A 72,089-nucleotide genomic window follows, 5' to 3' on the forward strand; every position below is an offset into this window, starting at 1 on the left:
ACGATTAACACTAAAACCATCAAATTACATCAAATCCAAGCCTAAGTTCCTCAAATTCTTCCGAAACTCGCATTCGATCAAAAACCCAACCAAACCACCTCCGAATCACCTGAGATTTTGCGCACACATCCCAAATCACCTAATGAAGCTACTGCAACTCTCAGAATTCTATTCCGACCCTAGGATAAAAATCTCACCTATCAACCGGAATTCGCCGAAATACTAACTTCGCTAATTCAAGCCTAATTCTACACCGTACCTCCAAAATCAATTCCGATCACACATCTAAGTCACAAATCATCCCCCGAAGCTAACTGAATCACCAGAAATCGCATCCGAGCCCTATAACTCATAAGTCAACCTCCGGTTGACTTTTCCAAACCAAGCCTTCCTTAAAGAGACTAAGTGTCTCATTTCCTACCAAAACCAATCCAAATCAACTCTAACACACCAATTACTGATAATGAAACATGAAGACGCATAAAACAGGGGAAACGGGGCGGTAACTCCTGAGACGACGGGTCGGGTCATCACAGATTCCGAGCTATATAGATGTTATGGAATGAATTTAAGTGATTTGAAGCTTTGAAGTTTGAGTAAAAGCTCAAGGAATTAAGCCGGTATCGTGTTCGGGGGTTAAATTTGATAGTTGAGAACAAACGAAGACTCGATGAGGCATATTGCGCACTGTCTAGTAAAATAGACATAACCTTTTGCTCAAAACTCCATTTGGGCTTCACAATATATGTTTGGAAAGATAACTCAAAGGGCTACAACTTTCATGTTTTATGTTTTTCTAAATTCTGAACAGGACAGGGTGAAAAACGCGATCCAAACCGCGACCGCGGAACTGACCGTGGCAGAAAATCAGAGAGCTTGTCTGGCCGCGGTCCTACCGCGTTTTGGCCGTGGCCGCACCGCTCCAGGCGTAAAAAAGAAGTCCTATTTCGTCCAAGACAAGGTTATTTCGCCCCTACACTAATCCAACTTGTATAAAAGGGGTCCTAAACCTATTTTGAAGGGAGGAGGACATACTTTTGACATAATTTAGACCTAAGGAGGCTAAGGAGACCGGAGATTCGACCTAAGGAGTCAAGAACACAATAGAAGCAAGACGCGGAATTCTTCAACGAGTTTTTCCTTCTTCTTCCTATTTTTTTCATTGTTGGTTATGATTTTTAGTATTGTAGTTTTACATACTATTATGAATAGCTAATTCGTTTTCTAGGGTTTTGATGGAACCTTTTGGGGATGAATTGGTTGTTATATTAATATAGTTTTGAGTTAGTTGTTAATCTCTATTTGTTCAACTACGTTTTAATTTTGGTTAATTGAAAGGATCCTCAATTAGTTGTTCCTATTTATTATGTATTTGCTTGAGAGAGAGTGCATATTTAGGTAGTTGTTTGAACAACATCACTCCCGGAGTATAGGCGAGAGTCATAGCCGAGGGTTTAGAGGTTGGATTAGAGATAACGATACCTCGGGTGCGATCTAAGTGAATTGTAATGTGAATCTAGCTAGCGTAGCTTGAGAGAGTGCGTCTAGTAAATTATCATAATTGCTTGAGAGAGATTTATGATAGCTGGAGAGTTCATGATTGATAGAGGCAACTAAGTCAAAGCTATAAGAAACATACAACTAATGAAATCAACAATTGGGGAAATCATAACTCTAGACCTCCTTAATTTAGTCTCCAACCCTTTGTCTCGTTAGTTGATAATTTTACCGTTTTATAGTATTTGTTGGTTAATTAGTTAGATATAAAAATTTTAATATTATAATTTAGAAATTGTTCAAACTTGTCTTCTTTAGTGATATTAAACAGATATAGCTAAGCCTTAGTTCTCTGTGGGATTCGACTCCGGACTTTTAGACCGGATTATATTTGCAGCGACCGCTTATCCTTTTTAGGACTAGAGTTGGGCGTGATCAAATTTTGGCACCGTTGCCGGAGAACTAACGGTGTAGTTGTAGCTGTATATATTGCTAGGGTTCAAGTTTGAACTTTTATTTTGTTTTGTTTTTTTCTTGATATTTTTTTTAATAACTGTTGATTTGAGAAACATGACATCTTGGAATTATGGGAATTTAAGTGTAGATAATTCTACTATTGATCTCCATACATATTGTAAAGGAAGCCACCCGTGGCAAAATTTTCAAAACGTTCCTAAGAGCGAGTTATGTGCACCAACTCAATCTTATTTGTGGAATGTGTGTGATGTGTGTGGTGGTAAAAATGGTCACCTTCATGGTTGTGCTTATATTTCTTATTTTCCCCCAACCCCTTACTATGATGGTTCTACCTTTTCTTGTGAAGTTAATAGGAACAAAGAACCTGGGAATGCGGACCTGAAGGAGATCAAGGATATGCTAAAGTGCCTTCTAGAACAAAACAATGAGAAACAATTGTACATAGAAAGGCAAGAGGCAACTATTCGCAAGTTGGAGGCTCAATTGAGTCAAGTGGTTGGAGCTTTTAATGCTCAACAAGCCAATATTGAGGATAGTAGCCAAGAAGAGCATGAATTTGAGGTGTTAATTAGGGAGGTCAGAGTAGAACATCAACAACCTAGCCAACTAGAATTTGAGGATGTCAATGTTGAAGAAGTAATACTCGAGTCAACCAAGGACGTTGAAGATACAAATTTAGTTGACTCTAGTGTGATTGGTGTTGAGGAGGTTAAAAATCTTGAAGTTCATGTATTTGAGCGCGTTGGGCCTCATTCCAAACACTTCTCTACATTATGTTCAGACGGTGAAATGGAAATTCGGACTTATGAGCATAAAAAGGAGTCCAAGGAAGAGGTAGATGAGCCTTATATTTTGGATTTCTCAAGGCCGTCTAGGCAAGGGGACACTCCCCGGTCGAGAGCCAACAAGTGCATAAGATTTTATCTAATTTTTGGCTCGCAAGAATTTGTACCGCCCCAAGAGCATAATCATAAGCTTGAATCAAAACTTGGGGTTCAATTCATAAGCTCGAGGTGGAGGCAAAAAGTGATTCGCGTCGTGCCGCGACGTTAAATCAAGCGCTTGTTGGGAGGCAACCCAGCTTTATTGCTTTCTTTTATTTATTTTTTATTTTTTTTAATTGTATTATTTTTGTAGTGTCAATTTTTTATTTTTTTAGGATAATAGAAAGCAAAGGTATTGGAAGGATGCAACAACAAACCAAATGGCTGGAACTAAGTGTGAGGTACCCGCACGAAGGACCAAGCCTGGGAGAAGACTGAGTACCCCGTGAGTTGTTAGTGCTTCGGCCTTCGGCCTACCAGGGAGTCTCTTTTACCCTTTTTATTAGTTATGGTGTGCATTGGGGACAATGCACAATGTTAAGTGTGGGGTGAAGAGATTGTCTGGGTGACTTTCTATGCTATTTTAGTTGCGTTAGTTTAATTAAATAATATTTTTTTTTTAAAAAAAGATTGGACTTTTCCCGACGATGGGTCTATTAGACAATTTTCTTGAGGGATTTAAGTCTAAAAAAAAGATTTTCTTTGTAGATAGTGTAATAATTCCCCCTTGGTTTTTCTTTGTGCCGCGGTTCTTTTTCAAGGCTTTTATTTGAACCGGGTGTAGTTAGTTTTTTTTAGGAATATGAGCCATTGTGTTGTGTTTTGAATTGAAGCAATATCTCTTGACTTTGTTATGCCTTGAGAATAGTGAGTACTTTGGTTGTGACGCTTAGGCTCAATTTTTGACTCTTGTATAAGTACCTTAAATTGTATGGTTTTAAATTTGCTTAACTGCTTTGACTAGAGTGTCTTGATGAATCCAATCCTGAGTGAGTTATGTGCCATGTGTGTGTGAGGTTTGGTGTTATTCTGTGCATTGCATTTGATGCCTAGAACTTGCCCCGTGTGTTTGCAAAGCGAAATAGTAGTTTTATTCAGTCTAGGAAGTGATATAGGCATTTCTTTGTTGAGCCAGATATGTATATTTTACCCGCCTAATTGTTATGTATCGTAGTTAACCCCTTTGAGCCTGTAATCATGTTTCTTTGGCAACCACATTACAAGACTTACCCATTTGTTTGAATTAACCATCTATTTGAACCTTTTCACCTCTCATGAGCACTTGAATTGTTATGAACTTTGTAAAAGTTAAAGTGTGGGGTGGTTGGTTTGGCTTTTGAGTGGAACTAATTGAATAAGGAGAAAGGTGCACTGTTTTGAAAAAGGAAGAGCCACTTGAATTGAAAAAAAATATAGTTGGATTGTTGTGGAAAAAAAAATTCCTTGACAAGTGGTGGTTCTTGACGTAAGTGTGCTTAAAGAAGAATGGGGTAATTTACATTGATGTGAAGGTGGAATTTTGGTTTGACATAAGTATGGGGTTTGAATGTTAAAGTATATGTATTAAAGTGCTTAGGGAGGTGTAGTCACTCTTATATCCAAATATATCCTACCCGTCCCGTAGCCTACATTACAACCAAATAAAGTCCTAATTGATCCTAGATTGAATGAGCTCGATTAGTGGAGTAGTACACTATGGGCAAGCTTATGGTGCATCTTTTGTGGCATATGAATGTTATTTCTGAGAGTGAGTGAATTCTTTCTATCTTGAGTTCCTAAGTGTTCTTAAATTTTATTGTGTGAAACTACTCTCTTGTGTTGTGGGGGCACTTGATTCATAAAGTAAAGGTAATGTCAGTGACCTTTATGTTAGAGTAAGTAGGTGAGTTATGAATAATGCGTGGCACTTGTGAGTCAAATCTTGAGGTGAAGATGTTACGCTTTTGTGCTTAGTCTATTTTAAATACTCTTGGTGTGCTGCGTTAGGAGAATTATTTAAAAAGGTCGTGTCTATAAAAAAAAGGGTAGTTTGATTGCTCGAGGAAGAGCAATGGTCTAAGTGTGGGGTGTTGATGATAGGCTATAATTACGTATTTTAGTCGCTTATTACACTCGAGTTTACTGCACTTTAATTGAGTTTGAGCTTTAATCGCTAGTGTTTTGCACTAATTGTGTGTTTTATGCCTTGTAGGTGTGATTCCGAGCTATATAGATGTTATGGAATGAACTTAAGTGATTTTAAGTTTGAGTAAAAGCTCAAGGAATTAAGCCGGGATCGTGTTCGGGGGTCAAATTTGATAGTTGAGAACAAACGAAGACTCGATGAGGTATATTGCGCACTGTCTAGTAAAATAGACATAACTTTTAGCTCAGAACTCCATTTGGGCTCCACAATATATGGTTGGAAAGGTAACTCAAAGTACTACAACTTTCATGTTTTACGTTTTTCCAGATTCTGAACAGAACAGGGTAAAAAACGCGGTCGACACTGCAGCCGCTCCAGGCGTCAAAAAGAAGTCCTATTTCGTCCGGGACAAGGTTATTTCGGCCCTACACTATTCCAACTTGTATAAAAGGGGTCCTAAACCTTTTTTGAAGGGAGGAGGACATACTTTTGACATAATTTAGACCTAAGGAGGCTAAGGAGACCGGAGATTCGACCTAAGGAGTCAAGAACACAATAGGAGCAAGACGCGGAATTATTCAACGAGTTTTTCCTTCTTCTTCCTATTTTTTTCATTGTTGGTTATGATTTTTAGTATTTTAGTTTTACATACTATTATGAATAGCTAATTCGTTTTCTAGGGTTTTGATGGAACCTTTTGGGGATGAATTGATTGTTATATTAATATAGTTTTGAGTTAGTTGTTAATCTCTATTTGTTCAACTACGTTTTAATTTTGGTTAATTGAAAGAATCCTCAATTAGCCGTTCCTATTATTATGTATCTGCTTGAGAGAGAGTGCATATTTTGGTAGTTGTTTGAACAACATCATTCCCGGAGTATAGGCGAGAGTCATAACCGAGGGTTTAGAGGTTGGATTAGAGATAACGATACCTCGGGTGCAATCTAAGTGAACTGTAATGTGAATCTAGCTAGCGTAGCTTGAGAGAGTGCGTCTAGTAAATTATCGTAATTGCTTGAGAGAGATTTATGATAGCTAGAGAGTTCATGATTAATAGAGGCAACTAAGTCAAAGCTATAAGAAACATACAACTAATGAAATCAACAATTGGGAAAATCATAACTCTAGACCTCCTTAATTTAGTCTCCAACCCTTTGTCTCCTTAGTTGATAATTTTACCGCTTTGTAGTATTTGCTAGTTAATTAGTTAGAAATATAAATCTCAATCTTTATAATTTAGGAAATTGTTCAAACTTGTCTTCTTAGTGATATTAAACAGATATAGCTAAGCCTTAGTTTTCTGTGGGATTCGACTCCGGACTTTTAGACCGGATTATATTTGCAGTGATCGCTTATCCTTTTTAGGACTAGAGTTGGGCGTGATCAACAGGCAGTCCTTAACTTATAGTTACAAGTTCAAAAGTTAAGGACATGCAGTCCTTAACTTACAGTTACAAGTTCAAAAGTTAAGGACAATAGGTCCTTAACTCTGACTTCCAAGTTCAAAAGTTAAGGACAGACAGTCCTTAAATTACAGTTACACGTGCAAAAGTTAAGGACAATAGGTCCTTAACTTTGACTTACAAGTTCAAAGTTAAGGACGCTTGGTCCTGAAGTTTGAGTTCCAAGTTCAAAAGTTATGGACATGTAGTTCTGAAGTCCTGAAGTCCTGAAGTTAAGTTCAAAAGTTAAGGACATGTAGTCCTGAAGTTAAGTTCAAAAGTTAAGGACATGTAGTTTTGAAGTCCTAAACTTAGAGTTCCAAGTTCAAAAGTTAAGGACATGTAGTCCTGAAGTCCTGAAGTTAATAACAAAAGTTAAGGACATGAGCAGAAGGGTATTTTCATCCGGGCAGTTAAAGTTTAATAAAGCAGTGACTAAAGACTAAAGATATTTTAAACAGTGACTTAAAAGTAAATACATGTGTTATTAGTGGTTAACCGTGCACTTCCCATGTTAATTGACAGGATATGATGGAATGAGAAGATGGAGAGGTGATAGAAAGAAAGTTTTTTTCTTTCTATATTGACATTTATTTATTCTTTGGGACCCATAACAATAGCATCCCACGCTCTCTAAAGAGGTGGGAAACACACACTATGCCACATCACCGAATTGTGTTTAAATGACAAATTCGAAGTTTGATTGGAGTGTTCAAATGGAACGGACTTAAGATGGAGTGTCAAAGTGAAAAGTGAGGAAAACTTTAAGGGGATGTCGATGTATTCTGCCTTATTAATTTTACTAGTTTGACCCACAATCTCTTAATTAATTACTCTCTCCGGTCCATAATAGGTGATCATTTTACCTGTGGCACGCCCATTAAGGAAATACAAACTCTTAGCAAAAAAAGATTTATTCACTAAATTAACCTTAATTAATTATTACCTTGACGCATTGGAATATGTAAAAAGGGAAAATTTTGAAAAAATAAAATTAATTTCTTCTTAATTATGTAAATAGACACTTATTTTGGACAAAAATAAAAAGGTAAAATAGTCACTTATTGTGGACCGGAGGGAGTATTATTTTTCAAATAGTATATGTATTTTTCCGCATATAATAATATGTGATCTGTCGCATAATTTAATTTGAATATCACTTTATAACTTCAACAAGATGTTGCATTAGCGATAAAAAAAGAATATTTTTTCATATACAATCAACTAAATACTGCATTAATTATATTGTTATGAATCAACTTCACCCCAATATTGGCCGAGAAGAAGCCAAAGGTTCAAAAGGCCTTCACAAGGTTAATTTGGTATAAATGACATTAAGTAGCTACTCTAAAGAGTTGCAATTTAGGAATTAGTCAATGTGTCCTGAATTTGAGTTTTTCAATTTAATTTTTCGAGACAAAAATATTCTGAATTGTCCTGAATTTAAGATTTTTAGTTCAAATTCTCAGGACAAATTAAGTACTGGCTAATCCCTAAGTAGTTGTTCTAAGAATAATTGTTTGTGTACTTTCCACGTTAATTTTGGATCTAGGCCCATGAGATTAGGATTAGGAATGGTTAAAAGGGACTATCAGTTAGCAGGAAGGGGTGATGCGAATTGTTGTTGGAATCTCCTCTCTTTGGTTTCTCTCCTCATCTTTTTTTTGGTCAACAAAAGTAGCTTATATTATAAACTTAAGTAAAAATACAGGAGCATTGTGCCCGGTCGGCAGCGTGGTACACAAAGATTATTCCGGAATATTACAAATATTGGCCAACGCATTTAATAAAAAGAGGAAGGATTATGTTGAACTGGTCGTGCTCCGCAAGTATAGAGCCCCATGCTGGTCTTCTAGCATATCTTGTAACACAAAAGGTAGCGTTTGCCATATGATAGTAGTAGTAGCTCCAAGTTGCAAAATTGCTCCGTGGTTTGCCAGATCATCTACTATACGATTTTGCTCCTTGTATGTGTGGGCGAATTTAGACCTACGCAATTGATGTAACAGATACTTGTATTCATGGAGTAACGATGAGTAATGGAAGCTATAAGAGTGTAGTAGGAATATTACCTCGGTCGAGTCCACGTTGCTTTCCAGTGGTATTAGTTGATGATGTAGCGATTTGTAACCCTTCAAGTAGTGCACATAGTTCCATATATGTATCGTTGTCTGATTTTCTGCAGCCCTTAAACCTTAGTATCCATTGGCCTCTTGAGTCTAGGGAAACTCCTCCAAGGCCATTTTTTTGTTTGCATGCACCAATTGTATTTAGCTTAAAGAACTCCGTGTTTGGTGGGTGTCATTTTACATAATTTGGAGATGGTTGCGGGGTGTACTCTTACAGCTTGTTTGGATGGTTGTTCCCCGTTGTATCGTATTGTATTGTTATCCCAAAATAATATTTATTTTGATTGTTTCATTAAAATTGATTGTATTGTATTGTTAAACCCATTGTTCCGGAACAATGAAAAGTCCCTTTTTTTGTAACAAGCGATTTGGTGTGGTAAGATTGTTTCCTATTTTTCTTTCCAATTATGCCCTAACTTATTACTCCACAATTCTATTTTAATTACCCCTTTTTTTTTTCTATTTTAACTCCAAATGTCCAACCTATAACCTACTTTGTTTTTTTTCCAGAACTTTTTCTCCTAGTTTGCTTTTAACTCAATTCTAACTAGATGTGCTCCTTTGTTTTGCCTTCTTCTGTATCGCTCCTTTGTTATGCTATCTTAAGGTGTTTTGCCTTCTTGTGTTATAAATTATTTTAATAAATAATTTTTGATAAATTTAATATTTAAATAATTGAGGGTATTTAGTAAACTTATCAATTACAGTACAATACGATACAGTCAAACTGAACAGCAAAATATTATTTAACAATAACAAACAATACAATCTATCCAAATATTGTATTTATTAAACGATACAATACAATACATTATAAAATGATGTGGAACAATAATCTAAACAGAGTGTTAGTGTGAGCAATGATATAGTGGTACTCAGTGGCTTGAGCTATAATAATTTGCGAGTTGGGATAGTTGTGTTTTGCTTCACAGATGTTGTGATTTTTGCATTTCCATATATGCCAGAGAGCACAAGGGATTAGTATATATGGAGGAACATGTCCATCAATTGGAGGTTGTGTGAGAATGAATTTTGAGAGTTTCTGAGGTGTTTGTTCATGGAAATGGTAAAGCCCGCTCCCATAAGTATTATTCCCAATTGGTGTCATACCATCTGTGCAGGTGAACATTGGGAGAACATGTGATGTATATTTTCTTCAGCTATATGGCAGATGGAATAAGTGGAATTGGGAGTTATGTGTATTTTATATAGGTAGTTGGTCGTTAGTAGTCGATGGTGCCCAATGTGCCGTAGGAAGTATTTAACTTTTGGTAGTAGTGTAAGGTTCCATAACCATTTGAAGGAAGAATTTCGATGTAGGTCGTGCAATTTGTGATAGAGGGACTTAACAGTGAGATTGCCATTTGGCTTGAGCCCCAGTATAGTTGATCGTAGGAAATACTATTTGTTAGTGTGGGAATATGGATGTCATTTAGTAGTTTGTGGACATTACTAGGCATGTCAAAGGGAAATTGAGTAAGATTAATACTAGTATTCGAGATGTAAAAGGCTATTGTGGAGGTTAGCTCATTTTGTGGTAGATGACCTTCAATAAGATCCCTTAAAATTATATTAGGTCCTACCAAGGGTCCGTCCAGAATTTGACGTGATTTCCATTGGCAATTTTCCAAGTTATGCCCTTTTGGCAGTGGTCCATCCTTGTTAGATGGCTTTCCAGGTTGTAGACATGCTAGTAGGGCTACGTTGGCCTGAGTATTTTGAGATAAGGATTGAAGTCTAGTGGGAGGAGGGTGAATGAAACAATCTCTAGGCTAGTGATCCAAGTAGAGCATTGTTTTTATAAGTTAAGTTTCGGATGCCCAGTCCACCACTAGCTTTTGTAGTTTGAATGGTCTCCCATTTGATTAAATGTAAAATGTGCTTTTGCTTGGTTGTACCCCATAGAAAATTTCTTTGGTAATGTTCTAATTGATGATTTATATTGTGCGTTAGTCTGATAAGTTGCATAACATGATTGGGTAAGAAGCTGAGTGTGGCCTTTATTAGAGTAGTTCTACCGGCCATGGTTACCATATTAGTTTTCCACCCCCCTAGGTGATTTTTAAAGATATCAAGTAAGAATTAGAAGTTTGAATTACCGGGTCGTGTGTTGAAGATAGAAAAACCGAGATATTTTCCAAAGTTTGCACCCTCCTTCGTATGAAAAGAATTTAGCACAGTTGTTTTATCCTCTGTGGAGGCATTCTTAGAGAAGAGTTTTTTTAATTTTTTGTAGTTAATGATTTGGCCTGAAGCGTTTGTAAATAGGTTTAGGGTATCAATAATTGAATTTATGCTTTTCTTCTTTAATTTAGTGGTTACAGTTATGTCGTCTGCAAATTAGTAGATGGGAAGTGGCGGGACCATGTCTTGATAGTTTTATTAGATTCTAATTTTTGTAATCCACTTCTGCATGTATTTTGCGGGATAGCATCTCAAGGCATAGAATGAATATATAGGGTGAAAGTGGGTCTCCTTATGGACTGAAAAAGGTTGTAGGTGCACTATTAAAGAGGATAGAGATGGAAGAGGTGGTGATGCATCACATAATTAGCTTTATCAAGCATTCTTGGAATTTAAAGTAATGGAGGGTGTCATTAATAAAACCTCATCCCTTTTTATCAAAAGTCTTTTCAAGGACTAGTTTAAAGAAAAATATGCCTGAGTACCCTTTTTTCTTCTTAAACTGGTGCATGATTTCTTGAACGATGATGGCGTTATCAAAGGCTCAACGTTTTTTTTAAAAAGCAGATTGATCCGAGCTTATGAGCCTTGATAGAAAAGGTTTAGTACGATTGACGATTATTTTTGTGACTATTTTGTATAGCGTGTTACAAAGGCTTACTGGACGACATTGAGTAATGGAAGTTGGATATTGTACCTTAGGAATAAGACATAGATAAGTTTTATTTACCTCGTGTGGGATTTGTTTTGTACGAAATACCTCCATAGAGAGAGAATTTACGGAGGAGCCAACTTATGCCCAGTAATTTTAGTAGAAAAATATGTTGGGCACATGCCCATGTTGTCCAGCCAAAGGCCCAATGGCCTAATCCTATTCTCTTTTGGTTTCCATTTCTATTCGGAATTGGATTCGATTTTTGTTCCTGTTTAGAATTGGTCTTGGCTTTAAGGGAAAGCACCACTCATGATCTATAAATAGGACAACCTTCGAGAATTATTCTATGCTCATTGATACAAGTCTTTGAAAGACTTAAGCACATAAGAGTGGTTTTTGAGAAAGCTTTCATCAAGAGAGAAGAGAGAAGAAAAGTATTTGTTTTGCTGCAGATTTTTATTCCGACCAGCCAACTTCAAATCACGTTTTCCGTTTTGTTAACCGTTGGATCGGGCTGAAATTTTGACTGAGTGTTTGTAACTTCTTGATCTTGGGCTTGAACAGCGGAGATCGGATTTGGAGGCTCGTAGCATATGATTTCGAGCCTCAAACAGCAGCTTCATTTTTATGGATTATACTATTTTTTCAATTGATTAGTTGTTGCACTTGTTACTATTGTTGCTCCGTGTTTGGCACTTGTTGTGTATCCAATTTGGAGAACTTTCGTAACCCTCTTATTGTTATAGTGGAGCTTTTTTTGGATATTTGTGATCCCGTAGTTTTTACCTTCGATTTGAAGGGTTTTCCACGTTAAAATTTGGTGTTCTTTATCTTCTTTATTTTCGGGTTTGCCTCTTCCTCGACATAACAGTGGTATCAGAGCCTTGGTTATTTATCCGGGTTGTTATGGAATGGAGGCGAATATGAGCAAGATGGTATGTTTAAATGGGAGAAGTTATAATGTTTGGAGAAGCAAGATGAAAGATTTGTTGTTCGTAAAGAAGATGCATCTACCCGTTTTTTCATCTCATAAACCCGAGAGTGTATCTGATGAAGATAGAGATTTCGAGCACCAACAAATATGTGGATATATACGACAATGGGTTGAAGATAATGTTCACAACCATATTTTGAACGAACACATGCGAGATCATTGTGGGAAAAGCTAGAGACTCTTTATGCTTCAAAAACTGGGAACAACAAGTTGTTCCTACTAAAACAATTGATGACCTATAAATACAAGGAAGGCAGCCCTATCCTCGATCACATAAATGATTTTTAGGGCGTCTTTGATCAGCTGTCTAGAATGAGAGTTAATTTTGATGATGAGATACAAGGACTTTGGCTTCTTAGTACTCTGCTAGACTCTTGGGAAACTCTTCGTGTTCCTTTGACAAATTCAGCTCCTAGAGGTAAGGTGACCATGGAATATGCCAAGAGTGGTGTGTTGAACGAGGAAGTAAGGGGAAAATCTCAGGGTTCGTCCTCACAAGCAGATATCTTGGTTACAGAAGACCGAGGGAGAGATAGAACAAGAGGCTCGTGGAATAGTGGTAAAAGTAGAAGTAAGTCAAGGTCCAAATACCATAATATTACATGCAACCACTGTGGCAAGAAATGACATATCAAAAGGTTTTGCCGCAAGTTATTGCAAGACATTAGAGAAGGAAAGAAAGTTGAAAATAATGAGAACAATGTTGCCGCTATTGTTCAAGATGACCTTCTTTCTGCTTATGATAAAAACGTCATCAATTTGGTATCCCATGAGACGAACTGGATAGTAGATTCTGGAGCTACCTCACATGTCACACCAAGAAAAGACTTTTTCTCATCTTATACTCCTGTTGATTCTGGAGTGTTAAAGATGCGCGATGCCAGTGAAGTTAAGGTGTTTGGTGTTGGCACAGTTTGTTTGAAAACAAATAATGGTTCAACGTTAGTTCTTCAAGATGTCAAGCATGCTCCAGACTTTCCTTTCAATTTGATCTCCATAGGAAGATTTGACGATGAAGGTTACCATAATGCCCTCTTTAATGGCCAATGGAACCTCACTAAGGGCTCGTTAGTAGTGGCACGAGGAGTCAAGTCTGGTAATTTATATGTGACACAGGGCTCTATTCTTAATGACTCAATTAATTTGGTGGAAAGTGATACTTTATCAGAATTGTGGCACATAAGATTGAGTCATATGAGCGAGAGGGGGATTACGTGTTTGGCTAAGAAAAGTTTGCTTTCTGGAGTGAAACAAGCAAAGCTGAAAAGGTGTATCCATTGTTTAGCTGGCAAACAGAAAAGGGTTTCCTTTCATAGCTATCCTCCCTCAAGAAAGCCCGATTTATTGGAGCTAGTACACTCTGATTTGTGTGGTCCTTTTAAAGTAAAGTCAAAAGGTGGTGCACTTTACTTTGTGACCTTCATTTATGATCATTCTCGTAAGCTCTAGGTGTATCCTTTGAAATCTAAAGATCAAGCACTTAGCGTGTTTAAGGAATTCAGGCCTTAGCTGAGAGACATACGGGGAAGAAATCAAAATGTATTCGCATTGACAATAGTGGTGAATATTGTGGTCCCTTTGATATCTATTGCAAGGAAAAAGGAATTCGTTATCAGAAAACTCCGCCCAAGACGCCTCAATTGAATGGTTTGGCAGAGAGGATGAATAGAACTCTAGTTGAAAGAGTTAGATGCCTGCTTTCAGAGGCTAAACTTCCAAATACATTTTGGGCGGAAGCACTTAACACTGTTGCCTATGTTATCAATTTGTCTCCTACTGTTGCTTTAGATGGTGAGTCCCAGACAGAGTTTGGTTTGCCAAAGATGTTTCTTATGATCACCTAAGAGTTTTGGAGTGTAAAGCTTGTGTGCATGTTCCTAAAGATGAGAGATCGAAACTGGATGTCAAAACTAAGCAGTGCATCTTTATCGGTTATGGTCAAGATAAGTATGGGTATCGTTTTTATGATCCAGTTGACAATAAACTTATTAGAAGTCGTGATGGAATATTCTTTGAAGATCAAACTATTGAAGATATTGACAAAGTTGAGAAGATAGATTCTCAGAGTAATGAGAGCTTAGTTGATATTGATCCAGTTTCAATTGCTAAGGCACCTATTGTACATGAAGGAACCCAAGACAATGATGGAGATAGTGATCAAGATCAAAATGATCATCGTGGTGTAGATGTTATGGATGCTCCAGTTGATGAAGTTGTGGTTGATCAACAACCAATTCGTGCACAGGTAACTACTTCGAATGCTCCTGAAACCTCTCTTAGAAGATCTACAAGGGAGAAGCAAAAATCCGTGCATTATCCTCCTGATGAGTATGTACTTTTGACTGACATGGGAGAACCTGAGAGCTATGATGAATCCATGCAAGATACTTACAAATATCAGTAGATTGAAGCCATGGAAGATGAGATGAAGTTACTCTATGAGAATGGCACATATGAGTTAGTGAAATTGTCGAAAGGTAAGAGAGCTTTATCTAACAATTGGATATTCAGAATAAAGCAAGATAACCATACCTCTGCCCCTAGATACAAGGAGAGATTAGTTGTTAAAGGTTTTGGCCAGAAGAAGGGAGTTGACTTTGATGAAATTTTCTCCCATGTTGTGAAGATGTCTTCTATTCGTGTGGTTCTAGGCTTAGCTGCAAGTCTAGATTTAGAGCTTGAGCAGATGGATGTCAAGACTGCTTTCTTCATGGTGATTTAAATGAGGAGATTTATATGGAGCAGCCTAAGGACTTCGTAGTTAAGCTTGCAGATAAGCATGCGTTTTGCAGAAAATTGACAGGCATGAAGCCTATCAATAGTTCCTCTACTTGAAGACACATTTGGCTCCTTGGCTGGAGGGGGAGTTTGTTGGGCACATGCCCATGTTGTCCAGCCAAAGGCCCAATGGCCTAAATCCTATTATCTTTTGGTTTCTGATCCTATTCGGAATTGAATTCGATTTTTGTTCCTATTTAGAGTTGGTTTTGGCTTTAAGGGAAAGCACCACTCATGATCTATAAATAGGACAACCTTGGAGAATTATTCTATGCTCATTGATACAAGTCTTTGAAAGACTTAAGCACATAAGAGTGGTTTTTGAGAGAGCTTTCGTCAAGAGAGAAGAGAGAAGAAAAGTATTTATTTTGCTGCAAATTTTTATTCCGACCAGCCAGCTTCAAATCACGTTTTCCGATTCTTTAACCGTTGGATCGGGCTAAAATTTTGATTGAGGTTCGTAACTTCTTGGTCTTGGATTTGAATGGTGGAGACCGTATTTGGAGGCTCGTAGCATCTGATTTCGAGCCTCGAACAACAACTTCTTTTTTGTGGATTATACTCTTTCTTCAATTGATTAGTTGTTGCTCTTGTTACTATTGTTGCTCCGTGTTTGGCACTTGTTGTGTAAACAATTTGGAGAACTTTTGTAATCCTCTTTTTGTTATAATGGATCTTTTTGGATCTTTGTGATCCCGTGATTTTTACCTTTGATTTGAAAGGTTTTCCACGTTAAAATTTGGTGTTATTTATCTTCTTTATTTTCGGGTTTGCCTGTTCCTCGACATAACAAAATAGGTGTAGCCCATCTAGACCAGGAGCTTTTAGGGATTGAAAAGACTTCAGGGCATTGATGATCTCCATGGTAGTGAGGGTGAATGATAGATTTGAGTGTTCCCTAGTATTAGTGGAGTTAAAAGTAGCGGTGTAGGTTTGGCGTGTGTGTTAAATGTGTGGACAATGCTGAAGAGATTTTGGTAATAGGATTCAACGATTTTGTTGATCTCATATTGATCCAAGATCCAATTACCCACTGAGTCTTTTAAAGCACTAATACGGTTACGTCTAAGCCGTTGTAATGTAGTAAGGGGAACAAAATTGCATTTGCTTCTCCATCTTGTAGCCAATTAATTCTAGATTTTAGCTTCCAGAAATCTTCCTCCAGTTTTAGTACATCACCGTATTGGTCAATTAGCTCACTCTCAAGATTCCGTAGAATTGGCTCATAGTATCGTTTGGAGAATTTTGGATGCCTCTTAATCGTGCTAGTAAGATTTTTTTTGTTTTTAAATATGTTCCCAAATGAAGATCTATTTCTCTCATGAACTTCCTTAGAAAAATCACTAATAGCAGTTCTGATATGTTTATTAGGCGTGCAATTATTTGTAATAAGAGATTTGAATTGTGGGTGAGTTGTCCATATAGTTTCAAAGCGGAAAACCTTTTCTTGAGGAGGTTTATATTTATGTAGGTGTAATAATAGAGGGCAATGGTCCGAGTATGTTCTTGGTAGGTGTTATACAGATGCTTCCAGAAACATGTTTAACCAATCATAATTAGCTATAAATCTATCAAGTCTTTCTAATATTTGATTCTTAAAATGTCTATTGTTCGTCCACGTAAAACGACTACCCGTATATCCTAGATCAACTAGGTTGCAATAATTAACGCATCGTATAAATGTCACACCATCGATTATTGATATCTAAACCCCCATATTTCTCTGAAGCTTTAGTGATTTCGTTAAAATTCCCACCAACTACCCAAGGCCTTTTTAAGTGATCATGCAATGCCTTAAGGTTATCCCATAGAATTGACCGAGCAAAGGAATCATTTTTTGCGTATATAATAGATAATAGCCAAGTATTAGGGTTCGGAAGTACTCGGACAATGGAGTGTATCTCTTGGCCCGTAACTGGTACTTGATCCAATTTAAGTACATCGTCTTTTCAAAGCAAAGCAGTCCCCCCCCCCCCATATAGGCCTTCAATCGGTGATTGTGCTAAATTTGTAGAACCTAACTCGTCTCTCGGACCATCATGATCTTGAAGATGCGTTTCTAGCAGTGCTACCAAAGCTGGCTTGTGGTAGTTGAGCATAGAGCTAAAATTTCTCCTAAATTCCGGTGATTAAGCTCCCCGGCAGTTCCATAATATAAACTGCATGGATGGATTATTGGAAGATTATGGTGGAGGGGACTGGTCCCCCCTCTCCATTGGTTCCGTCAGTTGAATCATCGATGGAATCATCACTATAGCATACTTCCCTACCTCCGGATTGTGGGTTGGTCTGATGTTTAGGGAACAACTTCGTAACTCCTGTGGGCAAGCGAAGATCACTTTTCTTTCGTACTGTTATTTGAGGATGTAAGTTTTTCTTCCATTTAGGTAACACAGTATTAGCCTTTTTTCGCGTATCTCAGCCATTGTTGCTGCTACTTCTGACTGCACCATTTCGTCTAGTTCGTATGGAGGTGGATTGTGCTGATGGAGTGGACTGGTTGGAGGAGTTAGTGGATGGTAGGCTGAGGCTTGTGCATGCAATGGCGTTGGTGGTGCTATCATTGCTCTGTGTTTAATCCAAGGGACAAAGGTTTGGGGTGGTTGTTGCTCTATTTATCTATGTGGTTGTCTCTCCCCCTATCTTTCTTTTTGTTCCTATCTTATGTTAATGTCTCTCTTTTTATTCTCTAATTCCATGAACTAAATTTCCATTAATCAAAGATCAATTTTCAGTTCTTAATTGCAATTGTGTTGTTTGGGACGTTCAATTTACTTTTTATAATTTGTCCAATCAAATATTATTTTATTTATTATAAAGTTTTATCTTGAGTTTTTTTTCCTAATCTCTTTCACCAAAATACTCCTAAAAGATAACTCAATTACTCGTCACACTTCAAAAAGATGGGTGCAAAACTCAAAATATGGCAAATCCATTCATCAAACATATTTCACGTTAAGCACTAAATGTACTTTTTTTTTTCAAACAATGGTATATTAGTCAATTTATATGAGTCTCAACATTTTATTTGTAATATTTTTACCCGCACAAATGATGTATAAAGAAGAAAATTATATTATTTTAATTCTTTGTTGGACCTAGAAATCGAACTTTGATCGTCAATAATTTTTATTGCAAGTGGTTGACAAATAAACTACACCCTTGGATGCACACAAACTGTGATTTTACAAAAAATCTTTTCCTTAGTCACCATTTTGTTCAAACATAGAGGAAACATAACAGGGAAAAGGTTCGAATTACTTTCCTCTAACTTCACATCATCCATTTTTTACTCTTACGTCAAATTTACGTTTTACCTTGGTCATTTCCAAATAAAGTTGCCAAGGGACCGGTCTCTTGCAGAAATGCAAGGTAAGACTGCATATAATAGATTTGACATAGTTTGGCCCTTCGCTGAACCCCAAACATAACGACAACTTAGTGCACCGGGCGGTCGTATTGTAGATGAAGTCACCCTCTTCTCATTCCAGCAATGAAGAAGCCACTTTAGCACTCCCCATTTAGTGTCAAAAAACTTGTTGTGATATACATTTGATGCCAAAAAGTCCTAAACCTATGCCTTTTAATCTTGTTGTAACACCAACAGATGTGACAAAATTAATGGTTTATTTCTTTTTAACAATCACTAAACAAAGGTAAGCTATTAAACGACTAAGTACACCAGTGAGCAGCAGTAACTCTAGAGAATGACCCCATTGATGTACATCAAATCCTAGCTCCAATAGCTTGGCACAACGAGTTATCAACCATACTCCTGAATATCTGAAGAGAAACAAAAAATAAAGTTGAACCAATTTAGCAAAACATATGAGAAAATGCTAATAAACATGATCAGCAAGAAGTAAAAGTTGGTCATTTAAGTAGACTCAAGATTATTAATCTCGCTTTTCTTAAGTGTCTCGAAAGGGAGCTTTGGTGACAGTCAAGTTGTCTCTATGTGACCTATAGTTCACGAGTTCGAACCGTGGAATGAGCCATTGATGCTTGCATCGGGGTAGGCTACCTACATTATATCCCCTTGGGGTGAGGCTCTTCCCCGGAACCTGAGTGAACGCGAGATGCTTTGTGCCCCGGGTTGCCCTTTTTCTTAAGTGTCTCGATCATCGATAGGACTGTCAACTATGCAGTATTCCTAGTTTCCAAGATGGCATTTGCAATTTCACCAGTTACCTTGTTTTACAACTATCTTTTTTTTTTCGAATTGTTTCCTTCGTTTGTTTCAAAGATGTGAGCGTCAACTAATTAAACAAGGTTCAATTTGGAAGGTATCCTAAAAACAAGCAAATACAACAACAACAACAACAAATTCAGTGTAATCTCACAAGTGGGGTCTAGGGAGGGTAGTGTGTACGCATACCTTACCCTTACATGGAAGGTAGAGAGGCTGTTTCCAGTGAAAACAAGCAAATGAAACCAGAAATACTTAAGATGCAAAATTGTTTTCTGTATACTAATTGGTTTCATATGCATGGTGCGGAACAAATGTAAAGCCAAAACATGGCTTCCTAAATGAAACTAAAAGGCTAACTTCGATTCAATCTCCTGCACATGTTGAATGATTTCAGATGCCCGTTCTATCAATCCGTTCACGTCTTTATTGCTCATTTGTCCTCTCATTCCACATTGCGACATAATTTAGAACATTGTGAAAGGTGAAAAATCATGTTAATGTTTCCGAGACTTGGTGCTAGCGACGAATCAATCTAATATTTTTCTAAATGATAATGAAACAACACAAACTACTGAGTATACAAGGCAATTTGTAAGGATGGGAATATGAAGTACCAACCTTTCAGCACTTGCAACGACAAAAGCTTCCATAGCCCACCTTGGGTAACAAAACTTTGCTACGTATTTTCCAACAGTACCGTCTGGTTCCTGGTTTGCAATGAGAGTCAAAACAACAGGAACGAGAACACACCACTGTTTGAATGGCCAACAAGAATCATGTCAGTATAAAGAATCAGAAGAAAGGTAATATATAAAAGGGCAGTGCTGTGTACTAAATTCCCGCTATGCGTCAGGTCTAGGGAAGGGCCGGACCACAAGGGTCTATTATAAATAGCCTTACCCTGCATTTCTGCAAGAGGTTGTTTCCACGGCTCGAACCCGTGACCTCCTGGTCATGGCAGCAACTTTTACCAGTTACGCCAAGGCTCCCCTCAAAAAAAGGTAATATATGACAATGAAAAGAAATCAGGAGAAAGAAGTACATGTCAATGATCGTATTACATACCAATTGCGCCTGTCCGGGTGCAAAGCAGATGGCAAATATATAAGCTATGCCGGTCACACAATATACAAGGCAGAGGAAGACAAGGTAGTTGTTGCCGAAGGATGATCTTGGACTATTTAAGAAAAAGAACATTGATAGGAAAACCAAAGGCTTTATAAGAGTATTGAAATGGTCTATTGTATCCTTGGCCATAAAATAAGCTAAACTGCTCATGCCGCTTTCTCTCTCCCTCCAGTATTCTAACTTGTCCAGTGAAAAGGATCTCAATGCTGCAATCTTACAGAGGAGTGCTGCAATTCATCAACAAAGATCAGAAAATGAGAAATGACAAAAAGTAGGTAACATGGCCTAGTATTTGGAACAGAAAAACATCCCACGTTTATATATAATAACAACAACAACAATAGACCCAGTGTCATCCCACAAGTGGGACGCACGTTTATATATGTGGTGGCTATACGAGTATGCTCTGAATGAGGCAATGAGTCAACTTTCAATCATATTTCCATAGAAAGTAAAGCCAGTTAAATCCACCACATATAAGGAAAATATATATAGCAAGTATTCTACTTACACACAGCAATCACACTATACATGTAGCCGTAGTATCCAAAGGTGTCACCCTTCTGGTTGGATAGGATTCCTAAGCATCCTCCAGCAACCAAAAGAATTAAATAATCTGCTGCTTGTATTTGAGCTTCTCGCAATCGCTGTTTGCCTACCCTGAAGATGGTAATCGCATTAAATATTATTATATAATGACTTGTGCAAGAAAAATAACAGATCTCATCCAGATAACTTTAGATGCAAATATTTCCATGTCATAAACTCTTAAAGTCACTGACACCATATTAGAAAATCAAGATATGCAATACCTTCCAAGATAATATCTGTACTGCCGGTTTACGCCTGGAGTGATTCTATTAGACATGTCATGGGATTTCAACAAGCCTTGAGACAGAGAATCTCGCTTCTCATGCCATGCATCGACGGAAAAAGATTGGTCGGGAGCTGCTGCAACACCTTTGGAGGACATTGCAATCTGATCACATAATTCCATCATATCGGGGGGTACCTTGTAACCGTTATGAAGCATCCATCGGACAGGAAGTTGTTCCACGGTCACACCTCCACCTGGTTTGACCATACCCTCAAGAATGTCAATGAAATGGTCAGGAGGATTTACACGATCGGGTACCGTGATTCCAAGGTTCGCAAAGTATTCTTCTACTTTCTTCACTGGGCCGTGATATGCAACGAGACCACCTTTGGCTAGAAGTACCAAGTCATCGAACATCTTATATAAGGTATAGCTGAAGAAAACAAGGATACATCATCCTATCACACATATATCAGAATATACTTAAATTGTGTGCACACATGGAAAATCACAGTCCTTTCAACACTATCCATTTCTTTTCTGTGGAGCGCAAAAATAAATCACGAGATAAATGCATCTTAAACTTTCTAAACTGCATATCTAGTTTCTGTGCAAAATAATAGAAGTTGATTGGAGATGAAAAGCTCTACATACCTTGGCTGGTGAACAACCATGCAAATATTTACACCTTCAAGAGCTTCACGTCGAAGGGCTTTAAGAAGTAGGTTAGAAGATGAGCTGTCTAAACCGGATGTAGGTTCATCCAAGATTAGCAGTGAAGGTTCCATGACCATTTCCATCCCCACATTTACTCTTTTCCTCTGGCCGCCAGAAATCCCACGCTTCTCAACCGTTCCAACCAGCGAATCTCTAACTGCCTGAAGACCCAATGATTCAATAACTCTCTCAACCACAAGAACCTTATCAGCCTTTGGCAAGTCTGCTGCTAGTCTTTATGATGTTGAAGGTTCAACCGAAGACATAAAATGGCCATAAAAAAATGAGAATGAGCTTTTAAAATGTCAAGTTAATCAAACTTGATCTGAATGTAAACTTGGAATAACATCTTATTGCATAAGCAAAGTCTAATAAAATATATGGAGAACAAATAGAAAGTAAATAAAAATATAAAGAAAGACAAAAGGCAATAGAACAATTTAAACAAAAATCATTTCAACAAAACTCAAAAAAAGAAAGACTGGATCTCGTTTATTTGAGTGCCAGTTTCTGTAAGGTAATATGAAAAACTATGCAGAGTCTATTAGTGTAACTTATACCTGCATCTCGCATTAAACCGAAGGTTCTCTTCGACAGTGAGGTTTCCATGGACTATATCATCTTGGGCAACAAAACCTATAATTTTCTTGTACAAGTGAATAGAATCAGCTCTTCCATTTATGAGAACCATCCCGGATAACGTGCATTGCGTTAGCTTCCCAGCCACCGCAGAAAGAAATGTAGTTTTCCCCGCCCCGGACGGACCCATGACAGCAGAAATCCGCCCGGGCATCAGTTTTCCAGTAACAGACCTCATCAAATGTTTGTGCTTCTTTTTAAGGGTAATTGTCAGGTCTTTGAAAACAATCTCAATTGGAGGCCTAGTCTTGATCTCCGTATTATCATCTGTCGCCATTGAAATAACTCCTGAGAATGTCATATTCTTAGTTTTTTGCTCCATAGCTTTCTCTTTCTCAAGTTGACCGTATGCATATTTAAAAATTTGACTCCTAGTATGCAGTTGTTTAGCATTTAGTGCTTGCTTCTTAATGTTCTTATCTCCAATCTGCATATGGAACCCCTCGATATTGTCTGTTTCATTTTCAATTGAATGCATCATTTTTGTGAGATCACTAGGTCCCTTTTTCTTTGCTTCTGAAGCCGCACTTGAGCTGCTTGGACCTTTAGGCGGTATGGATGCTTCATCGTTTGTTTTAGGTAGGTTGAAACCTCCTCTTGGTCCTTGCTTCACGCTCGTTTTCTTTGAGAAAGTGCGAGATAACTGCTGTTGCAATCCGAAAGCACGTTTCTTAGCAACATCTTTTACTAATCCCCACCTTTCTCTTGCTTGTGCAGTTTCTCGTGCATGTCTTGCTGCAGCTTCTCTTGACTTGGCGATTCTTGCGTACTTAGTATTTATGACTTGATCAGAGCAATTATAAAAGATGATCAGTATAAAACTCAAACCACCCTACATTTAAAGGTGAATAGAGGTCAGATACTATCCAACAACTTCATTTATAAAAAACATAAAAATAAAAAAAATTAAAACAGATCTGGGAACAGAAGCACCAAGTTCCCGAGATAAATTGAAGCTGAGGACAGGGAAATCTAGTGTGTTTTCATGAAAAAGAAAATGCAATTGACTGAACTAAATAAGAGTAAACTTACAATAAGGATAAAACCATATACATGCAGGTTTTGTTTCTCTGAATGCGCGCGGCAAGTACTCAATTTGATGCATGCTGCAATGATCAAAATGCCAAATAATGAACATCTTTGTTTGCTGTCATGTAAACGTAAATTGAAGCAAAAAAAATACATGAACGGATTCCCCAGTAAGAAAATGTAACTAGTGTGCTTTGAACATTAGCCTAAGGTGGCTCCGCCACTGGCTGTAACTTCCACCTTCCCTCTAACGAGCTAAGCTTTCAAAGCGTCTTAAGAGGATTTACCTTTCTGCGCCGTAGACCCCTTCCTGCAGTAATTTCTGGAATTGCACAAGTAGAAACATAGTGAATCAAGGTTGTAATAGAATTTTTAAAAAGTGACGATAATTAATGCATTGGAAATTTTAGTTCAAGTTAAAAGAGCCAGATTATGAAAAATTTGCAAGTACTTGGTTACTGCTTCAGAAGACAAACATGAAATGCTGTGAGTTGTGGGATCGAAATTCAATACCCTTCCGAACAGGTAACCTTTTTGGTTGTAGTCGGACAGTAAGATCCCGGTGAACAGAATAACTCCCCACCGCTTGTTTCACTACCCCACGTATCAGCTGCTCCACACGAGTGATTTACCTTGCCCGGAGGTTGTTGGTATGCATATCTGGAAATTTTCTTTACCAAACATGTATTAACTGATCATATGACTATAGAAAGGCATGCTGCAATAGAAATAAAGCAAAAGCGGAGCTAGAAACTTACGGATCACATACACCATTTGTTTTGTTGAGTGTAGCACGAGGGCAGTAAGCACCTAATGGGCAAGCTACATATGACATAATATGGAAAGCAAGTTACTCACAAAGTTTTTTTGAAAGAGAGCTAATTAAAACTGTATTTGGCAAGACATACATTCAATTTTGTTAGCATTCAAATTATTCACATCATCGTTAATGCAGAGGATGCAGTGTAATAACTAAGCAAAATAGTGACTTCTATCACAGATGACACCTTCATTGAGGACAAGACTAGACTCAGTGGCGGAGCCAATGTACATGTTACAGGTTCGGCTGAACCTAGTAACTTTAGAAATCAATTGAATATGTACAAATTCATAATTTAGAACCCAGTAACTTATTAGATATAGAATCCGAACCCAATAAATTCAAATCCTAGCTTCGCCTCTGGCTAGACTCATTACAACAAACTCTAAACACACCTTCAATTCTCGTACAAGAAGTAACATATATGCATAATAACTAAGCAATTCACATAAATCGTTGAGGAAATAACATATCAGATAATAAGGGAAGTAGTTAGATATACTCACGTATCATGCAAGTCAAGCCTCGGGGGCAGAAAAAACCCTCACAACAAGGTTGACTGTCACGAGTCCGATCAGGCATATCTTTTGCATTCTTAAGGTCAACTTTATTTGCAGGAACACTGCAAGCCCAACCCGGTTCACATCCAGGAACCCAAGATGTCAAGTTACAATTCTTATTGGGTTTTAAGACTTGAGTTTTTGTGGTTGATTTTGTAACCAGAAAACTGGAGAAGTAAAACTTCATCTCCGCAGCATTACATAGTCTCTGCGTCACGTCTGTTAAGATGATCAGCATACTGTCAGAATTCACCGTGTTTCGAACTATATCAGAATCTAAATAACCAAAATTTTGATGCACAAGTATGAAACAAAATGACAAAAACTTCCACTAAATGTTTGTGGCTCGTTTCTTTAAAAGTTTAAGTTATATACACTGGCAATATAAAGCATGCCAAGCTTAACATGCATATTATTTGTCAATGAACAAAACATAAACCCTTTCTTTAACATGCCCTATGAATTCATAAAAACAGCAATTTCTAGTTTAAACGAACGATTACACTAGATTCCCCATATTCTACAACGCATTTTATCAGCAGACAACGTGGCGACCAAAATTTTGCCAGCAAGTTCTTTAGGATCAAAACATCTTGTATTAAAAACATAAACAAATTAAGTATGATACTACAAAAGAAATTGAAATTAGCTACGAAACTTCGCCGCTAATCTGTCGCTAAATTGCTCGTAGCTAACAAAATTTCTTGATAATCTGTCGTTAATCCATTGCTAGCTACAGAATTTGTCTGTCGCTAACTCATGTTTTATTAGTTTATCGATAAACAAACTAATTGGTGAAACTCTGCCAATAGAAATAATAGCAAATCCCCAAATTCATTTCCAATTTAGCATGAATTAAGGTTTTTTGATGATGAAAACTAATACTCTATAAGCCCTCTACACATTAACATGTATGCAAATACATTATTAGAACAGAAAAAAGAAAATCAATACCGTTGGTCTCTTTAAAGCAATTGTTTAAGAAGTCCAAATTTTTGGCAAAATTAAATGCCTCTTTCAACTCAGCATCCCTAAAACAAAAACAGTAAGTAATAATTAGCAAATAAAAGTATACACACATATATTATAACTAAGAGATGATTAAATTATAAGCAATTAATTTAACACTTACACATCCTTAATGCAAAATCCCAAAGCAGTGGTAATATCATCATGGTATACTTTGGTTAGATTTGCAAGTTGGTTATAAATGAAAGATGCAAGAATAGGAACACCAGTGGCAATAGGATTAGAAGGAGGAGATTTATTACTATTTGCACAAAAAAAACATGGAAAGAAACTCAAACCAAGAATCATAAACAAATAATAACATGGCAACCATATCCTAATTTTTCCCATTTCATCTAATATTCCAAGAAAATGTTACCACTAATGATACATAATTAAATTGAAAAAACTCAAGAACAAAAATGGAGAATTTTGTAAAGGGAAATGGAGAGGAGAAGAAGGTAGCTCCAGAACCAAAAGGAGTTACAGGAGCCAAAAAAAACAAGAAAAAAGTTTTTTTTGGTCAAAAGATTTGAGAGAGGAATTGTGAGGGAGGTGTAGGAGTTCCTTTGTTTTTGGGAAGAGAAAAGGTATGGAGAGATTAATGGCTGAATTGGAGGATAGGAATTTATGTCTTGTGTTATAATGTGTTTTTTTGTTGTGCATGCAAATGTTTTTTTTTGATTGTTTTGTCCAACGTTGTTTTCTTGTTCCCAACACGTAGGCTTCCATGTCAACACACAAGTCAAAACTTGCGGTTATTTGAGGTTTTTTTTTTCTTTCTTTTTTCAACTTTGGGGAATGACAATTGATAATCCAATAAATATAGGATAGTTCCATATATTTTCTTTAGATTTGGTTTTTTAACACTTGGAAAGTACATCTCTCTTCATCCAATTTGATGTGATGGTACTTAATAGGGAGAAGTGCACAAATATGATTTTAAGACTGTCACGACCCAAAACTCAACTTGTCGTGATGGCGCCTATCATGATACTAGGCAAGCCGACTACTCATACATACCAACACTTTTGAATTCAAAATATACCAAAACAGGTTTAAATAAGTAAAAAATCTCATAAAACTGGATAAAAACGTCACAACTCAATACAGAATTTCTCAAAACCAGGGTGTCACTGAGTACATGAGCATCTATATAATAACACGGTCTGATACATTATCTAAGAAAGGAGAACTGAATACATAAAACTGAAAGATAGGGGAAGGAGAGTGAAGGTCTGTGGACGCCAAAGCAGCTACCTCGAGGAACTCCGAATTGAATGATGGCTCCAAAGTCAGCAACCACCGTACCTAGAAGCACCTGGATCTGCACACAAAGTGCAGGGTGTAGCGTGAGTACAGCTAACTGAATAAGTAACAAGTCTAGCCTTTGGGTTGAAAGCAGTGGCGAGCCTCACAGGTACAGTTCAATTACAGAAATACAGTACAAAAATGTAGACATGCTTTCAAGTTTAACAGTTAAAGCTCAAACAGGTAAGATATGTCAAGTACAACTGAAATGAGAAATGATACATCTTGATATCTACATGTCAGACGTGTATGGCAACTGAAAAACAAAAACAGTGATGAAATCATATGCATACTCTCGGAGTATCAATCACTCAGTCCTCCCATTCACTCCATCCTCACAATCACTCATTCCTCACAGTCACTCCATCCTCATAGTCACTCAATCCTCCCAATCGCTCGGCACTCGCGCTCGCACTCAGTATGTACCTGCGCTCACTGTGGGTGTGCAGACTCCAGAAGGGAAGATGCAGCCCAAGCACTATATAAGCCAATCATGGCATAAATCAATAAAGCCTGTTGCGGCGTGCAGCCCGATCCCATAAATATCCTCACAATCAGGCCCTTGGCCTCACTCAGCCACCAATCTCTCCAGTCTCTGGGGCTCACAATGTCATGAAAATCAGGTCAAACAATGATGATATAAAGTATCAATAAATGGCAATAGAAATTGGGATATGATATGCGAATGATAGAACTGACTGAGTACATAATTTCAAATTAAGCAAGTAATTTAACCGCAATACGGCCTCTGTGGGTCCAAACAGTACTAGCATATATCCTAAGCATGATTTCTAGCATGAATCGTAGCTCAATTTCTCGAACATATGGAGAATAAACAGATAACAACAAGGTTAATCAACTTTTTAGTTCCACGAAATCGCTCGAGTCACAATTCCTACGGTGCACGCCCACACGCCTGTCACCTAGCATGTGCATCACCTCAACATCGACCACATCACACATAATTAAGGGATTCATACACCCAGAACTAAGCTTAGAAGTGTTACTTACATCAAACCATGCAAATCTCTACTCCAACAAACCCTTGTCTCGTGAATCGGCCTCTGAATATCTCGAATCTAGACACAAACAATTCGATACAATCAACTCAAGCTATAGTAATCAATTCCATATGAAAATACTAAGTTTTATATCAAAAGTCAAAAAAATCAACTCAAAAGTCAACACCCCCCTGCTCATGTCTCGAAACCCGATAAAAGTTACAAAATCCAAACATACATTCAACCCCGAGTCCAACCGTACCAAAATTACTCAAATGTGATACCAAAATCTCGCTCAAATCCCCAAAATTTGGCCTAAGAAGTTTTCTCCATTTTTTCCAATTTTTTCTACCCAAATCATTAATTAAATGATGAAATCAAGGATATATTCATGTAATTTAATCAAAAACCAAGTAAGAATCATTTACCTGCACTCCCTTGAAAATCTCTCCAAGATTCGCCTCAATCCGAGCTCCCAAAATCAAAATGCGAAATAAACTCAAATCCTCATTTTTAGACTTTAAATTCTGCCTAGATGTCCCTTCTTCACGATCGCGGGAAAAAACTTCGCGATCGCGAAGCACAAACTCAACTGCCCCAGAACTTACCCTGCGCGATCGCATAAAAACCCATACAAACGCGATGCATAGGCTTCCCATGCCTACGCGATCGCGGACAGACCCACACGTTCGCATTGAACAATGCCCGTGGCCAGCTCCTGCCTCGTTTCCTCCTGCGAACGTAGCCTAGCCCACGCGTTTGTGATGCACTGCTTCCTCCAGCTTATGCTATCGCAGCCCAAAACTTACGATCACATATAATTAAACCTCAGCTGCCCAAAATTAGGCTACGCGATCGCGGACCCATCCACGCGATCGCATAGAAGGAAACTAGACCTGTAACCTCAGCTATCTTCTAAGTCCAAATTCCAATCCGTTAGCCATCCGAAATCCACCCAAGGCCCCCGGGACCTCAACCAAACATACCAACAAGTCCTAAAACATTATATGAACTTAGTTGAGGCCTCAAATCACATCAAACAACATCAAAAACACGAATGCGCATCGATTCAAGCCTAATGAACTTATGCATTTCTAACTTCTACATCAAGTCCAATTGATCTCAAATTTTGCACGCAAGTCATAAATGATACAACGGACCTATTCCAACTTCCGAAACCAAAATACGAGCCCGGTAACCACAAAGTCAACTCTCGGTCAAACTTCTCAATTTCCAAACTTCTAATTTTCCAACTTTCGCCATTTCAAGCTAAAATCAACTACGGACCTCAAAATCACTATCTGGACACACTCCTAAGTCCAAAATCACCCAATGGAGCTATCAAAACCATCAAAACTCCATTCCGGAGTCGTTTACACATAAGTCAACATCCAGTCAACCTTTTCAACTTAAGCTTCCAACCTTGAGACTAAGTGTCTCAACTCATTCCGAAACTATCCCCAGACCCAAACCAACTACCCCGACAAGTCACATAACAACAATTGAGCATAGAATGAGCATCAAATGGGGGAACAGAGCTACAACACTCAAAACGATCGGCCAGATCGTTACATCCTCCCCCTCTTAAATGTTCGTCCTCGAATGGATCTAGAAACATACCTGGAGTCTCAAATAGGAGTGGATATCTGCTCCGCATCTCCTGCTCGGTCTCCCAAGTAGCCTCATCAACTGGCTGACTCTATGTTCTTTGACCTCAACTTTCTAACCTGCTGATCCAAAATGGCCATCGGCTCCCCATCATAAGTCAAATCACCATCCAATTGAACCATGCTGAAGTCCAAAACATGAGACGGATCGCCGACATACTTCCGATGCATCGAAACATGAGACATCGGATGAACACTCGACAGACTAGGCGACAATGCAAGTTTGTAAGCTACCTTTCCAATCCTCTAAAGCACCTCAAAAGGCCCAATATACCGAGGTCTCAACTTGCCCTTCTTCTCGAACTCATAACACCCTTCATGGGTGAAACTTTGAGCAGTACCTTCTCCCCCACCATGTAAGCAACATCATGAACCTTCCGATCGGCGTGACTCTTCTGTAAGCAAACTCTGCTAGCGGCAGAAACTGATCCCATGAACCCCCGAAATCTATGACACAGGCGTGTAGCATATCCTCTAATATCTGAATAGTACGCTCGGACTGTCCGTCCGTCTGAGGGTGAAATGTTATACTCAACTCAACCTGTGTGCCCAACTCTCACTGCACTACTCTCCAAAACTACAAGGTTAACTGTGTGCCCTGATCTGAAATGATGGAGACTGTCACACCGTGAAGGAGAATAATCTTGGGGATGTACATCTCAGCCAACCGCTCCAAAGAATAAGTAGTCCCAACTGGAATGAAATGCGCGTACTTAGTCAACCGATCCACAATCACCCAAATAGCATCAAACTTCCTCGAAATCCGTAGGAGCCCAACTACAAAATCAATGGTGATACACTCCCATTTCCACTCTGGAATCTCAAGCCTTTGAAGTAATCCGCCCGATATTTGATGCTCGTATTTCACCTGCTGATAGTTTAGGTGCCGAGCTACAAACCCCACTATATCCTTCTTCATCCTCCTCCTCCAATGGTGCTGCCTCAAGTCCTGGTACATCTTCGCGGCACTCAGATGAATGGAATACCACGAACTGTGGGCCTCCTTAAGAATCAACTCACGCAACTAATCTACATTAGGCACACAAATCCAATCCTGCACCCCATCATCCCCAATAGTAGCCTCCTTAGCATCATCGTGCTGAATTGTGTCCTTAAGGTCAAGCAAATGGGGATTATCATACTAGCACTCTTGATGCAATCATATAAGGAAGACCAAGAAACCACACAAGCTAGAACCCGACTAAGCTTCGAAACATCTAATCTCACAAACTGATTGGCCAAGGCTTGAATATCTGATGCAAGCGGCCTCTCACCAACAAGAATAAAAGCAAGGTTACCCATACCACCGCCTACCTACTCAAAGCATCGGCCACCACATTGGCCTTCCCGGGATGATACAGAATGGTGATATCATAGTCCTTTATCAGGTCCAACCATCTTCGCTGCCTCAAATTTAGATTCTTTTGCTTGAACAAGTGCTGGAGACTCCGATAATCTGTAAATGCTTCACAAGATACACCATAGAGATAATGCCTCCAAATCTTTAATGCATGAACGATGGCTGCCAGCTCAAAATCATGGATGGGGTAGTTCTTCTCATGGGGCTTCAACTGACGCGAAACATAATCAATCACTCTACCCTCCTTCATAAGGACTGATAAGTGGAGATTTTGACTACTTGTTATCACCTTTTAGCTTTCATTTTAGTCCAAGAGCTTTTAATTGTATTCCCGAAAACTGATGAAATATGCTAAATGGCAGTAGTATTGGAAAATGAGCCACTAAGATAAAATCCAACTCAAGAAGGAGTGATATGAACTCAAGAGCAAAATCAGGCACAAAAGCTCAAAGTGCGGACCGCAGATTTCCATCTGCAGCCGCAGATTGTGAAGGAAAGTTTATCAGAGACCAAGTGCAAAGTACGGTCCGCACATGAAATGTGCGATCGCAGAAGCTATGCAAGAGTAGAACTTCAGAGAGTGTTCATTTCAAGAATTGAAGGAAGTGCGGACCGCACAATTATTGTGCGGCCGTAGAAGTCAGCTACGCGGCTGCACTCAGAAATGTGCAGTCCGCAGAAGAGCCCTATGCGGCCGCACCCAGAAATGTGCGGACCGCAGAATATGAGAGATGAGGCCGCATTTTAGAATTGTGTGGCCGCAGATTAAAATTCTGTCAAGACTGAAGCAAAGTGCGGACCGCACATCGAATTGTGCAGCCGCAGAACCTCCAAAAGGTCATTTTTGTCCGAAAATTCCAACTTTGTATAAATAGAATAGTTTCATGAAATTAGGTCAAGTTTTGAATATTCAAAGTGCTCTAGCCGTTTCTTCTTGCTTCTTTAGGAAACTTTATAGCTTATTTTGGTGATTTAACATTGGGCTTTTATATTTTAATCTTTCAATATGAGTTTTATTATATTTTCTTCTTTGTTTTCTTCTATACCCACTATGAGTAGCTAGATTTTTACTAGGGTTGGGACCCAACCCTAGTGTGAAAACCTTATGGGTGATTAATTTTATGCTTGTTTATGAATGGGTGTATGTTATTTTGCTAGGTTTATGCTTCAATTGTGAAATTAATGGTTGCAAACATTGATTTATGCCTATTTGACTTAATCTCTTCTTGAGAAGAGAGATCTAGTCTAAGTTAACTTAGCTAACAAGGAATTGGGTCAATTGAGAGATTGAGTAACCCAATTTAAGGGTTCAACCTAGAGATAGTAACAACCCTACTTGAGCTCTTATCAACTATTTTGGTAGATACCCATTTGGTCTTGAGAAAGTCAAATTGGGAAAAACCACTCGTTGACCGAGAGGTATTGAGTGGGAAACGTAGTGTTGTGAGCTATAGTACACCCCAATCAACAATACAACATAAATGTCTTTATCCTATCAGGCAAACACCTAGGTCATGGTCACAGCCTTAGGCCTTTTTATATCTTTGAAAACCATTAAGAAACAATCTTCTCTAGTTTTATACCTTTAGATTTGCAATCCTTAGTTAATTTTAGAAGTAAAAACAATACCTTGTTTGTGGAAGTGCAATCTAGATACTTCACGCACTCACTCCAAATATATACTACTAATTCCCAACGTAGCTCCCTGTGGATTCGATCCCGACTCCTTGTTGGGTTATATTATTGCAAACGACCATGTCATACCTCGTTAGAGGCGTGTATTTGGAAGTGATCAATTTTTGGCGCCGTTGCCGGGGAGCTAAATACGGGTTTAGCTATATAATTGGTTTTGTGTGTGAATTATCTTCTTTTGCTTCCGTGTCACTAATTTTTTCTATAAAATAATTGTAGGTGCAACAATGGCTCTCAACAACAACGACCCACTCGGAAACATGCCTATGGGGGATGTGGACATTGAGGACGACCAAGTTGAAAAGGTTCCTCTTGAACCTCAAGCAAATAGAAGAGGCCGACAGCCTCAAGACAACGTCCCAGTTCCACCCCCACCTCCACAAAGAGCGGCTCCACACCGAGTGTTGCCAAATGAAGGGTATGCAAGTGCCATAGTCCATCCCCGTATTAGGGTGGAAAACTTTCAAATCACGAACGTAATGCTCACATTGCTAGAGCAACGAGGATTCTTCACTGGGGCTCCGAGTCAAAATTCATACAAACACCTGAAGAGGTTTGTGAACACTTGTTGGGGGAGTAAACATATAAACGTCTCCGAGGATGCTTTAAGGTCGAGGCTATTTCCTTTCTCTCTATGGGGGAAAGCCTTGGATTGGCACTCCATCCATACATGGGATGAATTGGCAAAAATTTTTTGCAAGTTCTTTTTTCTCGGGAATATGGCTACTCTTAGAGACGAGATTATATCATTCAAACAAGAACCCAATGAGCCGTTGCATGAAACATGAGAGGTACCAAACAATGGTCAAGAGTGCCCCAGCAATGACATGACAGAGGTTATGATTCAACAAACTTTCTATCGGTGATACTGCCAATCAATGCGTGGTCAACCAACTTGCTGGTGGAAATTTCATGACAATGCCGTATGCGGAAGCTTGTGAGATTTTAGATGAGATGGCGGATACTTCATCGACATGGAAAAGTAGAGCAAATGTTTCTCAAGGCGATCCACATGTGATTCACCTACATAAAGAATTACATGATCATGGGCAAGCCATTGCCGAGTTGGCCACCATGATGAATCAATTAGCCAAGGCTCAACTTCAACAAGTTCAAGGTCCTAAGCAAGTCAATACAATGGAGGGATTTGGTATGATGGTGAACAAAAGAAGGCAAAAGAGTCTACAAGTACAAAACCGTGTGGAAAATTATGTACAAGAAGATAGTGGGTTTGATCACGATGAATATTACAATGAACAAGATGTCACGACCCAAACCGATGGGCCGCGACGGGCACCCGATACCTTACTCAATCGAATACCAACATAACGTATCTTTTCGTATCATAATATCATAGATAACTGAGCCGGAGAGGCTGCCATGAAATAGGTAGAATACAACATGTAATACCAACTTATACATAAGACATATAGGCCTCTAAGACCAAAATAACCACTTGTACACTAAACATAGGCCGACAAGGCCATACAATATTTTACGTACATGACATTTGTCTACAAGCCTCTAAGAGTACACACTTAACATAAAGGTCGGGACAGGGCCCCGCCATATCAAACAATACGCGTCTAAATCATACTGACCAAACAAGCAACTCCGGAGCAAATGGAGCACACCAACATCTTCCGCTGAGCTAATAGCCTACCTGAAGGACTCTCGACCTGTCTATCGGGACCTGCGGGCATGAAATGCAACGTCCCCAGGCAAAAGGGATGTCAGTACGAATAATGTACCGAGTATGTAAGGCACATAAATAAGTACATAACAGACATAGAAGAAATGTAGAGTAAATGACTCAACCTGTAAGTCTGGATAACTCTGTAAATCATGAAATAATTGTAGTGTCATGCATATGCGTATGAATGTCATGTCGTGCATAGGTACATGTTTCATAACATCATCAGGCCTCTGAGGGCATCCCATCGTATCATCTCGGTCACTGTGGGCAAAATCATCAACGTATACCAGCTGATTAGGTGGTGGTGCGTATATAACGCCATAACCTTTCCCATATCCCATATACATATATATATACCCGTATATAATTCCATCTGGTCATGGGTCAATGTGCATGTATAAATGCATGAAATGCATATGAAATACGTTAATAAAATCTCTCGGTATGTCATAAGACCATTATGCCTCTGATTAATATCATGAAATATACTTTACCAACTTACGTGTTTTTGAGACCCATGAACAGATGATAGAATAATATGACATATTGGGAATCAAAAACATAAGCATCTCTAGTATTTCTATGAATAGAGTCATTTATGGAAGTTGTGCATTTGCTCGTTTCATTTGTATCGTATGGATCATGCCAAAAGGAAAGAAGGGATAGCCTTAACATACCTGGAGTAGGGAAAAATTCGTATGGTATTCTTGAGAAGGATTGCACCGTACTCCCTAGAGTTGGAAAATCCCGTTGTTATTACGCAGTGCAATTTCGTATGATTTGCTTTGCAAATCTAAGACTGCCGTCACTATAGTAGCATGAGGTCTCATATGAATCTTCAAAAATTCCCTTACCGATATTCCTTGTTTTCCCTTTCTGTATATTCCTTGCCAAAATAATGAATTTGATCATAATTTTGTTGTGAAAGCTTTCATCTGTAACCTTGAACTTTTTGGAGTTATACCTTTTCACTTTTTGAACCAATAAAGGCCTTCTTAATTAGATCTTTACACCAAGAAATGAGATATGGATGTAGTAGTGCCACCTCCTCCTTAGGCATTGATTAGTTGGCAATTTGTTGTCATACTTACATACCCACATGTATAATTGTCCCCTTATAATTATCTAACAAATTTCACTTAAATATATCCACAAATCCAATATTTAACCAATTACCCACATAATTAAGAATTATCTCAATTTACTTAAAATACTACTTACTTTAATACACTTTATACACCTTACTATCATGGCCATGTAGTACCTTGTATGGTACTAGTCCATAAATACCGGGTGTTTTAGCTCGGGCCATATTTTATTCCAAAATATCAAACTTCGACGAAATTTATTTTCTTCGATTTGCTTAACCTCTCACCTTCACGAATTTACTCACCACTTGTTTGAAATAACATAATGCTTATAATCTCAAAATAATCTCATTCTCGAACTTACGTCGATTAACTTACGACGAAACTTTAACATACAAAAATGCGGGATGTAATATCTCATTTCCGAGCTCCCATCAATTTACTTATGGCGTACTTTCACGTACAAAAATATGGGGTGTAACATCATTCCCCCCTTTGGAACATTCGTTCTCGAATGTTGACTGATGCACTTATCATTCTCATAACCCATAACTCTTGCGAATACTTTAATACTCTCCTTGCCATTTAGGTAGCTGTTCTGTGAATAAATCCAAAGGCCAGGGAATTCCCCCCTTTAGGCCTCTTTCCCACACCATGGCTTGTGATCGGAATCCTTCCAATCTCGCAACTATTGCTACCTTCTATCATGCAGCCTGTACGATACTGACCTTGTAAGTGCACCTATACGACACCTCTCTCCTTTTTCCTCCAGCTTTTAGCCAATCTCTAGGCCTCACTTTGTAAACATATACAGAGCTTGATATAATGTCTCTCTGGGAATCTATAGGTATACTGAAGTTCTTCGCTCCGTACTTTGTTGAACTTACAAATATTGCTATACCTTATTTCATAGTTTCGTTTATCCATCCGTATGACTTTACTGCATCTAGCTGGGTCATACTATACCATGACTCTTACTTCGATTTATTGTTACTGAGGTCTACGACCAAACTCGAGGTTACTCTCATTGCTTATCCTATATGCATAAAGCTAAGTCTTTCAACGCTTCTTCATTACTGTTCATCTTAAGACTGATGACCTAATCTCATCTCGTACTTTGCAACTTTTATCCATCCGTTGTCGATTCACCTCAATGTTGATCTACAATCTTCCATTGATAACTTGAAACTTCTGACGTAATACGCTGCCACTAGGGCTTATGTTGCATTGAGGAATATTTGAAATGATTTTCCTGATCCACTTGGGGGCGATACTGTACTTCAATAATCATATTTTATAGCATTCCAATGTGATTCACCTTACGTGGGTATTTTAATTCCGTACAATTCGTGAAATCCTCTTCAAATCATTACTCAATCGAAGTCCCGAACGTCATCCTTTATCTACAAAATTAAACCCTTATTCTATTACCAGGGCAACATTCCACCTCTTTTAAATGCCATTGTCTTTGACTCCTTTGAGTTCATTCAGGCTATACTGAGCTTTGTATAACTTAGAGAAACCATCAGATCTTCTTGTTTTCATAGGCTTAATCCTGAGGACTTATCCATTTCGTCACCTTCTCACTCGCCCTTTCTTATCCTTACTCCTGTCTTCCTACAATCTTGTCGCTCTACCATACTTTAGCTTGCGACCCATACATATCCATTTATACTACTCGCAGCCTTCCTTCAACTTCCTTGCACCATAGGTTTTCTTGTGTTATTTTGGAACATCAAGCGAGTCATCGCATCGTCTCTAACTCTCCTTCACTCTCTTAGCTAGACCTCTCGATATTTGAAATCCATAGGTTGGAAGATATGCCACTAACGACGCCGCTATCATTCCTGGATACTGAATCCCAGCGCTTTTAGCCTTCTATCTTAAGTATAGATTATTCACCACCTTCTGTACCTGAGTATCTCGTAAATTGTTCACCTTTAGCTTACTTACCTTAAAATCTCACATCACATCTTCTATCTCTTTCATCACCTCCCTTCCATATAGGTATAATTCACATCCACAACTTGAAGCTCTATTATAATACTTGCACCTCTGGTGTATACACAATCCGATGGAAGCTTCATACTGACTTCTGATGAGGCTGGTACTCTTCTAACTGGATTTATCGTAGAGCCGTTATAGAATATGGTTGTTGTACTTCTGTCTTGTACCTATGATATTAAGAGTGATCCTGTAGTATTCTCAATCACGAGGTCTATAATTTTCTGGGTCCAATAATCAGACTCCTGATTTACTTCGTTGATGTAACTCTTTATTTTCTTCTTCCTTCTGATCAGTCTTGAGGATTAAGCTATCTTCCAATCTGCGACTCATGGTATTAGTTATTACTTTAACCTTTCATGGACGCTCTGGAATATCCGTGATACCGTCATTTAACAATTCAATCCTTTATCTATTACCTGGACTCAATTTTTTTCTTTTAACTTATTCCGGAGTCTTCTACGGCTGTATGAATGACAACATATATGGTGCATGGATATCACTCTGAAGTCTTAAGTGCATAATCCCTTTTGTTCCCTCTGAGCTTCCTTTAACCGTAAGCTATTACTTTTCCAGGTCTTTCTGCCCCTCTGTTGCGTGTATACTTAGCTTATCTTAGTTCCCACGGATGCCAGAATTTTTGTGCAACTCACATGGTCTCGAATATTACTTTTGATTTTTCTTCCTGTTCCTTAGCCATGGTAGGTGCCACTTCCTTTGGAGTGCTTACAATGTTGTTGTGAGACTGTTGTTACACAACCATTTCCTCTTTGGGTCATTGTGCTTAGGTTGAAGCCTTCTTCCTTATTTCCTCAGCTAGTCTTTCGTTGTAGTACTTAAGGAGAACCCTTGACTCTTGTAAAACTGTGAGCTTATTACAGACCTTGTGATGTCCTTCCTTGCTTATAATTATCCGTAGTTGCTTACTTCCACGCCCTTGAGCTTGTACGGTTTCTCCTGAGCTTAAATTTTAACTGTTTCCCAGTGGCACTCTCTTTTATTTCCCTAACACTCATACGTAACCTTTAACTATCCCTACTCCTATCTGAATATTTTTCAAGGATCACGATATCATTATCTGCGAGACTGGATTCACTATGTTGGGGTTCACTATGTTTATCTTGCACGATCTGTTGATTTGTCTATATCCTCTCGTCTCAACTATTAACTACTCGTTGGCCCATTCTCATATCAATATTCTGCGTTATCTTTTTTGGCTTATTTCCTTTGCCTTAATGTACCTCACGTACTGGCTCCTTATCTATCAATAACATCCCGGGCAGGAACCCTTACTTCCTTTTCTTGACGTCGTACTTACATAATATTCTGGAATTATAGCATATCTGTAACATTTGAATAAGTGCAATCTCATCCCTTTCTCATTTTTATCGCATTCTTCCTTTGTCATTCCATAGTTACTAGATCCACTTAATTCTGACTTAATGCCAACTCATTCCATATTCCCTTTTTTAGGGGAGTACTAAGAGTTGGAGCTACGACAACCTACCTATAGATGGTTTTCCTCTTCATCTTTGGCGTCCTTTTACATCATCAATGACCCTTACTCGCCTTGCGGTAATCATTCTGTACCAATGATAACAAAATTCCTTACTCGCGATGGTGACACTTAGTGTAACTGGCACATATAGTCCCTTAAGCTTAACTTTGCTAACATTGCTTACTTTAGGGAAGTGTCTCCCTGAATGACCATTCTTTGAATTCATCATGGATCTTCTTCTGTTGTCCATTCTATTACTGCCGGAACGCGATCTGAAATTCTCATGATGCTGACTATTATTAAATCACTCAGTCCCTAATTCATGTTTAGTTTATCTTGTTCACCAGTCCATATTGACTTCTATTACTCTGGGGTCCAACTTTTCCTTCTGTTAATCACGTTAGAGTTGCGAACTTATTTCTCGAAATGAGGATGTGACTGTATGGCCTATACTCTTTTGTTGTCTTAAGACCCATCACTTCTCGTCTCTTTCTTCATTTGACTATAGATTCTGTAACACTCTACCATTGTCATCCATGTATCACATCTCACTCATAATGCTTCGTTATCCCTCTTCATACTTCCCTTCTAATATTTCTATCTATCACTTTATTCTGAAAATTTTAACAAGACATTCTTTTGCATTTACCTCCCCTTGCTCCATCTACTGGCTCTTCGGGTTGCCTAACATTCTACCTCTACTAGGGACGGGAGCCACATTAAGGTAATATTTATTCCTTCAAGGATTCCAGTGCCTATCTTTGTGGTTCTCATATCTAGTTGTACTATTTTAGAGTGCAACATCTTGGTATCTCACAAGGAGATGTATTAGCACATTTGCAATATCCTTCAGAAATTTCAACTAACGCAAACAATCCATCCATCATTTTGGGTTACTCTAACTCCAGCCGGATCCTGATATCCGTCCTTTTCTTATACTACTTTTGTTAGCTCCCATAGGTCATAACATAGATCGGTGTGGCCAAGTGTACATACCTATGTTATTGTTGAAGGTAACTCAAAAGGCTTATATTCCTCTGCCTCAATTGTAAATACTCATAATTCTTCATTAACTGGGCGCCTCATACCCTTCTTGATCTTGCTTCTTTTACTTGTTAAAACTTGTATCTGTCTTCTGAATCTCTCATAGCTTTTCACCATAGCGGTGGATAGATATCCTTGCCTTAAGGCTCCTTATCAAGAGGCTTACACGTAGAAGTCTTTATCCCATTAGGCAAACACCTAGGTCATGGTCACAGCCCTAGGCCTTTTTATATCTTTGAAAAACATTAAAAAACAATCTTCTCTAGTTTTATATCTTTAGATTTGTAATCCTTAGTTAATTTTATAAGTAAAAACAATACCTTGTTTGTGGAAGTGCAATCTAGATACTTTACGCACTCACTCCAAATATATACTACTAATTCCCATCGTAGCTCCCTGTGGATTCGATCCCGACTCCTTGTTGGGTTATATTATTGCAAACGACCGTGTTATACCTCGTTAGAGGCGTGCATTTGGACGTGATCAATTTTTGGCGCCGTTGCTGGGGAGCTAAATACGGGTTTAGCTATATATTTGGTTTTGTGTGTGAATTGTCTTCATTTCCTTCCGTGTTACTAATTTTTTTCTGTAAAACAATTGTAGGTGCAACAATGGCTCTCAACAACAATGACCCACTCGGAAACATGCCTATGGGGGATGTGGACGTTGAGGACGACCAAGTTGAAGAGGTTCCTTTTGAACCTCAAGCAAATAGAAGAGGCCGACAACCTCAAGACAACGTCCCAGTTCCACCCCCACCTCCACAAAGAGCGGCTCCACACTGAGTGTTGCCAAATGAAGGGTATGAAAGTGCCATAGTCCATCCCCATATTAGGGTGGGCAACTTTCAAATCATGAACGTAATGCTCACATTTCTAGAGCAACGAGGATTCTTCACCGGGGCTCCGAGTCAAAATGCATACAAGCACTTGAAGGGGTTCGTGGACATTTGTTGGGGGAGTAAACATACAAACGTCTCCGAGGATGCTTTAAGGTTGAGGCTATTTCCTTTCTCTCTACGTGGGAAAGCCTTGGATTGGCACTCTATCCATACATGGGATGAATTGGGCGGAGAAATTTTGTTTCCAAGTTCTTTTTTCTCGGGCATATGGCTACTCTTAGAGACGAGATTCTAGCATTCAAACAAGAACCCAATGAGTCGTTGCATGAAATATGAGAGAGGTACCAAACAATGGTCAAAGAGTGTCTCAATAATGACATGACAGAGGCTATTATTCAACAAACTTTCTATCGGGGGATCAATACAACCAATCAATGCATGGTCAACCAACTTGCCGATGGAAATTTCATGACAATGCCGCATGCGGAAGCTTGTGAGATTTTAGATGAGATGGCGGATACTTCATCGACATGGCTAAGTAGAGCAAATGTTCCTCAAGGTGATCCAAATGTGATTCACCTACATAAAGAATTACATGATCATGGGCAAGCCATTGCCGAGTTGACCACCATGATGAATCAATTAGCCAAGGCTCAACTTCAACAAGTACAAGGTCCTAAGCAAGTCAATGCAATGGAGGGAGTTAGTATTATGGTGAACAAAAGAAAGCAAAAGGGTCCATAAGTGCAAAACCATGTGGAAAATTATGTACAAGAAGATAGTGGGTTTGATCACGATGAATCTTACAATGAACAAGATGTCACGACCCAAACCGATGGGCCGCGACGGGCACCCGGTACCTTACTCAACCGAGTACCAATATCACGTATCTTTTCATATCATAATATCATAGATAAATGAGCTGGAGAGGCTGCCGTGAAATAGGTAGAATACAACATGTAATACCAACTTATACATAAGACATATGGGCCTCTAAGACCAAAATAACCACTTGTACACTAACATAGGCCGACAAGGCCATAAAATATTTTACGTACATGACATTTGTCTACAAGCCTCTAAGAGTACACACTTAACATAAAGGTCGGGACAGGGCCCCGCCATATCAAACAATACGCGTCTAAATCATACTGACCAAACAAGCAACTCCGAAGCAAATGGAGCACACCAACATCTTCTGCTGAGCTGATAGCCTACCTGGAGGACTCCAGATCTGTCTATTAGGACCTGCGGGCATGAAACGCAACATCCCCAGGCAAAAGGGATGTCAGTACGAATAATGTACCGAGTATGTAAGGCACATAAATAAGTACATAACAGACATGGAAGAAATATAGAGTAAATGACTCAACTTGTAAGTCTGGATAACTCTGTAAATCATGAAATAATTGTAGTGTCATGAATATGCATATGAATGTCATGTCGTGCATAGGTACATGTTTCATAACATCATCAGGCCTCTGAGGGCATCCCATCATATCATCTCGGCCACTGTGGGCAAAATCATCAATGTATACCAGCTGATCAGGTGGTGGTGCGTATATAACGCCATAACCTTTCCCATATCCCATATACATATATATACGCGTATATAACGCCATCTGGTCATGGGTCAATGTGCATGTATAAATGCATGAAATGCATATGAAATATGTTAATAAAATCTCTCGGTACGTCATAAGACCATTATGCCTCTGATAAGTATCATGAAATAAACTTTACCAACTTACGTGTTTTTGAGACCCACGAACAGATGATTGCATAATATGACACATTGGGAATCAAAAACATAAGCATCTCTAGTATTTCTATGAATAGAGTCATTTATGGAAGTTGTGCATTTGCTCGTTTCGTTTGTATCGGATGGATCATGCCAAAAGGAAAGAAGGGATAACCTTAACATACCTGGAGTAGGGAAAAATCCGTATGGTATTCTGGAGAAGGATTGCACTGTACTCCCCTAGAGTTGCAAAATCCCGTTGTTATTACGCAGTGCAATTTCGTATGAATTGCTTTGCAAATCTAAGACTGCCGTCACTATAGTAGCATGAGGTCTCGTATGAATCTTCAAAAATTCCCTTACCAATATTCCTCATTTTTCCTTTCTGTATATTCCTTGCCAAAATAATGAATTTGATCATAATCTTGTTGTGAAAGCTTTCATCCGTAACCTTGAAATTTTTGGAGTTATGCCTTTTCACTTTTTGAACTTATCCAACCTTAGTCCAAAAGCCTTCATTACTTTCCGAAAAATCCCTACATGATTTCAAGTCGAATGGGCTTACATTAGTGGTGATGTACATGAGGGGCAAGCATATGGTACTTAGAGCCGTAATTTGTGACATTCTTTTGAGAGAGATGAGCGAACTTTTCACAAATCTTTAAATTGAGTACTACATTCTTATGTGAGATATCCTAAAAGAGAGTATAGGAGGAGGAGTTTGGTATCCACAATGACCTATATGAAAGAGCGAACTTCCTTGATGAACAAAGTCAATTCTTGATGCTCAAGTGTCACATTAGAACTATTTGTGCTTTAAACTTCATATCATTGCTTTGTTGATAATTTATAAGTGTGTAGGTAATTGTTGGTCCCAATCGATGTGTGATTGATGCATCTTAGATTAGTTGGAATAGCTCTTAACTTGTGGAGGTGGGAATTACCTTATTTGCTTGAGGACAAGTAAAAGCTTAAGTTTGGGGGAGTTGAAAAGTGGGGATTTTGACTACTTATTAGCGCCTGTTAGCTTTCGTTTTAGTCCAAGAGCGTTTAATTGTATTCCCGAAAACTGATGATATATGCTAAATTGCAGGAGTATTGGAAATGAGCCACTAAGATGAAATCCAACTCACGAAGGACTAATTTGAACTCAAGGACAAAATCTGTCACAAAAGCTCAAAGTGTGGACCGCAGATTTCCATCTGCGGCCGCAGATTGTGAAGGAAAGTTTATCAGAGACCAAGTACAAAGTGCGGTACGCACATGAAATGTGCGGCCGTAGAAGCTATGCAAGAGCAGAAGTTCAGAGAGTGTTCATTTCAAGAATTGAAGGAAGTGCGGACCACACAATTATTGTGCGGCCGCAGAAGTCAGCTACGCGGCCGCACTCAAAAATGTGCGGTCTGCAGAAGAGCCTATGCGGCCGCACCTAGAAATGTGTGAACCGCAGAATATGAGAGATGCGGCCGCATTTCAGAATTGTGCGACCGCAGATTCAAATCTTGTCAAGACTGAAGCAAAGTGCGGACCACACATGGAATTATGTGGCCGCAGAACCTCCAAAAGGGCATTTTTGTCCGAAAATTCCAGCTTTATATAAATAGAATAGTTTCATGAAATTGGGTCAAGTTTTGAATATTCAAAGTGCTGTAGCCGTTTCTTCTTGCTTCTTTAGACAACTTTATAGCTTATTTTGGTGATTTAACATTGAGTTTTTATATTTTAATCTTTCAATATGAGTTTTATTATGTTTTCTTCTTTGTTTTTTTTCTATACCCACTATGAGTAGCTAGATTTTTACTAGGGTTGTGACCCAACCCTAGTGTGAAAACCTTATGGGTGATTAATTTTATGCTTTTTTATGAATGGTGTATGTTATTTAGCTAGGTTTATGCTTCAACTATGAAACTAATGGTTGCAAATATTGATTTATGCATTTTTGACTTGATCTCTTCTTGAGAAAGAGAGAACTAGTCTAGGTTAACTTAGCTAACAAGGAATTGGGTCAATTGAGAGATTGATTAACCCAATTAAAGGTTTCAACCTAGAGATAGTAACAACCCAGCTTGAGCTCTTATCAACCGTTTTGGTACATATTCATTTGGTCTTGAGAAAGCCAAATTGGGCAAAACCACCCTTTGACCGAGAGGTATTGAGTGGGCAACGTAGTGTTGTGAGCTATAATACATCCCAATCAACAAAACAACATAAAAGTCTTTATCCCATTAGGCAAACACCTAGGTCATGGTCACAACCCTATGCCTTTTTATATCTTTGAAAAACATTCAAAAACAATCTTCTCTAGTTTTATACCTTTAGATTTAAAATCCTTAGTTAATTTTAGAAATAAAAACAATACCTTGTTTGTGGAAGTGCAATCTTCACGTACTCACTCCAAATATGTACTACTAATTCCCATCGTAGATCCCTGTGGATTCGATCCCGACTCCTTGTTGGGTTATATTATTGTAAATGACCGTGTCATACCTCGTTAGAGGAGTGCATTTGGACGTGATCAAGGACACATACCAACCCGAGAAGCATCACAATACACTATATAAGAGCCTGACGCTGAAGTTAAAACTAGAACTGGAGTTGTGGTCAAGGTAGTCTTGAGCTTCTGAAAGCTCTCCTCACACTCATCCGATCACCTGAACGGGGCACCCTTTTGGGCAAATTTGGTCAAAGGCGCTGCAATGTACGAGAAACCCTCCACAAAGCGACGATAATATTCGGCCAAGCTGAGAAAGCTCCGAATCTCAGTATTTGAACACGGTCTGGGCCAACTCTGAACCGCCTCTATCTTTTTTGGATCCACCTTAATCCCCTTACTAGACACTACGTTCCCCAAGAACGCCACCGAACTGAGCCAAAACTCACACTTGGAGAACTTGGCATAAAGCTTCTCCTCCTTCAACCTCTGTAGTAAAATCCTCAAGTGCTGGGCATGCTTCTCTTGGCTACGTGAGTACACCAGGATATCATCGATGGATACTATGACAACAAATCAAGATATGGCTGAAATATATTGTTTATCAGATGTATGAATGTTGTTGGACGTTGGTCAGCCCAAAGGACATCACAAGGAACTCATAGTCATAACGGGTCCTGAATGCCGTCTTCAGGATATCCGAGTCCCGAATCTTCGACATGTGATACCCAAACCTCAAATCAATCTTAGAGAACACTCTCTCTCCCTAAAGCTGGTCAAATAGATCATCAATACGCGGCAAAGGATACTTGTTCTTGATTGTAACTTTGTTCAACTGCCTATAATCGATGCACATCCGCATAGCACCATCCTTATTTTTCACAAATAGAAGCGGTGCACCCCAAGGCGACATACTAGGCCTAATGAACCCCTTATCTAGAAGCTTCTGAAGTTGCTTTTTCAATTCTTTCAACTCAGTTGGTGCCATACGATACGGAGGAATAGAAATGGGCTGAGTGTCTTGCACCAAGTCAATATCAAAGTCAATATCCCTGTTGGGTGGCACGCCCGGCACGTCTACTGGAAACATATCTGGAAAGTCTCGCACTACCGGTACAGAATCAGTAGTAGGAGTATCAGTACCAACATCTCTCACAAAGGCCAAATATAACAGACACCCCTTCCCAATCATCCGTTGGGCCTTCAAATATGAAATCACTCTACTAGGAACATAATCTAGAGAACCTCTCCACTCGGTCCTTGGCAACCCCGGCATCACCAACGTCACGGTCTTATCGTGACAATCCAGAATAGCATGACATTGAGACAACCAATACATACCCAAGATCACGTCAAAATCAACCATACTAAGCAATAAGAGATCAACTCTAGTCTCCAATCCCCTAATAGTCACTACAGACGACTGGTATATACGGTCCACAACAATAGTATCGCCCACCGGCGTAGAAACATGAACAGGTGAAACTAAGGACTCACGGGGCATATCCAAATAACGAGTAACATAGGATGATACATAGGAATAAGTAGAGCCAGGGTCAAATAATATGGAAGCATCTCTGTGGTACACTCAAACAATACCTGTGACCACTTCATCCGAAGCAACAGCCTCTGGCCTGGCAGGAATAGCATAAAATCGAGCCTGACCACCACCTGATCGGCCTCCCCCTCTAAAGCAACCTCTGGCTACCTGAGCCCCACCCCGAACTGATTGGGCGGGTGGTGAAGTAACTGGTGCGGAAGTTGCAACATGACTCCTCTGCTGAACTGGACCTCCCGAGCGACGAGGAAACTGTCTCCACATATGCCCAAACTCCCCGCGCTCGAAGCAACTCCTCGGTGGTGGTGGTGGGGACTGTATCGGGCCCTGAGTACCAGAATAACTGCTAGAAGGACCTGGCACAGATGAACCCTGAATCAATGGTGCACGGGATGAACTCTGGAATGGAAGAGCACTAAGAAATGACTAACCCATACGAGCACTGTATGAACCATGGCTAGATGATGCACCACGATGAACTGGAAAAGCCATCTAAGCGGGCCTATCAAGACGACCCCTACTGTGATAGGACTGCCCCCAGAAGGAACACCACCGAAACTACCCGAACCATGAGGCCTCTTGGCCTCCCTCTCGTCACGCTCCTGACTGCGGACCAACTCTAGTCGCCGAGCAATATCAACCACCTCGTCGAACCTAGCACCTGCTACATTCTCCAGAGTCATATAAAATGCAGCTGATAGTTGAGACCATCAATAAACCTCCTAATACTCTCCCTCTTAGTGGGAACCAACCAAACTCCTTGACGAGCCAAATTTGAAAGCCTCATCTCATATTGGGTCACAGACATGCCCTCCCTAGCTGCTCGAACTGCATGCGCAGCTCCTCCCTGTGGGTTTGTGGCACAAACTTCTCCAAGAAGAGGACGGAGAAGTCATGCCATGAAAGTGGTGCTGCACCGATTGTCCTGCTCCTCTCATAGGCCTTCCACCATCTGAAGGCAACCCCTGATAGCTGAAAAGCAGTAAAAGAAACTCCACTAATCTCCGGAATACCCTCCGTGCGAAGAATTCGCTGCACCTATCTAAGAATTCCTGAGCATTCTCTGACTCATTCCCACTGAATGATGGAGGCTGGAGCCTCCCAAATCTCTCTAGTCTCTTCTGCTCCTCATCACTCATAACGGGACTCACCTAGGCCTGAGCAACTGCAACCGGCTGGGCTGGTAGTACCCCCGGTGTTTGAAGTCCCTGCAACACCTGCTCTAGAGTGCGGGCGGCGGGTGGCTGGTGCGGTCTGAACAGAAACCACCTGAGCAAGGCTGGTGCAAACAGTCAATATCTAAGCCAAAGCCTCCTGAAGGCCTAGAATCACAATGGACATAGCTGGTGCCTGAGCTGTTCCCAGCGGCTCAACCACATCTAGAACCTGCTCTTAAGCCAAAGCAACTGGTAGGTCTACAGATGCTGTTCTAGCTGTTGTACGAGCTGCACCCCGGCCTCTATCGCGGCCTCTCGTAGCCCTAGCTGGAGGTACTGGTGGCCGTCCGCCTGATCCAGTAGCACGTGTCCTCACCATCTGTGAGAGAATATAATAACAGAAGTTTAGTTCCCAGAATCAAAAATTCATACGACAAGAATACAAGAATGTAAAGTTTTCCTAAGAGTTCGGCAACCACTTGAAGATAAGTATATATGTCTCCGTATCGATCTGCAAGACTCTACTAAACTTTCTCATGACTCGTGAAACCCATGTAACATAGGCTCTGATACCAACTTGTTATGACCCAAAATTCAACCTATTGTGATGGCGCCTATCATGATACTAGGGAAGACGACCACTCATACATACTAACACTTTCTAATTCAAAATATACTCAAATAGGTTTAAATAAGTAAAAAATCTCATAAAACTGGATGAAAACGTCACAACTCAATACAGAATTTTCCAAAACCAGGGTGTCGTATAGTACATGAGCATCTATATAATGACACAGTCTGATACACTATCTAAGAAAAGAGAATTGAATACATAAAACTGAAAGATAGGGGAAGGAGAGTCAAGGTCTGCGGATGCCAAAGCAGCTACCTCGAGGATCTCCGAATTGAATGATGGCTCCAAAGTCAGCAACCACCGTACCTAGAAGCACTTGGATCTACACACAAAGTGCAAGGTGTAGCGTGAGTACAATCAACTCAATAAGTAACAAGTCTAGACTTATGGCTAAAAGTAGTGATGAGCCTCACAGGTACAATCCAATTACAAAAATACAGTACAGAAATATAGAAATGCTTTCAAGTTTAACAATTAAAGCTCAAATAAGTAAGATATGTCAAGTACAACTGAAATGAGAAATGATACATCTCAATATCTATATGTCAATTATGTATGCCAACTGAAATACAAAAATAGTGATGAAATCATATGCATACCCTTGGAGTATCAATTCACTTAGTCCTCCCATTTACTCCATCCTCACAGTCACTCATTCCTCATAGTCACTCCATCCTTATAGTAACTCAATCCTCCCAATCGCTCGGAACTCGTGCTCGCACTCAGTAGGTACCTGCGCTCACCGTGGGTGTGCAGACTCCAGCACTATAATAAGCCAATCATGGTATAAATCAATAAAGCCTTCTGCGGCGTGCATCCCGATCCCATAAATATCCTCACAATCAAGTCCTCGACCTGACTCAGTCACCAATCTCTCCAATCTCTCGGGCTCACAATGTCATGAAAATCAGCACAAACTATGATGATATGAAGTATCAATAAATGACAACAGAGACTGGGATATGATATGCGGATGATAGATGTGACTGAGTACATAATTGCAAATTAAGCAAGTAATTTAACAGCAATACGACCTTTGTGGGTCCCAACAATACCATCATATAGCCTAAGCATGATTTCTAGCATGAATCGTAGCTCAATTTCTCTAAAACATGGAGAATATATGGATAACAACAAGGTTATTCAACTATCCAGTTCCATGGAATTGACCAAGTCACAATTCCTACGGTGCACGCCCACACCCCGTAACCTAGCATGTGCATCACCTCAACATCGACACATAACACATAATTCAGGGATTCATACCCTCAGAACCAAGTTTAGAAGTGTTACTTACATCAAACAGTGCAAATCTCTACTCCAACAAGCCCTTGCCTCGCGAATCGGCCTCCGAATGTCTCGAATCTAGCCACAAATAATTCGGTACGATCAACTTAAGCTGTAGGAATCAATTCCATATGAAAACGCTAAGTTTTAAATTAAAAGTCAAAAAAGTCAACTCAAAAGTCAACCCACGAGCCCATGTCTCAGAATCCGATAAAACTTACAAAATTCGAACGCCCATTCAACCACGAGTCTAACCATATCAAAATTACTCAAATCCGATACCAAAATATTGCCTAAATCCCCAAAATTCGGCTTAATAAGTTTCCTCCATTTTTCCCATTTTTTCAACCCAAATCACTAATTAAATGATGAAATGAAGGATATATTCATGTAATTTAACCAAAACCAATTAAGAATCACTTACCCAATCACTCCCATGAAAATCTTTCCAAGAGTCGCCTCAATCCGAGCTCCCAAAATCAAATTGTGAAATAAACTCAAACTCTCATTTTTGAGACTTTAAATTCTGCCTAGATGTCCCTTCTTCGCGATCGCGAAGCACAAACTCAACCGCCCCATAACATACCCTACGCGGTCGCATAAAAACCCACGCGAACACGATGCATAGGCTTCCCTTGCATACGCGATCGCAGACAGACCCACGCGTTCGCATAGAACAACGCGTGTGGCCAGCTCCTGCCTCATTTCCTCTTCGTGATCGTGGCTTAGCCCATGCGTTCGCGATACACTACTTCCTCCAGTTTACGCGATCACAACCCAAAACTTCGATCACATATAACAAAACCTCAGCTGCCCAAAATTGGCCTACGCGATCGCCGACCGATCCACGCAATCGCATAGAAGGAAAGCAGACCTGCAACATCAGCTATCACCTAAGTCCAAATTCCAATCCGTTAGCCATCCGAAATCCACTTGAGGCCTACGAGACCTCAACCAAACATGCCAACAAGTCCTAAAACATCATACAAACTTAGTCAAGGCCTCAAATCACATCAAACGACATAAAAAAATATCGTGCATCGATTCAAGCCTAATGAACTTGTGCATTTCTAACTTCTACATTCGATGCCGAAACTTATCAAATCAAGTTTGATTGATCTCAACTTTTACACACAAGTCATAAATGACAGAATGGACTTATTCAGACTTCCATAACCAAAATTCGAGCCCGGTAATTACAAAGTCAACTCTCGGTCAAACTTCTCGATTTTCAAAACTTCTAATTTTCCAACTTTCGCCATTTCAAGCCAAAATCAACTACGGACCTCCAAATAACTATCTGGACACACTCCTAAGTCCGAACTCACCCAACGGAGCTATCGAAACCATCAAAACTACATTCTGGTGAAGTTTATACATAAGTCAACATCTGGTCAACCTTTTCAACTTAAGCTTCCAACCTTGAGACTAGTGTCTCAAGTCATTCCGAAACGTCCCTAGACACAAACCAACCACCCCAACAAGTCATATAACAATAATTGAGCATGGAATAAGCAATAAATGGGGGAACGTAAGCAGTAAATGGGGGAACGGGTCTACAACACTCAAAAAAACCGGTCGGGTTATTACAAAGACCTCTATTTTAGCCATGGCCATCGTAAATAAATTTTTGCAAGTTTAGCCGCTTTAAATCAATTTCAGATGCACGAATCTAAAATTCATATATAAGGGTCTGAAGTATGGCTTGCAAAAGTCTAACTTCAAACCATCTAAAATCAAGCAAACTTCAAACAATTTTACATGAAGTGTAAGCATGTATAAATTAACCTCAAGCGTTTGTGTGAAGTTCTTAATTCTGATGTCTTATGTCTCTCAAATATCATACTTCCTCTACAAAATATCAAAGATATTGATAATTTGCCAAATTGAGAGTAGTTTATATACTCAGTCTTTATCGCTTCGAATATTGCCACGACCCAAAATCCCTCCGAAGGAGTCGTGATGGAACCTAGTCTCTAAAACTAGGTAAGCCTAACATTAATAGAAAACGCGACAATATTTACTAACTTCGAAATAGAAACTCTGAACAATTTACAATCCCAAAAATGGTAGTACAAGTCATAAGCCTCTCTAGGAGTAGTTATACATAATGAATACATCACTGTTACGGAACAAGGGAAAACAATGGAAATAAATACAATAGAAGGTGACTTTGGAGCCTGCGAACGCCCAGCAGGTGTACCTTGAAGTCTCCAGCTACACCAAGCATAAGTCTCAAAACCAACTCGATCCGAAATACCTGGTTCTGCACAAAAAGATGTGCAGAAGTGTAGTATGAGTACACCACGGTGGTACCCGGTAAGTATCAAGCCTAACCTCGATAGAATAGTGACAAGGCCATGTCAAGACACCTACCGAACATATAAACCTGAGCAGGATATGACGAAAACCAAGTGCTACTTAGTACATAATATCCGTGTCAATTTCTAATTAAGATGATCAAGAGATTCCATTTATATATCATAAAGTAAATTTGCAGTTTCTGATGGGTTCTCAATGTCTTTGCCTTATGCTTCTGATGTTTTGATGATCTAACAAACTTGTCGTGAAGAACCAGATAGAGAACCTGACCTACATTTCAACTGTCCTGGTCCATGAACGACCTCAGAGGAACACAACAGGGACCTAGTGACTCGGTCCCTTAGGGTTCTCTGACAAATTTACAAGTCTGTGACTGCTCGCAATCATTACAAAGAGGAACACAACAGGGACCTGGTCTCTTAAGGTTCCCTGGCAGTAGTACAAGTTAACTGAAAGCCGGGACGTATCAATGGAAAGTGACTATCTCGCAAGTGTCACAGAAGAGGAACACAACTGGGACCTAGTCTGTTAGTGTTCTCTGACAGAGTACAAGTCCACTCTCCAGCTGGAACGCAACCCCACAGAAGTGACTGTGCAGACAGTGCAACAGTAACTTCTCACTGGGAAGAAGCGTACATCAAGAATTTACATCACTATCCATTGTGATATCTTTTGTGATATAACAACCTGGTGCAAGTACAACATCTTTGTGCATTTAGTGATTCTCTCAAGCATAACAAGCGTTCATCCAGCATTGAAGTCACTGGTGTGTCAAGAACAAGAAGACAACTCCACTAAGGATCAATTTCTTAATGAGTTTATGTACATCCGTAGTTGAGTTGTAATCTTGTTATTTGCTCTTCATTGCATTTCCTAGTTTGCTTTCAAAGAAGCCTTGTCTTAGGAACAAACCAAAATTCATAAACTTCCTGGGTTTATGTTGTGACTAGAAATAGTCATAAGTTTAAAGCCTTTGTAACTGGGATAGTTATAGAGTGGCTTGTGGTGTGCATCACAAGTTAGTTGAAGTCTTTGCAATCGGAGTATTGTAAAGTGGCTTGTAATAGGGAGATTGCAAGTTAGTAAAGTGAAAAGCCTACAAGAGTAGGTCGTGGTTTTTTGATCCCCTTGTGTGGGATTTTTCCACGTAAAAATCCCTTGTCTTCTTTACTTCCAGTTGTTGATACCCAATTTTTTCCTATATATTTTCATATGCAAAAATACTTTCAAAATAGCATATATATGCATATATAAGCATTTCCAAGCAATTTAATTATTTTTTTCATAATTTTAAGGGTTTTTAAATTGATTTATTTCCCTTTTTCATCCATAAAATTCCCAATAATTATTTTCAAAATTATTATTTTGGTAATTCGTCTATTGGATTCTCATATTTATGCCAAAATATGGCTGAGGTAATTTTTACATATTTCTACAATTTTATTTAGTATTTTTAAAGCTAAATTGCATATAATTGCAATATTAGCCCTTTCAAGGTTTAATTAGGTTTTATATTTATAAAATGGGGTCCTGTATTTTTAAATTGTTAATTATATGTTATAAATCAATTTTTACATGCTTTGTCAGTCACTTATTGTGCACTTGCCATCCCAAGTCCCTATCCCCTCAATGTGCTTATGTTATTTCTGAAAGCCTGTGATCTTGCCAGTATCAGCCATTGTTGTGCATGTCCAGCTAGTCCTACGACCCTTAATGGGGTTATGTGTTTACAGTCAAATGTATGCGTGTCCTAAACCCCTTGACCCCTTTGTATGACTACTGATTCTGTGTGTGATCCCATCTTGGGAGTTTGAGTTTTGTTTACTACCACAACTGCTTTCAATCGCCTCTGTTATTGATTACTTTCAACCCAGTTTTTAAACAAACTCTTTTCAAACTATGTCCAGCACTCTCACCTACTCTTAGAATCTAGGTTCTGCCCCTTTTGTGTGAGCCTTGCCTTGGGACCCTTGAGCTCCCTTTGAACTTGGACACATAAGAGCTGGCCCTTCCACACTGCACTTATTCTGTTTAGTTATGCAAATCTGGGTGTGAGCACTACCTAGGATCCTTTAAGTTCCTTAGGGAACTCTGACACACCCAGATATGAGAAAGGCTTTGGAATAATATTGGCATTGAAGTGATTAATTACATAACTCAGATAGGAAGTCAAGATCACGCTTCCTATGGTTGTAGCTTCTTGTTTTTCTTTCATTTCTGCTTATATAATTCAATCACATGGTTTGTCATATTTTGTAAACATTATGGGGTTTACTAGTGAAAAGGGATGGGAATATGCATGCTATCAAAAGGGGTAGAAAGCATGTTATTAGGTTTACATTCCTAATTGCGTAATAGAATCCATGCTTAGGACTCATTTCATGCATTAGAGATCACGTTCCTTAGGATTTACACTTACTGTTTTCAGCATGTCTATTTCACTATCATACCACTTAGCAAATCCTGCGTTAAATGTGTTAATAACCAGTATTTCTGCAATCATGTTTCTACTGCCGTGCACACTTAGAGATCCTGTTTTAGACTAAAACAACACTAACAAGCATGTCATCTCTGCATATTCTAGTAATCATGTTCTAAACACTGTAGTATTCGTGCATATAGAAATCCTATTTAGGATTCTGCATATACATTCTTCTGCATCTCTGCATGTTAGATATCATGTCTTTAGGATTTCATTTATATTTGCTTAAGCACACTTAGGCTAATTATGAACACATAAAAGGAATACAATTTTATTTAGTCGTTGCAATTAACTAGCAACAATTCTATGTGCTGAACACCTAGAACAACATGTTTAGGTAATAATAATAATCTCCAATTGTCTTAATAATCTTGAATAACTACTGAATCCTGCTCACACCTAGGCAAGCCTAGGTAATTACTTAAATAAAACTGGGACTACCTTGGTTAATTATCAACTGTTACAACCAGCAGACAGGCCTGATTCGGACTTCTTTCCTGAGTTATATAATGAATCTGGTTCTGACTCAAACACCCTGCTTTAGGATTTTAAAATTCAGACCTTAACTGTGTTTAAGTCGTGCTGTTTATATGCATTATTTGCGGAGGTATACATGAGCCTTCTAATTGTTTACATGTCTCCCCTTTAAATGTAGTCCTATGTGTTTTTATGTCGCCTTAGCCTTTTTACCTTTAAACCTAAGAGTCAGCCTAAAACCTCCCTCTTATAGGAATAGTAGTCCTAAATCCCTCCGGGACTGATAGGAATGGGACGGGTAACAGCATGTAATAGAGGTCGAGACCAATCATTGCTTTAATACCTTCACGGGGTGGGAAGGGTAGATATGCATATGATGACCGGTGCGCTAATTCCACGTGTATCCCCTCTTCTGAGGAGTGCCATACCGGGTATTGCATTGATGTGATCCATATTACAAACAAACCTAGGACTCCTTTTACATTCAGAAGCATGTTTAGATTATAACTCTCTTCAAAAACTTGCTTTTATTGTTTTTCAAACACTTGCATATTCCCTATTACTTGGGCCTTATTTGTTTACTTGCTAATTGCACAAATTCACAAAAAAAAACTATTTGGCCGGTAACCACGCTAGTGGATCCTGAGGGGTGCCTAACACCTTCCCCTTAGGATAATTTCAAGCCCTTACCCTAACTCTGGTTACCAAATATAGTTGTAGTTGAACCCTATAGGTGCCCTAACGCACCTTAAAATCGTTAGGTGGCGACTCTTCAAAATCGCAAAACCCCTTCTCCCAAAAGGAAAGAGTTGTCCCAACCAAATGTCATAAACCCGATTTCGCTAGAAAAAGGGGGCGCGACAGCATGGCGACTCTGCTGGGGAGTTCTTTTTAGGCTTTTACCATTTCAGATTGTTCTTGTGAATTTGTACCCCCCCTTCCCTTTATGTGCAATTACTTGTTTAATTTCTTTAAGCTTTCAATTTCTTCTTCAAAAGCAAAACTGACGTATCTGTCTTGTTTTCTTCCTTTACTTGTTGCCTTAAATTATAAAAACTGCTGTATTATTGCTTTCTTAACATGAAAATACATGTCAACATGCTTTTCAATTGTTGCATAATCATGCTCAACATCATACTCCACTCGTGCCAAACAAATACTATAGCAATGCTTAATGAGTGGTTGCGCTCTTCCTATATCATTACCCCCTAAATTCGGAAAGGCGTATTTGCAGTAAAACTAGTCGATCAGCGGTGCAGTCGACAGTTCCGTGCCTTTCCCCCTTGAGTTGTCCGCTCAAGGGTACCGGTCTAAAACCCCATAGAAACCTTACTCTGTTAAAATATGCATGCATCATGGTCGAACCTAGCCGGGTCAGTTATGTTGTCCACATAATGATCCTTTAAGATAGCCTTGTCCAAAGTCCACTGGGTTTCCCTAAAACCCAAACGGACATCATCACGTTCTGTGCATTTATTTGGAGAATTAAATGCTTCATGCTAATTTTTGATGTTAAATAAGTCGAGTCTGGCGGGGGTAAGGGCCTAACCTTGTTTGCCTTGCAGAAAGATAAGGCACGAAGTCCCCAGATTCGGCATGGTCACCAACATCCACCCAAGATTGCTAAGCTGGTGGAGAGATCTACATTCGAGTGACAAAACCCTCGTCAGAAAATATTTGGGCAATCTACCATCCCTCCTGGAGATTCAACCTAACAACATGATCATAGAAGCTGCTACGTTGTTTTGGGATTGTGAAAGGGCCGTGTTCCGCTTTGGGGACATCGAGATGACACCTTTGCTAGAGGAGATAGGAGGACTGGCCGGTCTAGTGTGGGAAACTCCGGGTCTGCTAATGCCTGAGAACCGCACAGGCAAGGGTTTCCTTAAAATGATGGGTTTGAAGAAGAATGCAGAATTGACATGCCTAAAGGAATCATACATCCCTTTTGACTACCTGTATGAAAGGTACGGTCACAGCAAATCCTACCGTACCTACCCTGACGAGTTTGCCATCACATCCTTGGGACACATCCATCGCAGGGTTTTCGTCTTCATGTTTTGCTTCCTGGGTCTGATCGTATTTCCGATGAAGAAAGGTAGAATTCATACTAGGCTGGCTATGGTAACCAAAACCCTAATGGAGGGGATTAGTGGGCAGGCATTCAGCATTGTGCCCATGATCATTGCAGACATATACCGAGCCTTAGAGAAATGTCAACAAGGAGCAAAACACTTCGAAGGCTGCAATCTGCTACTTCAACTTTGGCTCATGGAACATCGCCAAAAAGGCGAATACCGACAAGAAATTCGGCGAAGGGATTGGGATGATCACATCGCTTTCCACCATCCAAAGCGAATGAATTACATCCCCGACATGTTCGCTCAGCCTGAGAATGCCAAAGGATGGGTTGAGCTATTTGATAATCTGACCGAAGAACAGGTTCAATGGATGTTCGAGTGGTTTCCGACAGAGGAGTTCATCGCCCGATCCAGAGATGCACCTTTCCTGATACTAATTGGTCTAAGAGGAACATACCCTTACGTCCCTCTTCGAGTTATGAGGCAAGCTGGTAGGAAGCAAGTCATACCCAGGGTCGACAAGATGAGCCACTTCCAAGCCGACTTCCAAAATAATGATAGTCCCTACAAATGCCAAGCCCAACACATGTGGCATTGCAAGATCGTAATGGGGAAAGACACCATCGAGCCAGACAGATATCATGCCAATTGTACTCCTTTCTATTCAGGTTGGTTAGAAGACAATCATGATGGTCTGGGCCAGCCAGGGTTCGTCCGAGGCCACAGAATTATAGATGAAAAGGCCGAGGCGCAAGTCAGGTAAAGGATCCGTGAGTGCGAGAGCGAACACCGCGAAATACAAGAGTCCAACCAGAAGCTGATTAAGGAATGGAAAGACATAGCTACCAACGCCAACAAAAGGCTGGGATACTTGGAGCGAGGCATAGTAGAACTAGAAAAAAAGTTTCTCAAAAGGCGTGAAGATTGTCAAGAGGCTAAAGGGACCGAAGGTGGACATGCCAGAGCATACCTGTTGCTGGGACTTCGCGAGTTGGGGAAGCTGTTCGACGGAGCCGAGGATGCCGAATCTGGGGAAGGTCTTTTGGGACCAAGTAGATAGGAATTTACCTTTTTCGCTTTAAAAAATGTAATAAGGCCAGTGGCCATTAGTGACTTTTATTTAGTGTCAATTTGGGATTCGTCTTATTTTTATCAATAAAATGAGGCATTTAGCATTCTAAGTTCTCCAAATCAATCTGTCACTAGGCCTAACTCGGGCACAACGAGGTCCTCAAATTAGGACACGCTTTACATTCCTGCACTATGTGTTTAAATATTGCAATACTTCTTATAATCCTCACTAACTTGGTTACCTTTTTGTTTTATTTTTGTTCTGTTATTCCCCTCCCAAAGGTTAATTCATGCACTCTGACAACATCATCTTATTCCACGAGATCCAGGGGCCCTCCACCCACTCCTCCTCTTAGTCCTGTTAAGAACAAGAACAAAAGCAAGATGGAAGATTTGAACAACATCAGAAAAGAGAACACAACAGCAGAGGCCACTGATGGCCATGGTATTCGGGTCCCTAACGAGAATGTGTCACAACTTGAGCAGAAGCTGTTGAAATTTTAGGAAGAGCTCGAACAGGTTCGGAATCTGGCAAGCCTATCATTTTCCCTTAGCACCCCAGATGTCAACTTCCCCAACACTCAGAACCCTACACCTCCTCAAAACATCCCAAAACAACAGAAACATCCTGCTCCTCACTATCCCGCTGCTCCACCAAAGAACCAGTGCAACACTTGCCATATCCCAAACAACCCTCCACTGCTCATCCCAGAACCTCAAAACCCCGCAAACGACCATTTCCACGCCCATAACACCCCTATCTACGTGGAAACCATGCCGTACTCCACTCAACCTATTTCAAGCCCACCTGAGTCTGATGAAAAGGATCTGCTGATCAGGAACCTGGCTGAGGAGCTTAAGAAGTTGACTAGCCGGATTCAGGGCGTCGAAGAAAGCAAAGGGATTGAAGGGCTAAACTATGAGGATCTTTGCATACAGCCTGATGTCGAACTGCCCGAGGGGTACAAACCTCCTAAGTTCAAAATGTTTGATGGTACGGGTGATCCAAGGGTCCATCTGAGGACATACTGCGACAAGTTGGTGGGAGTAGGGAAAGACGAGAGAATCCGCATGAAGCTGTTCATGAGAAGTTTGAAAGGAGACGCATTATCTTGGTACATCAGCCAAGATCCCAAGAAGTGGTCAAGCTGGGTAGGCATGACATATGACTATATGGACATATTCAGATTTAATACGGAGAATGCACCAGACGTATTCTATATACAGAATCTGAAGAAGAAGCCCACAGAGACGTTTCGCGAGTATGCTACTCGTTGGAGGTCCGAAGCTTCTAAGGTCAGACCTGCCTTAGAAGAGGAACAAATGAACAAGTTCTTTGTCCCAGCTCAAGACCCCCAGTACTATGAACAGCTGATGATGATTGAGAACAACAAGTTCTCCGACATTATCAAATTGGGTGAAAGAATTGAAGAAGGTATCAAAAGCGGTATGGTTACAAACTTCGAGGCCTTGCAAGCTACAAATAAGGCCTTACAGTCCGGTGGTGTGTCCAAGAAAAGGGACGTAGGGGCCGTGATGGTTGCACAAAGGACCAAGTCTCCCCTCAAATACCAAACTTACCCAACACCTCCACTCATATATCAGCCAACTCCAAATTACCAAGCACCCTCACCCTCGTACCAAGCTCCTCCACCAACTTATCAGTCATCTCCACCTCCTACATGTCAACCTGCTTCACCTAGATACTCCCAACCCGCTCATGTCTACCAAACCTATAACGCTCAACCATCCCATTATCAATCACCCCCCGCACGCCAAAACTTCCCTAGACCTCGACCAAATTTTGATCGCAGACCTCCAAAACAGTATACAGCTATCGCCGAACCCATTGACCAGCTGTATGAAAGACTCAAAGCTGTTGGTTATGTCACCCCCATCCCTGCTGTAACCCCTAAGAATCCTTATCAGTAGGTTAACCCAAACAAATCATGTGCATACCACTCTAGCATGAAAGGGCACACCATCGATGAATGTTGTTCCCTGAAAGACAAGATAAAGTCTTTGATTGATAACAAGAACATTGTGGTAAAAGAACCCGCTCCAAACGTCCGCAACAACCCTCTGCCAGACCATAAGGGTGGAGGTATCCGCATGATTGAAGTAGAAGATGACTGGGATCCCGAGGGATCAATGGGGTTGATCACAGAAGGTGATGACCCGAAGAAACCAACAATTACTCTCAATCCAATCATAGTCTAGATTCAGCCGTCTGGGGACGCTGAGGTGAATATGTCTGTACCACTTGAGTTTGAAACAACATCATCCGCAAAGGCGCCAGCACCAATTGAGGTTGAATCCGCGTCTCCGGCAAATACACTCGCACCATTTGAGGTTACAGTCTTGCCGCCCAAGGCACATGTTCCGTTCGGAGTGAGGATAGCCATGCCAATCCCAGTGGCAATGTCAACCACGCCGCCATTCTATACAAACGCTATACCCTGGGACTATACAGCCGAGGCCAGAAGAAAAGGCAAGGCCCGGATTGAAGAAACTGTCGCAGCACAGGGTATGACAAGAACTGGAAGGGTTTATACCCCTGAACACCTAGCTGAATCAAGCAAGCAGGCCTCCAATCGGCCGCCCATCATCGAGGCAGGTCCGGATGATCTTTGGAGGAAGATATAGGCCAAGGAATATTCGGTCATCGACCGGTTAAACAAGACGCCAGCACAAATATCCATTCTCTTTTTGCTGCAGAATTCTGAGGCACACAAGAATGCTCTATTAAAAGTGTTAACTGAGGCATATGTACCAAGTAACATCACTGGCGGGGAAATGGCGAATATGGTAGGGCAAGTTCTGGAAAGCCACAAGATCACCTTTCATGAGGACGAGCTGCCACCTGAAGGGCTGGGGCACAACAAGGCACTGCATATCACCGTGCAATGCGAAGATTATTTTATCACCAGAATCCTGATCGATGGAGGTTCCAGTCTTAACATCTGTCCACTGGTAACACTCAAGAAGTTGGGTAAAGGGCTGCACGAGAAAAAAGACGGAGCAATCAATGTGAAAGACTTCGATGGTTCTCAGAGGTCCACCATTGGTGAGATTATTCTATGCTTGCAGATGGGGCCAACCTAGTTCAATGTCGATTTCCAGGTAATAGATGTACCAACATCCTACAACTTGCTGCTAGGACGGCCATGGATTCATGCCGCTGGGGCCGTAGCATCAACGCTGCATCAGGCAGTAAAGTTCGAATAGAATCACCAGGAAGTGATCATTCACTGCGACGGTAGCAACCCTATATACAGTCGCCAGACCATTCCAGCAATCGGGGGAAGAAGGAAGCTGGGTGGAGAAACTTACCACCACATCGAGCGGGTCAATTCGAAAAAGACAAATGGTGGGATAACAAAATCGAGAGTATACTGAATTGGAGTGGGTATGAACCTGTCAAAGGGATCGGCAAGAATCTCCAAGGAATCTCTAAGCCCATAAAACTCAAGAAACATGGCACTACCTTCGGTTTGGGATATGATTACACCTGGGAAGAATTCAACAACTGGTCGCCACCATGACGCGGTCCTTACTATCCACTAGAGCAGCCAATACCGCATCTAGAGCAGACTTTCCAACAGGCTGACGTTATTTATGGGTCAGATAAAGAAGAAGCGCTCGCAGCAATGAAGAACTTGTTCTTAGAAGACAGTGATATGGACTGTTGCGTTATTCTCGAGGAGGAGGGGGAGGAAGGCCCTTCCATACAGGCTGTGAGCAGAGGGGCACATCTCAAAAATTGGACCATCAGGACAACCAAAGCTCGACGAGCCTCGGGGTAGCAAGGCTAAAACAAGCATTATTCACTGTTTTATTTACTAAATGATTTTCTTTTCGCATTTTTCAATTCCCGCAATAAGATCTTCGATGTTCAAAACAGTTATTCTATTTATCAAAAGCATGTTTGATTTTTCTTATGAATTAATATTTATTGCTATCATTTTCCTCCTTACTTTACTAATACATCATTACTATTACTTATCTTGATGAACCAATGACTGTGACATGCAATGAGACAACGCAACAAACGAACATGGATTCAGAGGAAGATGACATACCTGAAGAGATTGTCAAAGAAGTTGAGAACTTTGAGAACAGACCTAAGTCCAACCTGGATGAGACCGAATTTGTCAACCTGGGAGATTCAGAAAACGTCAAGGAAATGCAAATCAGCATTCACCTGTCGCCATCAGAGAAGAAAGAATACTCAGAATTTCTAAAGGAGTATGAGGACATATTTGCATGGTCGTATGATGACATGACTGGTCTGAGTACGTCTATTATGGCTCACAAATGGGTCGAAGCAGCATCTTACAAAGCAGTGACTAAGAAAGTCATGGCAGACTTTGTCCGCGACCGCATTGTTTGTCGATTCGGAATTCCAGAGTCGATCATTACTGATAATGGCTCCAACCTCAACAATGACTTGATGAAAGCTATGTGCGAAACCTTCAAGATCAAACACAAGAATTCCACAGCCTACAGACTTCAGATGGATGGAGCTGTAGAAGCCGCCAACAAGAATATCAAAAAGATATTGAGGAAAATGATAGAGAAGCACAGACAGTGGCACGAGAAGTTATCATTTGCTCTACTAGGGTATCGCACCATAGTCCGCACATCAACTGGGGCAACCCCCTATATGCTGGTTTACGGTACAGAGGCTGTCATTCCCGCTGAGGTAGAGATTCCTTCCCTAAGGATCATACAAGAAGTCGAGCTCGACGACGCAGAGTGGGTAAAAAGTCGTTATGAGCAACTAGCCCTTATAGACGGAAAGAGAATGAATGCAGTCTACCATGGTCAACTTTATCAGAACAGAATGTCCAGAGCCATCAACAAAAGAGTCAAGCCAAGACAGTTCACACCGGGGCAACTGGTGTTGAAGAAAAAATTTCCGCATCAAGATGAAGCCAAAGGGAAGTTCTCTCCCAACTGGCAGGGTCGATACATGGTTCATCGGGTTCTAACAGGAGGAACCCTCATACTTGCAGAAATGGACGGAGAAGTCTGGCCAAAGCCGATCAATTCAGATGCAGTCAAGCGTTACTATGTGTAATCTTTATGCTTTCCTCATATGATGTAAATTGAACTACGCCTGACCTGATTCCCGTTTAAGAGGGGATACGTAGGCAGCCCTATGGGTTCGGTCACAATTCAATAAAAATTTCATTTTCCCCCGAAATTGGAAAATGGGGCAGAATTTTTAGGAGGACCCTCAAAATTTCGAAGTCGTTTCGGCGATCGCCGCACGAGCAGTAGTCAAAAGCGTCAACCCATCAAACTGGGGCAGAATTTTGAGGAGGACCCTCAAAATTCCGTAGCAGGAGATGTTGCAATGTCCTGAATTACGTCACAATCGTCGGTTCATCTAAAAGCTATTTTTAATTTATGCCATATTTTTACAAAATCATGCATGATTATTATTGAAACTGCTTTGTTTAGCAACGCTACCCCAATGATACAAACGGTATCACCAGGTCAAAGCCGACCAAGTCAAGCAAAGCCAGTAGGGATACGAACTAACCTTTCCCCCTTTACAAAACTCACGATTTTTCTTTGGATGCAGTGACTAGGATTACAAAATCATTAAAACATACTGCACGCTCATGGAACAAACATGGTTCAAGAATACGACTCTCTTAACCGTTACACTTGCCAACATTTGCTACCCACACACCAGTTATGTCCCGTATGTCACAATGCTCCTAGTAATCACAACGCCGCAATCTGCTATCAGCTAAGAAAACTCTACTGTCATTTGCTATTTTATTTCTTGCATAAGGCTACCATTCTGCCTTCCGAGGTTAAGCTCTACCTCCAACTGCGTCTGCATTACATAAGGCTACTATTCTGCCTTCCAATCTGCATAAGGCTATCATTTTGTCTTCCGAGGTTAAGCTCCACCTCTATTGCATCTGCATTGCATAAGGCTACCATTCTGCCTTCCAATCTGCATAAGGCTATCATTCTGCCTTCCGAGGTTAAACTCTACCTCCATCTACATCTGCATTGCATAAGGCTACCATTCTGCCTTACAACTTGCATAAGGCTACTATTCTGCCTTCCGAGGTTAAGCTCTACCTCCATCTGCATCTGCATTGCATAAGGCTACCATTCTGCCTTCCAACTTGCATAAGGCTACTATTCTGCCTTCCGAGACTAAATGCTGTCTCCATCTGCATTTGCACGGCTGAAAGATCGCCACATACTACATCTGCACGGCTGGGCTGAAAGATCGCCACATACTACATCTGCACGGCTGAAAGATCGCCACATACTACATTTGCACGGCTGAAAGATCGCCACATACTGCATCTGCACGGCTGAAAGATCGCCACATACTGCATTGCACGATTGAAAGATCGCCTCATACCGCATTACACGGCTGAAAGATCGCCACATGCTACTGCATCCTTCATGGGCTGAAATATCTCCAACTCATCCAAAGGCGTCATCGTTCGGAGGCACCATCTTCATAGCCCGAGAACACCATGACACAGCCTGAGGATCCCTTTCAGACTTTTGCATATCATTATTCAAAGGCGTCATAGTTCGGAGGCACCATCCTCATAGCCCGAGAACATCATTTCATGGCCTGCGAATCCTTTATTATGCGCTTCATGGCCCAGGACATCATGGTCTTAGGACGCCATTCTTAACCGTCTAAAGACAGTATTCATGGTCCAATGGGAATCGGCATCATGTTTAAATTTGCGCACAATATATGCTTGCGCTGTTTATTTGCAGGTAAACCGGCGAGCAACAGCCATCCCGACGGGAGCAGTTCCGCTCCAGTGCCCGCAGCCATATCAAACCTAACCATTCCCGTAAACCGTCCACTCACCCAGCCCTAGATGTTGCGTCCGTTCTTGAAATCGCTTCATTAGTATACTCCGCCGATGAGTCATGAACTACATACGGCCTGATTCCTGTAAAATCAGGGATATGTAGGCAGCTCAGAAGCCAGGTTGCGGCCTAAACCTCTTCAAACCATTTCGCTCGGTCAAAATTGGCCATCATTTCTTTACCCGAAAACTCTTTCATCCTTCCCGGGTAAAGAGGGGCAGCTGTTGATACCCAATTTTTCCCCTATATATTTCCAATATGCAAAAATACTTTCAAAATAGCATATATATGCATATATAAGCATGTCCAAGCATATTATTATTTTATTCATAATTTTTAAGGGTTTTTAAATTGATTTATTTCCCTTTTTCATCCATAAAATCCCCAATAATTATTTCCAAAATTATTATTTTGGTAATTCATCTATTGGATTCTCATATTTATGCCAAAATATGGATGAGGTAATTTTTATATATTTTTACAATTTTATTTAGTATTTTTAAAGCTAAATTGCATATAATTGATATATTAGCCCTTTCAAGGTTTAATTAGGTTTTATATTTATAAAATGGGGTCCTGTATTTTTAAATTATTAATTATATGTTATAAATCATTTTAGCTTTTTTAAATTAATCTTCAAAAGCCATTTACTATTTCTTATAATTTAAAAGGGGGAAAATTGGCTATTTAAATAACATCCCATTTGTATTTCAATTTTAGCCTAAATTGAACTCCAATTCCCAGCCCAATTTTAATTTAAACCGACCCTTACCTAATTAAATCCTACCCAAACCCGGATCCCCACCTACCCCTTTTAATCTAGGTCGTTGATCATTCAGATCAACGGCCACCATTGCCCGTTACCATTTTAACCCCTAAATGACCCCTTACCCTAAATCATTTCTCACCACCCGCCGCCCTTGAATACCTTCCTCTCAAACTCTCTCTGCAACATCACCTATACCCTAGCTGCCGCCCCCAAATCTACCCTAATTCCCTTCAATCCCCACCTAATCCATGGACTCCCATGGCGGTTTGAGGCGTGTACTCGTCTCCTATGTCTACTGGTTACCTATTTTCGTGATTCCATGGACAGATCTCGAAGAGATTTGGTCCGGTCCATGCTCAACCTCTATCTCTGGTCTTTTCCAGCCACCCATGACCGTTCAAGTCGGATCCATGGCTTTTTCGGCTAGATCGGTAACCTTTCGAAGTCTTTCTCACTTTTCCGGTTTCTCTGAAACCCTAGCTTTAAGAGCTTTCCGATTTTTCTTTCAGATTTGTCTTAGATCTATGCATGTTATGAACTCCTTAGTATTTTCTCAAAGGTTCTTCGACTTTCTTTCAAAATAACTCTTCATTTTCAAATTAGGGTTTCCTAAACTTTTCTCCGATTTTCAGCGTGTTTTATGATTTTACTATGTTTAAATAGTTTGTCCATGTTTTCTGCTACCTGGTTTAACGTGTTAAAAACCCTAAGTGTTTTGGTTCTATCTGGGTTTCTGAAACTCTCTCTTTGTTTATTTTATACGCATGTTTGGTTCGATTAAGTTATTTGTGTTTGTATCTTTTTTTTCTTTCTTGTTTGACTTATCTGATTCTGAGTTCTTACCTTTTCAAATCAGCTCTATCAAAACCCTAATTCCTTATAAATGTCTTCTTCACTTATTGCTATAAGTATAAATACTTTTCTTGTTTCTGTGTGTTGATATCCTTTACCTGTTACTATGGTTTCTTCATTTCTGATTCTATGTGACCACTTGACTTTGTTAACTACTGCGCTCCGAGTAGGATTCTTTTACTACTGAATCATAGCCTACTCCTGCTACTACTATATGTTTGTGTTACTTCTTTTGTCAACATATTTGACCCTGCATGTCTAATACGCCTGTCCATTCCTTGCTATTTATATGTTGAAGTGCAGAATCGTGACCACTTCTTGATTGGTCTTGCTTTCTTAAGTGATGGTTTAATTGCAAGGTTTTCTTATAAACCCTAAATTTTTCTCATTTGTTTAAATTGATTGATTCCCTTCCTTTAATTACTGTGATGTTTTACCTTGAATCCTTTCCCAAAATTAAGTATATATTGTACTTAGAATCAATTATTTACCTTATACTTTTACTACCCCCTTATATGGAAAGAATCAATCAGTCTCAAACTGATTTCTTTCCTTAATTAACCCTGTTAGTATCCGTTTGAGCAGTAATCCCTTGATTAAAGGGAAGTACTTGTTTTGATTGATTCTGATTGTGATTATTTCCATGTCTATGATTGTGATCCCTGTTAGATTGTGATTACCTTATTCTCTACTCGTTTTTAAAGCTATAAATACCCCAATGTTTTTATTATAAAAGGACATGAACAATTAAGTTCAGAACACACACTTACACACTCAAAACTCTATCTTTCTCTATTACTACTTGTGCTACTACTTTGTCCAGCCGGCTGAAAGCCGGGGCTAGACTGTGGAATCCTGCTTACTTTTCCTTTCTGCACTTTGCTTCTTTGACTGGTATGTCCTAGTTTAATTTTAAAAGCTCCAACAACAACATGCTGCCTTATTTGTTTCAGCTTCTTTCATTTAGGTCTACTCCCGCTTAGGGTTCTGTTAAGGTGCATTACTAGCATGCTATAATGTCTCCCCTTCCCCTTTAGATTAATGCACTCCCCTATGTGTGTTTCAAGGCATGCTTTGTCAGTCACTTATTGTGCACTTGCCATCTCAAGTCCCTATCCCCTCAATGTGCTTATGTTCTTTCTGACTAGCCTGTGATCATGCCAGTATCAGCCATTGCTGTGCATGTCCAGCTAGTCCTAAGACCCTTAATGGGGTTATGTGTTTACAGTTAAATGTATGTGTGTCCTAAACCCCTTGACCCCTTTGTATGACTACTGATTCTGTGTGTGATCCCATCTTGGGAGTTTGAGTTTTGTTTACTACCACAAGTGCTTTCAATCACCTCTGTTATTGATTACTTTTAACCCAGTTTTTAAACAAACTCTTTTCAAACTATGTTCAGCACTCTCACCCACTCTTAGAATCTAGGTTCTGCCCCTTTTGTGCGAGCCTTGCCTTGGGACCCTTGAGCTCCCTCTGAACTTGGACACATAAGAGTTGGCCCTTCCACACTGCACTCATTCTGTTTGGTTATGCAAATCTGGGTGTGAGCAGTGCCCGGGATCCTTTGAGGTCCTTAGGGAACTCTGACACACCCAGATATGAGAAAGGCTTTGGAATAATATTGGCATTGAAGTGATTAATTACATAACTCAGACATGAAGTCAAGATCAGGCTTCCTATGGTTGTAGCTTCTTGTTTTTCTTTCATTTCTGCTTATGTAATTCAATCACACGGTTTGCAATATTTTGTAAACATTATAGGGTTGACTAGTGAAAAGGGATGGGAATATGCATGCTATCAAAAGGGGTAGAAAGCATGTTATTAGGCTTACATTCCTAATTGCGTAATAGAATCCATGTTTAGGACTCATTTCATGCATTAGAGATCATGTTCCTTAGGATTTACACTTACTGTTTTCAGTATGTCCATTTCACTATCATACCACTTAGCAAATCCTGCATTAAATGTGTTAATAACCAGTGTTTCTGCAATCATGTTTCTACTGTCGTGCACACTTAGAGATCCTGTTTTAGGCTAAAACAACACTAACAAGCATGTCATCTCTGCATATTCTAGTAATCATGTTCTAAACGTTGTAGTATTCGTGCATATAGAAATCTTGTTTAGGATTCTGCATATACATTCTTCTGCATCTCTGCATGTTAGATATCATGTCTTTAGGATTTTATTTATATTTGCTTAAGCACACTTAGGCTAATTATGAACGCATAAAAGGAATACAATTTTATTTAGTCTTTGCAATTAACTAGCAACAATTCTATGTGTTGAACACCTAGAATAGCATGTTTAGGTAATAATAATAATCTCCAACTGTCTTAATAATCTTGAATAACTACTGAATCCTGCTCACACCTAGGCAAGCCTAGGTAACTACTTAAATAAAACTGGGACTACCTTGGTTAATTATCAACTGTTACAACCAGCAGACAGGCCTGATTCGGACTTCTTTCCTGAGTTATATAATGAATCTGGTTCTGACTCAAACACCCTGCTTTAGGATTTTAAAATTCAGACCTTAACTGTGTTTAAGTCGTGCTGTTTATATGCATTATTTGCGGAGGTATACATGAGTCTTCTAATTGTTTACATGTCTCCCCTTTAAATGCAGTCCTATGTGTTTTTATGTCGCTTAGCCTTTTTACCTTTAAACCTAAGAGTCAGCCTAAAACCTCCCTCTTATAGGAATAGCAGTCCTAAATCCCTCCGAGACTGATAGGAATGGGACGTGTAACATCATGCAATAGAGGTCGAGACCAATCATCGCTTTAATACCTTCACGGGGTGGGAAGGGTAGATATGGATATGATGACCGGTGCGCTAATACCACGTGTATCCCCTCTTCTGAGAAGTGCCATACCGGATATTGCATTGATGTGATCCATATTATAAACAAACCTAGGACTCCTTTTACATTCACAAGCATGTTTAGATTATAACTCTCTTCAAAACCTTGCTTTTATTGTTTTTCAAACACTTGCGTATTCAAATTCAAAATCCCATATTACTTGAGCCTTATTTGTTTACTTGTTAATTGCACAAATTCACAAAAAAAACTATCTGGCCGGGAACCACACTAGTGGATCTTGAGGGGTGCCTAACACCTTCTCCTTAGGATAATTTCAAGCCCTTATCCTAGCTCTGGTTACCAAACATAGTTGTAATTGAACGCGTACATCAAGAATTGACATCACTATCCATTGTGATATCTTTTGTGATATAACAACCTGGTGCAAGATACAACATCTTTGTGCATTCAGTGATATTCTCTCAAGCATAACAAGCGTTCATCCAGCATTGAAATCACTGGTGTGTCAAGAACAAGAAGACAACTCCACTAAGGATCAGTATCTTAATGAGTTTATATACATCCGTAGTTGAGTTGTAATCTTGTTATTTGCTCTTCATTGTATTTCCTAGTTTGCTTTCTTAGAAGCCTTGTCTTAGGAACAAACCAAAATTCGTAAACTTCCGAGTTTATGTTGTGACTAGGAATAGTCATAAGTTTAAAGCCTTTGTAACTAAGATAGATATAGAGTGGCTTGTGGTGGTGCATCAGAAGTTAGTTGAAGTCTTTGCAATCGGAGTATTGTAAAGTGGCTTGTAATAGGGAGATTGCAAGTTAGTAAAGTGAAAAGCCTACAAGAGTAGGTCGTGATTTTTTGATCCCCTTGTGTGGGATTTTTCCACGTAAAAATCCCTTGTCTTCTTTACTTCTAGTCTTTATAGCATTCTCAGCATCATCTCATATAGGACAATGTACTCTATAGTTTGGTGGACTCATATAAACTAACAGTTTCTAAACCAAATAGGAAATTAGCAAGAAAGATGAGTTTTGTTTTAGAAATCATTTGAGTGAAGAAAATAACATTTTCAAGTAAAATTCAACATCGAATAGCTATTGCATTTAGTATAGAATTTTTAAGTTAAAACATAATAACAATTCCTTTTTAAGTAAAATAAAAACCTTAGACAAGCTAAGAAGATTAACCTAGGGAAGCATTTGAAATAAAATATAACAATTATTAGAAATAGTAGATACTGAAATTTACGGCGAGTTCTAACTTAAAGTCACACAAGGTAGCATGATATTAGTTCTCTCATTTTAAATCACTATATTACTAACGACTCAGCAGGGCAGGAGGAAATGACTCGACGTAGTAAGTTTACTTTGAAAATCAAATCACCAGAATATTAGTATTAGGAAAAGAGCTCAGGAAATGACAGCAAGGCAATAAGTCAATGACATTAACTCGATCCTCAGAACTCAGTGAAAACCAGAAATACAGATTATCAAAGTCTCGCACGAAGGAACTAAAGTCAATACAATAAAACATGGGATACCAAGATATAAGATATGTTGCGGCGCGCAACTCGATCCCACCATATAATATCAATATCATAAGTCACCCTTATTCCACCATATCAATTCACCCTTATTTCACCTGTTACAGCGTGCAACCCAATCCCACCGTACAATATCAATATGATAACAATAAACATAATATGTTGCGGCGCGCAACCCGATCCCACCATATTATATCAATATCATAATTCACCCTTATTTTCACATAACAATTCACCCTTATTTCACCTGTTACGGTGTGCAACCCGATCCCACCGTATAATAACAATATCACAATATAAATATCCTCCCTTATTCCACCACCTCCCTTATTACCTGTTGCGGCGTGCAACCCGATCCCACCGTACAGTAATTTAAATCAACAACAATCATTCAACAACTCAATTACAAGAATTTCTACAACCAAGAGTATGAGTACACAGCAACAAGAGAACCACGTGAAAATTAAAGGAATACAACAACCTTTACAAGACACGTGATAACTACGCAGGCAATCACAATAATTTGAACATGTGGCATATATGCATAGAGTCATAGAGAAACTCACAATTAAGAAGTAACAAAACAACAAGGAAGTCAATAACTTCAACTAGGGGTGGAAAACGAACGGGTCGGATATGAGCGGGTCAAAACCGGTAATTTAAAAAAATAGATAAATTATCCGACCCGACCCGTATTTGAGATGGATAAAAATGGGTCTATCCGGCGGATAATATGGATATCCATATTATCCATGGCTTCTTAAATAT

The 72,089-nt window shown here is 39.7% G+C and overlaps 1 protein-coding gene across 2 annotated transcripts; it reads right to left on the reverse strand.

The window, feature by feature from the left end:
• Window positions 18,285-26,628, reverse strand: LOC109229621 (putative white-brown complex homolog protein 30). 2 transcript variants are annotated; one of them, XM_019395130.1, is made up of 14 exons: window positions 26,141-26,628; window positions 25,963-26,039; window positions 24,955-25,227; window positions 24,387-24,450; window positions 24,142-24,288; window positions 23,916-23,950; window positions 23,632-23,705; window positions 22,521-23,431; window positions 21,898-22,194; window positions 21,239-21,676; window positions 20,938-21,086; window positions 20,364-20,653; window positions 19,917-20,050; window positions 18,285-18,889 (listed from the first exon to the last, which is right to left on the reverse strand). In XM_019395130.1, exons 1-14 carry the CDS (start codon window positions 26,365-26,367, stop codon window positions 18,733-18,735), a joined length of 3,273 nt encoding a protein of 1,090 aa, XP_019250675.1. In that variant the 5' UTR covers window positions 26,368-26,628; the 3' UTR covers window positions 18,285-18,732. The 2 variants fall into 2 exon arrangements, 1 of the variants encoding a protein (XP_019250675.1); XR_002068582.1 differs by having other exon boundaries at window positions 18,785-18,889; window positions 20,938-21,081.

This window comes from Nicotiana attenuata, chromosome 7 (genome assembly GCF_001879085.1).
Source record: "Nicotiana attenuata strain UT chromosome 7, NIATTr2, whole genome shotgun sequence".
Taxonomy (NCBI): domain Eukaryota; kingdom Viridiplantae; phylum Streptophyta; class Magnoliopsida; order Solanales; family Solanaceae; genus Nicotiana; species Nicotiana attenuata.

Excerpts from the sequence above, each read along its gene's own strand:
- LOC109229621 (XM_019395130.1), bottom strand. The coding sequence starts at position 26,367 with ATGGGAAAAATTAGGATATGGTTGCCATGTTATTATTTGTTTATGATT. Across the intron at positions 23,951-24,141 it reads AAGGTTACCTGTTCGGAAGG|AAATTACTGCAGGAAGGGGT; the intron begins GTATTGAATTTC and ends GTGCAATTCCAG. Across the intron at positions 20,654-20,937 it reads GTATAGTGTGATTGCTGTGT|CACTCCTCTGTAAGATTGCA; the intron begins GTAAGTAGAATA and ends GATGAATTGCAG.